The 71,690-nt window shown below is 48.4% G+C and overlaps 1 protein-coding gene and 2 non-coding genes across 4 annotated transcripts; 1 reads left to right on the plus strand and 2 right to left on the minus strand.

Annotated features, from left to right (window-relative positions):
• The first annotated feature begins 816 nt into the window (after positions 1–816).
• Positions 817–919, plus strand: LOC122475483. The gene has a single exon (XR_006295183.1). It is a non-coding gene; the product is annotated as a U6 spliceosomal RNA (small nuclear RNA).
• A 7,001-nt stretch (positions 920–7,920) lies between these two features.
• SPTLC1 (serine palmitoyltransferase long chain base subunit 1) lies at positions 7,921–60,484 on the minus strand. 2 transcript variants are annotated; one of them, XM_043566955.1, is made up of 15 exons: positions 60,360–60,484; positions 57,670–57,777; positions 55,875–55,969; positions 44,953–45,046; positions 44,320–44,392; positions 36,031–36,163; positions 27,884–28,013; positions 26,316–26,405; positions 21,813–21,920; positions 19,769–19,864; positions 18,612–18,708; positions 17,518–17,572; positions 14,104–14,221; positions 10,773–10,846; positions 7,921–9,301 (listed from the first exon to the last, which is right to left on the minus strand). In XM_043566955.1, the coding sequence occupies exons 1-15, from the start codon at positions 60,414–60,416 to the stop codon at positions 8,944–8,946; spliced, it is 1,686 nt and encodes a 561-aa protein (XP_043422890.1). In that variant the 5' UTR covers positions 60,417–60,484; the 3' UTR covers positions 7,921–8,943. The 2 variants fall into 2 exon arrangements, with proteins under 2 accessions (XP_043422890.1, XP_043422889.1); XM_043566954.1 differs by having other exon boundaries at positions 7,921–9,333.
• On the minus strand, positions 31,652–31,758 carry LOC122475477. The gene has a single exon (XR_006295177.1). It is a non-coding gene; the product is annotated as a U6 spliceosomal RNA (small nuclear RNA).
• Positions 60,485–71,690: the final 11,206 nt, after the last annotated feature.

Genomic DNA, 71,690 nt, shown 5'->3' on the forward strand with positions numbered 1-71,690 from the left:
AATGTCTATTTGTCTTGATGTCTGCTTTCCAGAGGACCTGAACTTTATTCATTTGCTAAGGGCTATGTACCAAAACCCCATAGCAACTTAAGTTGATAAATGTAATAGTGACACTTTAGATGGATTTTCTTTACGATTAGTTACAAGGTAAGGACGCCCAGTGGCACTGCCACTGTTTAATGCACTGTTGTGGAGATCCTAGACAATGCCGTAACAAAAGAAAATGAAATAAGAGGTATAATGAACATCTACCTAGAAAAATCAGAAGAACCATCAAACTACAGTTGACTTTTTTTTTTAACGATTATTTATTTTTGAGAGAGAGCACGAGCAGAGGAGGGGCAGAATGAGAGGGAGACACAGATTTCGAAGCAGGCTCCAGGCTCTGAGCCATCAGCACAGAGACCCATGCAGGGCTTGAACCCATGAACCATGAGATTATGACCTGAGCCAAAGTCAGATGCTTAACCGACTGAGCCACCCAGGTGCCCCAAACTACAGTTGACTCTTGAACAACATGAGGGTTAGAGACACTGACACCCATGTAGTACAAAATCCCCATACGACTTTGGACTCCCCAGAAATTTAACTACTAATAGCTTACCATTGACCAGAAACCTTATTGATAACGTAGTTGATGAACACATATTTTGTATATTATGGGTATCATACACTGCATTTTGATCATAAAGTAAGCTAGAGAAAATGTTATTAGGAAAATCATAAGAAAAAAATCTACATACAAGCGGACCCACATAGTTCAAACCCATGTTGTTCAAGGGGCAACTGTATTAGAACACATACAGGACTTCATCAAGTTTTCCAGACCATACACTAAAGTTGAAATGATACACAGAAGATTAGCATCACCCCTGTGCAAGGATATGACATGAAAATTTGTGAAGTATATCATATTGTTAAAAAAAATTTTTAATGTTTATTTATTTTTGACAGAGACAGAGAGACAGAGAGAGACAGAGACAGAGCATGAGGGGGGGAGGGGCAGAGAGAGAGGGAGACACAGAATCCCAAGCAGGCTCCAGGCTCCTAGCTGTCAGCCCAGAGCCCGACGGGGGCTCGAATTCATGGACAGTGAGATCATGACCTGAGCTGAAGTCGGATGCTCAACCGACTGAGCCACCTAGCCGCCCACATATTTTTATTAAGGATGGCCCTTGTAATGAGTGCTGGGTGTTGTATGAAAGTGCTGAATCACTAAATTCTACACTTGAAACTAGTATTACAGTGTATGTTAACTAACTGGAATTTAAAGAAAAACTTGGGGAAAAAAGGAAAAAAAAATCAATGGTCTTTTCCTCTGCCAGCAATAACCAACCATTAAATATAATAAAAGACGCAAATTACAATGACTACAACTATGAAATACTAGGAATTACCCAAGAATCCAAAATCCTTCTATGTGGAAACAAAAACGCTAATAAAGGAGACTGAAGATCTCACTAAATACAAAGACATCCCATGTTCTTAGATAGGAACATTTGATATTATAAGATGGTTGATTCTTTTTAGTTTAATCTGTGAATGAAATGCAGTATCAGTTGAAATTCCAGCTGGATTTCTTTTAAAGGAACTCAAGGAAGTAATTGAAAAATACATACGGAGACAGATCTATGAATAGTGAAGTCAATTTTAGAGAAAACAAAGGGAGGGTGTGTCCTGCCAGATAGTGGGATGTGGTAAAGGGTGTTTTATTTATTTTTTTTTTAATTTTTTTTTTCAACGTTTATTTATTTTTGGGACAGAGAGAGACAGAGCATGAACGGGGAGGGGCAGAGAGAGAGGGAGACACAGAATCGGAAACAGGCTCCAGGCTCCGAGCCATCAGCCCAGAGCCTGACGCGGGGCTCGAACTCACGGACCGCGAGATCGTGACCTGGCCGAAGTCGGACGCTTAACCGACTGCGCCACCCAGGCGCCCCTGTTTTATTTATTTTTTTAAAATGTTTTTTAATTTATTTTTGAGACAGAGACAGAGCACGAGCTGGGGAGGGGCAGAGAGAGAGGGAGACACAGAATCTGAAGCAGGCTCCAGGCTCTGAGCTGTCAGCACGGAACCCGACGCGGGGCTCGAACTCATGGAGTGTGAAATCATGACCTGAGCTGAAGTCGGATGCTCAACCGACTGAGCCACCCAGGCGCCCCAAGGGTGTTTTAATAAAGCCATACCGAAACCAACACAAGGGCAGAAGGACAGACGAGGGAAAATGACAAATTGGAGACTGACCGGCATGTTTGTATGAGACTTAATAGAAGATAAAGTATAAAAATAAATTAATGGGGGGGAGGCGCCTGGGTGGCTCAGTCGGTTAAGTGTGCGACTCTTGGCTTCAGCTCACTCAGGTCATGATCGCACAGTTCGTGCATTCGAACCCTGCACAGGGCTCTGCGCCTGACAGCACAGAGAATGCTTGGGATTCTCTCTCTCTCCCTCTCCCCTGCTCCCTTTCTCTCTCTCAAAGTGAGTATTTTTAAAAAATTAATGAATGAATTAATTAATGAGGAAACAACAGATTGCTTAGAGAATGACATGGGACTACAGAATACAGAAGAAGAAAGATAAATTGCATCTCTACCTAATCTCAGACACGGGGGCAGACTCTAAATAGATTAAAGACTTAAAAGTGAAAGAAAGAGACCGGAAATCAACAGAGAGCAGAGAGTGCTGAAAAGTCCTCAAACAAAAGCACAAACCATTAAAAAACAAACAAACAAACAAACAAACAAAAACAATGGCTCTCACTACATCAAAATTGAGGCTCTGTTCAACGAGAGCTAAGATACGGATAGCAGATATTAACAATGCAGGTGCATGAAACTATATGGGGTTATTGCTGAGCATAAACCAGGAACTCCTAGAAAAATAACCCAGGGAAAGTGGGTAATTCAAGTAGAAAAACAGGGAAATATATATACGGATTATACGAAATATATATACGAAATATACAAAATACATATACGAAATATACGAAATATATATACGAAATATACAAAATACATATACGAAATATACGAAATATATATACGAAATATATATACGAAATATTTTCAAAATAGGAGATCCTAATTGCAGTTTCAGGTTGATAAATGAGGACATAGGGGCATGATATTATTTAGACACGTTTTATTCCAGAAGAACAAAGGGGGAACATTTTAAAAAGTGGTTGCCTCTTGAGAGCGTGGCTGAGCGTGGGGACAGTGGGGGTGGACATTTTTCACTACAATTTGATCTTCTAACCACGATGCTTCATTTTGTTGATATTTTTAAATTTTAAAAGAAAAGGAACTAATGAAAAATAGCCTCAGCCACATCTTCCAAAAAGTTAAAGGAAATGTCTCACTCAGGAGTCACCCGGACAGAAAATGCTGTATAAAAATGAAAATCAACTCATAATAAGACCAGACGCCTAAATATGTGGCTAAGCCATAAAACTTCTGGGAGAAAGGAGAAAATCTTTTAAATCACTACTCACAGCAACCTCTGCCTGTCTTCACATGGCCTTCTCCTCAAGAGTAGTCATCTCCTTTCGCCTCTTCGGACACTTGTGATGGCTTCTAGGGCCCACCATTATTATTCACGGTAATCTCAGCTTAAAATCCTTAATCACAGCTGCACAGATCCCTTCTTCCAGATAAGGTAACATTTCCAAGTTCCAAGAATTAGGACTCGATTCTTTGGGTGGCTATTATGCAATCTACTACAATATCCAATTCTCTCAGCAACATTTGTTGAAAAGACTATCCTTTTCCTGTTGGATTAGAACTTTGGCACTTTGTTGAAAATCAATTCACCATAAATATAAGGGTTTATTTCTGAACTCTCAATGGTGTTCCATTGATATATCCTTGTACCAGTACCATACGTCTTGTTAACTGTAGTATCATAGTAAGTTTTAATAGCAGGTAGTGTAAACCCTTCAACTTTGTTCTTCTTTTTAATTGTTTTGCCTACTATAGGTCTGTTTTTATATAAATTTTAATTTATTGATTTCTTGATTTCTGCATAAAAGTCTGCTGGAATTTTGATAAGGACTGCACTGAATCTATAAATCAGTTTGGGGACTCTTCCAATTTATGAAGATGGACCGTCTCTCCAATTATTTAAATCTTCCTCAATTTCTTATAGCGATATTTCATAGTTTTTACGCTTCTCAGTGTAAAATCTTATGCTTTTGTTAAATTTCTTATTTTATTCATTTTAATGCTATTATTCATGGAATTGTTTCCTTAGTTTCCCATCAGATTGTTGCTAATATACAGAAATACAATTCATTTATATATATATTGACCTGGTATCTTCTGAGCTTGCTAAACACAATTAAATGCTACAGTTTTTTAATGGATGTCTTAGAATTTCCTACAGAGTGTCATTTGCAAATAAATTTGTTTTGGTTTTTTTTTCCAATTTGATGTTTTACCCCCTTATTGCACAGGCTAGATTCTCCAGGAAAATCGTTAAATATAATTTAGGACTTTTTCTGTCCGTGTTCATGAGAATTATATGTAGTTTTCTCTTCGTGTAATTTGTCTGGCTTTAGTAGCATAGGTACCAAACAGGATGAACTGAGAGGTGCTCTCACCTCCTTTCTTTCTGAAAGAAATTTGTGACTGATTGGTATTAGTTGTTCTTTAAATGTTTGATAGAATTTACTGGATCTGGACATTTTTGTGGGAAGATCTGAAGATACTAATGCAATGTTACATTTCTATTCAGATTTTCTACTTCTGAATAGAGTTTGTTTTGATAATTTGTGTCTTTCTTGGAATTCGTTCATGTCATTCAAGTTGTCTACTTTGTTGGCCTAAGCCTGTAATATTCTCTTACAATCTTCCTGATTTCTGTAGGAATGGTAGTGATGTTGCCCCTCTAAGTTCTGATTGTGGTAACTTGTGTCTTCTGTTACTCTCTTGGCCAGTCCAACAAGTACTTGCCAATCGTTTCATTAATTTTCTCTATTTTTCTGTTTTCTATTCACTGATTTCTTCTCTAATCTTTCTTTCTTTCCTTCGGGCTCAGTTTGCTCTTCTTTTCCCACTTTCCCAAGGTGGAAATTGAAGTTAGTAATTGGAAACCTTTCTTCTTTTCTAATCCAGGAGTTTAAAGCTACAAATTTCCTTCTAACCACTGCTTTAGCTGTGTCACATAAATTTTGCTGTTATATTTATTCAGTTCAGAACATTTAAGAAGCTTCCTTTGTGATTCTCCTTTGATCCATGAGTTTAGATATTTGGGGTTCTTCTGGTTTTCTTTCTTTTTTTAAAAAAATTTTTTTTAACATTTATTTTTGAGACAGAGAGAGACATAGCATGAGCAGGGGAGGGGCAGAGAGAGAGGGAGACACAGAATCTGAAACAGGCTCCAGGCTCTGAGCTGTCAGCACAGAGCCCGACGTGGGGCTCGAACTCACGGACCATGAGATCATGACCTGAGCCGAAGTCGGACACTTAACCGACCGAGCCACCCAGGCGCCTTTCTTCCGGTTTTCTATTGCAGATCTGATTTAATTGTGTTGTGGACAGAGAACATACGTTTTATGATTTCAATCTTTTTAAATTTATTGAGCCTGGTTTTATGACCCAGCATGTGATCTGCCCTGAAGACTGTCTCACGTGCAGTTGAAAAGACTATGTATTCTGGAATTTCTGAGTAGGATGTTCTACAAACGTAAATAGGTCTGCTCCAGTCAGTTGACCGTACTGTTCAGGACTTCTTTATGTACGATTTTCTTTCTTGTTCTCAGTTATTTAGGGTGGGCTTTTTCAAATCTCCGACTATGACTGATAAATTATTCTTTCAATTATGCCAGTTTTGCTTCATGTATTTTAGGACTCTGTGTTTAGGAGCATATATACACTTATAATTGTTGGGGTTTCACTATGTAGTGACACTGTTATCATTCCGAAACGTCTCTGTTTGTCTGTAGCGATAGTTCTTGAAAGTTCTTTCTGATACTGATACAGGTCACTCCAGCTCTTTCACGGTTGTTTGCATGGCATACTTTTCATCTTTACTTGCGTCTTTGAACGTGAAGTTTCTTACAGACAGCACAGGTTTTTAAAAAAAAATTTAGTCTGCCTGCTAAGCTCAGCCTTTTGAATGAAATGTTTTGCCCATTCACCTTTGAACGTAATTCTCTATATGGTTGGGTTTTTGCTATTTATTTTTGCACCTCTGTCCTTTACTGCTTTCTTCTGTGTTGAATAGTTCTTAGTGGGGCGCCTGGGTGGCTCAGTCAGTGAAGCGTCCGACTTCGGCTCAGGTCACGATCTCGCGGTCTGTGAGTTCGAGCCCCGCGTCGGGCTCCGGGCTGACCGCTCAGATCCTGGAGCCTGTTTCCGATTCTGTGTCTCCCTCTCTCTCTCTGACCCTCCCCCGTTCATGCTCTGTCTCTCTCTGTCTCAAAAATAAATAAACGTTAAAAAAAAAATTAAAAAAAAAAAAAGAATAGTTCTTAGTTTACTATCTTAATTCTTCTCATTTCCCCAGCGACTTCTTGATTTGATGGAGCTTCCCCGTAGCAGATTCCTCAGAAGGGCTTATGAACATAGTACCAACTTCTTACTTGAAAGACAGCTCTTCTGGATACTTGATTCACATTTCTTTTTCCCTTGAATCTCTTGAAAAGGCTGCTCCCCTTTTGTTTTGCTTTTGCATGTTGCTTCTGGAAGACGACTTTTTGCTTTACGTGTGTTCTGTCATCATTTAGCCGCCTACCCCGTTTTCCTCTCTACCAGGCACTAGATAGGAAAATAAAGTTTACGTATTCTCTACGCCATAATCCGTACTGTGGGTGTGGGTAATGGGTGGTTTTGTTTGATGTCCTCATAAGGACAATGTTTTGGAAGGGTGGAGATAATGGAAGACTAGGTGGCCATAATCGTCCTCACACACTGTGTTCTGGGACACAAAGGTTTTACATCCACAAGGAAAGAGGGCATCAAGCCCGCACATCAGCAGATCATTGACTTATCCCGCAGATTTTAAGATGCACCTTTTCACCCATGTGACGATACTTGTTACTGAAATGCATCTTACAACTGGCATATTACAGAGCCGTTCTAGTGGTTCCTAAAACAAAAGCATACAGTCCCGTTGGTGCAGTTCTAGATTGGAAATACCGCTCTCGTTTCTGTCCCAGCTTGCTCAGAGCCCCACATTTCCTGAGTTGGAACCCAGCTGTAGACAACACAAAGGGAGGAGTTGTTTGGGTACTTCCTCTCCTGTGGATGACGATGCCGAGTGAACACGGTCCCCGAATGGGTTCCGTGCTGCCCACCCCAGCCGCCGATGGAGCGTTCCAGAGCCCTCTTGTGGTTTCTTGGGAGAAATATGTGCCCTGCTTCAGGTTTGAGGGGAGTTTTCTCTCAGCATTCTGCCTCAGTTTTATGCAAGTTTACTGTTCCTAGCATATGTTTCTTTTGTGGTGCATGTACCTGGATGCTGGTTATTGTACAGTTTTAACAGAAAGACTTTGGTTTTGGGTTTTTGTTCAAAATGCTGCTATGTTTCAAGGGCTGATGTCAGACAACATGTGTTGTTTTCACCATCTTTCCCAGGCACTTCTATCATTTTTATTTTTTATTTTTTTAACATTTTATTTATTTTTGAGACAGGGAGAGACAGAGCATGAACGGGGGAGGGTCAGAGAGAGAGGGAGACACAGACTGAAACAGGCTCCAGGCTCTGAGCTGTCAGCACAGAGCCCGACGTGGGGCTCAAACTCTCGAACCGTGAGATCATGACCTGAGCCAAAGTCGGAAGCTTAACCACCTGAGCCACCCAGGCGCCCCTGTACTTAATAGTTTCTAAACACAGACACCAAGACTACTACCCTACCTATGTGGAAAAGTGAAAATCCAGAGGCTGTTCTGTTGAACACATTACACATGCATATAGACTGATTGTCAGGAATGTAGGTTTATTTCATTAAAAAATATAACGAAAAGATACATCCCCCAAAGACAGTACTGTATCCTTTAAAGCAGCAGCGATCACAAGGCACATATGTACGAAATACCTCAAGCAAAATAGAAACTAAACATTAAAAAATAGGTTATTTAAAAAGATGTTGAAGACCATTTGTTAATATGAACACATATTATAAAAATGGCATTATTACTTTTTTTTTTTTTTTTAAACAATTTTACTCCTTTACCTTTACTAAGAGAAGAAACAACGGTGTAATATTTACACACTACCTTGTGGCACACGGCACAAGAAAAAACAGATAGCTAAAGTCCAGCTTAAAAATTTTATTTTTAGTGCATTCACATTTTTAGATATTTGGAATTCATAAGCCGAAAATAAAAATAATTTTCCTTCGCTTAGAAAAAGACAGTAGTTATATGTCCTTAGGCAAACCCACTCTACAAAAAAGGAATACATTCAAGATATTCTAAAATATCAAGGACATGATTTCTATTCTGGGATCGTCACAGTAACCCTCCTCCTAAAACAGATTAGAAGTCAACACACAATAAATGTGAAGGTCAATTATATCAAACTAAAATAGTATTTGATTTAAATTATTGCTCACTTAGGAAATACAATGAGTAGTCATTCTCCAGTTAGGGATGCTAAGGTAAGCTGTTAGAAATGCATATAAAAACTCTAGGATTCAAATATAATGAAAAGTTGGTCGCGACAGCACAAAGAGTGCTTCCTTATACATTAGCCACCACTGGGCTTCACGGGATGGAGACTGCGTAAGACGTGGTTGAATTAGATCCTCACAGATACGTTTTGTGTCCGAGACGGTGAAGTGCTCCTCTAAGCTTTAATGCTGCAGGGATGCTTTGCTAGGAAACGTTAGGAGTGCTCGCACAATTACTATTAGAGGGAGAAAAGATAAGCTGAAGCTCCATTTTTAAACGGCAACAACAAAAGAATATAAAATACTAGTATAATAAAACATTTAAATAGTACTAAACCGCACAATTTAAATATCGGTTATATGCCGTCATTAGTTTTCTTCTTAAAAAACCAGTTCCTGGGCTTTTAGGTGTGTGTGTGTGTGTGTGTGTGTGTGCGTGTGTGTGTGTGCGCGTGTGTGTGTTTAAATAACCAGCATCCTCCTCGTGGTGGTCCGCCGAGTCCACACCCACGTGATCGGTCGGTGGCCACCCTGCCAGGTACCCGCAGGCCTCTTCCAGGTTGCTCGGCGGCAACTGGGAGGCCTGCGTGTGCCGCACGGCGATGCCCACCTGGCCCTGGGACCCGCCTACAGCAGCACGGCCTGGGCCACCTCCTTGATTGTGCGTGCGGCTCTCTCCAGTTCTTCGTCTGTCTGTTCCACTGTGACCACGACCCTGATGCTGAGAAACAAGGACACAGAAAATCGTCAAAGGAGGCTGTGCCATCTGTCACGGCACGGCAGAGTCGAGCGACTGTGGCAGGGACCCTCTGCCCGCAAGCCCGAACCCTGACGGGCCATTTTCAGAAGTCTGCCACTTGAGGCCCGACTGCAACCTTGTGGGGGGCTCTGGGTGTCAGGAGCTCTGCCTGAGGAGCACCGGGCCCAAGGCAGGAATTCACGTTTCTCAAATCAGGGAGTGTTTACGTGCCGACGCTCACATTTACAACTCCGTGAGTCGCGTGGAAGTTCTAGAATACTCGGAGGCAAGGCAGACATTTTTAAGTTTTCAGGAAACTGAACACAAAACAGTATCAGCTCTCCTGGGCACTCCTCCCTCTTCTCTCCCACCCCCCCTGCAAACATCCGGACGGTCCACTGGGCACTTGCACTGAGCTGCACTGTGCTGGGCAGGGAGCGCTGAGGGAACAAAGCAAGCAGGGACCCTGTTGTCCTGAGACAGAAGACCGCACCTTGCCTGGGTGCAATTAGAACGGGGTAGGCTCGTTAAGCCATTCAGGGCTGCTGCCCGTGGTCTGGCCCTCCAAGTCCGCACAGGCTCAGACTCCAGTCTCCCGGGTCCTCCCTGGGCCTTCCCTCTCTCCAGCGTCTCTCCCGTCTCCCTCAAGCCTGTGTTCTGTCTCTCCAGATGCACCTGAGGGTCTCCACACCACTGCACAGCCCGCCGGACGCCGGCGTTGACAAGTCTGCCTGACACACTCGATCTTCTGGGCTTGGCTTAAGTATCACCTGCCCTCGGAAGGGAGTCCCTTCCAGGCCAGAACGAATCGTGCCCTCCCCCTGTGACCTCACGGACCTCATGCTGTGACCCTGACACTTCATGCTCTGGGTGTCTACCTCCTTTGACTATATTTTAAGTGCTACTGAAGAGCACCGACTGTAAATCAAGAGTCAAGGTGCCCTCCCCCCACATAGGGTGTCTTGAACCTGTCTAGATTTTCCCCACCGTTGCTTTCTTTTTCCCTGGGCGGTCTGGGAGTGTCTGCACTCCCAAATGCACCCCATGGCGTTCCAGCCAGCGGCCGGATGTGCCCCTCCCTCAGGATGGTCCTCCCGGTGGACGTGGCTGGCACAGCCCGTCACCTTCGAGGTGTGACAGACGCACATCTGCTCATCAGAACCTCGGCCGCCCCCGTCCAGTCCTGGGATCGCGGATACCTCTTTAGGTTAACTGGGAGGGTCCGGTGAGTCCTGGGGGGGCTTTACAGGTAAAATCTGAAAATGGCTACTTTAGGAACAGGAAAGAGGATGAACTACATTCTAGGGACACACTTCCTTATCCTGTGGCAGCATTTCAGACGTTTTCACGACAGAACACGCTTTATGGAGTTTGTCAAGTAGCAAAAGCAAGAGTCACGCCACATTTGAACGTCCACCCACCTCGGCGGAGGGAGGCACTTCTCCTCTTTCTCCAGGTAGCGTGCCTGAGTTAACGCGATGCTCCTGTCCATGCACTGCGTGAAGAGAAGGGACACGTTTGCGAGCTGGGCGGCAGACACGGCGGGCATCCCGACGGGAGGTACTCTGCGAGGCCACCCTTAACCGCAGGTTAGTTCATTTTCCCAGTCACAACAGCGAGAAGGCGAAACGCCACAGACGTGCCCCCAGCGGCCCCGCCACCTTCCGCGCCTCCGCCCAGACCTCCTGCCGGGCGTTCGCTCTGCGAGGCCCCGTGAGCGGCCCACGCCGCGTGGCCGTCAAGCACCGCGAGTGAGACGCAGCCAGTGCCACGGACAGATGGGACTTTTCCTTTTCCTTCATTTACGTTTAAATAGCCACAGAGGACTGGGGGCTTCCATTTTCAACAAAGCACAGTCAGGACAAGGGCAACAGTACCAGCAAAGCCCCGGAAACTAACCAGAGCCGAACTCGGTCGCAAACGGGAGGGCGGTTTCACAGCCCAACAGCCTACACTTCAGGTGCCAGCAACTCCTCTGCCCAGGCGCTACCAGGCTTCAGAGTCTGGTGTCACCCACGTTTTGCACAGCTTCTCCACACATTAACCACTTGCTGATATTCTTACAAGGTTAAAATATACTCCATCAAAATTAAGGATAAAAATCCTATCGAAGTAATGGTTCATCAGGGTTTCTTTTTGGGGGATGAAAATATTTTGGGCTGAGGCAGGGGCACAACCTTGTGGTACATTAAAGGCCCCTCAACTCTATCTTCTAAAAGCGAGAAGTTTCTGGTATGCGAATCGTATTTACAAATAGTCAGAGGGGCGCCTGGGTGGCTCAGTCGGTTAAGCGTCCGACTCTTGGCTTCGGCTCAGGTCATGATCTCGCGGTCCGTGGGTTCGAGCCCCATGTCGGGCTCTGTGCTGATGGCTCAGAGCCTGGAGCTGCTTCCGATTCTGTGTCTCCCTCTCTCTCTGCCCCTCCCCCGCTCACACTCTGTTTCTCTCTCTCAAAAGTAAATGAGCATTAAGAAAAATAAGGAAAAAAACAAAAACAGAACAATCAGAGCAGGGGTGGCCTCAAGGAAGGAGCTGCTGCTCCCAGGCTGGGCAGTGAGGGAGTCTGCTTGAAGAGGGGCCCTCCCGACCGCTGCCGGGCGGGTCTCCCTCTGCTAGAAAGACGGGAAACGGCAGCAGGCAGCGTGGCCAGACGGATACGGATGCTCCGTCTCAGTGTACTTGGAGAAGTTAACTGCCTGAGAACACCCGGACCGGCTCTGATCCTAGGCCTGGCTAAGAAACGTCCTAAACCATCGCTCTTTGTAAAAACAGTGTCTCGTCAGGCAACTCAACAAGAACTTAGTGAAACCGGGTTCTGCAAAGCTTAAGTGAGAGTTCCAACGCCACAACCATCCCTCTCAGATACGGAACACGGAGCGTGGAGCGGAGCTTAGCATGGGGACCCAAAGACACCGCAAGACCCTGCGTTTCTGCACAAATGCGGCTTCTGGACCGTGTTCGCGCCCCTCCCCTGAGCCCTGCCCGCTCTCCTTCAGCTCTCCCCGGGATGTCGGATGTCCTCTGGCTGGGGCCTCAAACAGGGTCCAGCATCGGGGAGCTGTGTAGACTGTTGCCTTCTCCTCCGTTCTGAGGACGGGCCCCCCTTCCGTCGCCTGCCCTCTGCAGTGTCTCTGACTCCGGGAGAAGGAGGCCCCCACGGCCGCGACGTCTCGAGGACAGAGACGGGGGCTCCCGTGGCAGGAGTGCGGCCCCGGCCCTGCGGCGTGAAGCCCGTGTAGAGCCATCCCGCGGGGGCCGGAGGAGGCCGGGGCGGGGGGGGGGGGGGGATCCGCGAGGGGGCTCGAGGCCCCGACGGGCTGCTCCGGGCTGCGTCCATCACACCAGCGGGCACCCCCGCTGAGAGCACAGGCTGGGCCGTCACATGGAGCTGGTGTGACTGACCTGACTCTCCCTGCGGCGTCCACTTAGCCTGCGTTTAATGTACGAAGCGTGTCGCGGCACGTCTCTAAGAACCCTAACCTCGAGGATGCCGTCCTTTCTGTTCGGCCCGTACACACGTACGTGACATCGCAGTAAAAACGCGGACGGGGTGAAAGGCGCCAGCGGGAGGTCGGTTCCCGTGAAAGAGAGTCTGTCTTTGTCGAGTTTGCAGAGCCGCACCCGGGGCTGGGGGGGGGGGGGGGGTGGGGAGGGGGCCCTGCAGCACCTGGGCCCTGGGGAACGGACGCTGCGCCAGCCAGACTGCTCATCACCTCACACGGTTCCTGAGATCCCCTGAGCCGGGGATCTCACGTTCTGGGTCTGGTTCCGTTTTATAAGCTGACAGACTCCAGAAGGCCACCAACTGCACGAAGCCCTCCCCGACCTGTCCTTCCTGATGGCACTTCACACACTGGAGGAGGGAGGGCGGCTAAGAAGCCGAGATCGGCCTCAGCCCCCTTCTCCATACTGACTAGCCACACCACCGCGAAGAGACCCGACCTCCCGGCCACGGTCAGCCAAGGGCACACGACAGACAACAGCCATCATCCTGACGTCACGGTGACCTCGGAGCAGAGCCCCTGGAAGGGACCGCCAGGACAAGCAGGACGAGAAGGCAGAAAGAAGCCTGCCCCATTCCCAGGCGCATGCTAGCCGCACTGCAGTCGGGGGAAAGGCAGGGCCGTCCCAGCACGGGTGCTCACGGGGTCCCAGGCCCTTCCATCCAAGCGTGAGCACAAGCAGCATGCGGGGGGAGAGGGGGGGCGGAGGGGGCAGGGCTCCAGGGAAGGGGCCGGTGGTCTTCCCCAGGGAGGCGTTTCTTAGTTAAAAATGAAGTTACAATTAGTAGTAAAATCACTTTCAGGAGACACAGATATTTAAATCAACCTCCAAACTAGGCCTGGTGAAGAAGCGATCTTTCCTCCTTTCCAGTTCCAGTCTCAGCTGCGTTGGGGGTTCACCCCAGACACCTGTCCAGTGCTGCCTGTGACCAGCACTCATAATGCCAGCCCCACCCACAGGTACGAAAGCCTGGCTTTGAAAATGCCGTGCGAACGGATTTTCTGGAAGGCTAATTATGTAGAGCGCAAGGAAGGTGTATTTGATACAATGGAGCGCAGAACACGACAACTTCAACGCGAGCGGAACCTGACCGGGCAGATACGGTGCGGCCTGTCAGCACAGATGGGCCCCGAAGGCCCGGGGACCAGAACGGTTCCCTAAGAGGGCTGCGTCCCGGGGCAGAGAGATCCTTCCTAAGACGGGACACAGAAGACGCTGCTTGGGCTCGGGGTACAACTACACACTTACGTGATTCACAATCTCCTGAAGAAGTTTAACATCTTCTTCTCGAGACCCAGTGCTCTCTTGTAGCTGCAGGTGAAATGCGGGAGAAAATGACTCCCCCACCACTTTTAGCCCAGAAATGCTGCAAGGAAACACACAGCGTAAGTCCCTTCCGGGCGCAACGGTGTCGCGCAGAAAAATAACTACGAAGTCTGCATTCATGAGCGGAGCAGAACCCCGTGGTTTTCCCAGGCGGCGTCACACGGCGGGGCTCCGATCCCACAGAGACAGCGGGGATCCGTGCTCCGGGCGGTGCTCCCTGGTGTAGACGCCCCTGCCCCTGCAGGGCCCGCTGTGAGTTGGCGGGAAGAAGGCTCCCTGTCCTGGCGGACGTCACTGGCTCACACAGCACAGAAAACAGGAGTCATCCCCAGGCTTCCACCGGGAGGGGAGGCCTGCGGGCCCTGCTCCCGCCTCCCCGCCCCCCCAGCTCTGGCGGCCCCTCCTCACACACCCGCTGGGTCCCGAGGCCTGGCCCTCACGCCCTCTCCTCATCTGCCCCTCGCTCTGACTTCCACTGCTGGCTAGTAAGCCGGGTCCGGCCCCAGGATCACCTCCTGCGGCCTCCCTCCCAAATCGCTCCTTTCGGGAAGCGTCTACACATTCATTTTCTATTACTCTGCCTCCTTCACGACTACTCACTGCTCATTTATCTTGTTTCCTTGCTCATTTATCTTGTCCTTCATAAATGATAGACATGAGTTCTAACACTAAAGACGCTGCATCTTGACCACCGGAAGTATGATCAGGTTACGAAGTTCCTTTCTTATTTGCACGTTTACTGTTAAGTTCTACTTGGATTATGATTATTTTCATTTTAGGATTTATAGCACAGACACCTGCAGCTTCTCAGGGAGGGAGAGAGATTCCTTTAGGCGTGAAATCCCGTGTTTTCAAGTCATTATTACAGACGTCATGAGGCCCGCACATCAGGTTCATTTACAGTCCGTGTTTATCCCGTGATAATAATAGTTTGATTTTTGACCCACCTGCTAGACTGACTACAAACGGTGGCATATGACTGTCGGAAACCGAGCTGCACACTTTAAATCGCCTTCATTACCCAGCTTCCCTTAGAAAGATCTGCTTTTCCCTCAGAATATAATGAGCGCAAGCAGCACTTTCTAGTACACGGGATTCCTTCAACATGTTTAGGACTCGGTGAGCTCTCCTAAATGACCGTGTGCCAAGTATCAAGGGAGGTGCGAGAAGCTAACTTCACTGGCCTTTCAGACCACCAACCAAGACCGGTAATCTGGGTCTCCCTTCCTTAAATGTAATATGTCCTACAGGCTTCTCAATAAACCGGGTAGCAGCACAGTGCAGAAAAATACATCATCAAATAGGGGTTTACTCCAGAATGCAAGCACGGTCTAACAGGAGACAATTCTAACAGTGAAATTCAGCATGAGACAAGTCCATGATTTTTTTTGAAAAGTCTCCAAATCTAGGAATAATCTGATCAATGCCACCTACAAAAAAATCCCGTAGTACAACGTTTCGTACTTTAAAACAACCAACTGAGCTACCCATGCGGCCCTGATGGTTTCACACTTAATGAAGAAAGACTTTTAAGTTGGAAATGACAGAAAATGTCTATTACTACTATTACAGAAGATGTCTAGCGACCTAGAGCAATGCAGTGAAAGAAAAAAAAGAACTAAGATGTTTAAGAATTTGGAGGGAGAGAGAATAATTACTGCAGACAATAGGACCTCTACGTACATCATCACACACAGAATGATACAAACGTCTAGAATAAATAAGAGCTTGGAAAGACTGCTGGAGATCAGATCATGAGGACACAGCACAAATGCCAGAGAAGACTGGCTACCAGCTGGCGGGAAGGTGGGGTCACGGGAAAGAGGCAGTTAAGAGAAGAGAGGACAGAGTGTGCTTGAACGCTAATCAAATCGCTCGGAACGGGTGACGGCAGAAAGGGAATGGCCGAAGGCGCTGAGTCCTTACGGAGGAAGAGCTACGACTGCAGGAGGCAAGCCCCCCAGCCCACCCCCCGCCCCCGCCCCGGCCGTCACACCGGGAGGAGCGGTTTGGATGCCCGTGTGCGTGCACGTCTGTGACGGAAGATGTGGCGGTCTGAGTGACAGCATGAGGCCGGGCTGTCTGCCAACACCGGGCGCGGGGCAGACAGGGATCTGGGGGCTTCGGAGGAGAAGACGGGAGGGCGGAGGAGGGCTGGGCTTACAAAAGGGGCACACTGCTACCACCGGACAGAATGAAGGGCGCTTCGGTTGGTGTTCCTGAACCTGCAGTGGCTCCAGTGTGCCGTGCTGGCACATTAACATTTCATAAAGCAACACGAACAATGGCTCCCAACCATAAATCATGCAAGAAGAACTTCTGTTATTATTGCGCAGACACACCCAGAGCGGTAATTATTTCTCCCCTACTTTCTCTGAACAGCCGCGATCTGCTCATTTATTCGCTGTCCTTTCCTTTTAGAGAAGCTTCTAGTTCCCACATCTGGCAGTAAGTGGGACTTTCATGACTGAAAAGACATGTTTCCACCTTGGGAGAGACAAAAGGAAACACCTGGGCAACTGAGATCATTTTCTGTAAGACCAGAAATCTGCCTGAAGGCGTCACCTACCTGAATTTTTTCTTAACGCCAGAGCAACCTTAAAGAACTACTCTTGTGTCATTAAGACAAACACAAGCCAACACTCATAGGGTTCATTTCAATTTCACTTGTTTTTCTTCACTTAAAATAAAACTTAATAATTTTCTAAAAAGTATGGACGATATGAACCCACCCACTGTCACCTAACGACACAGCATATAATGGTATCATTTATGCGTACAGACGAGGAAAGATTCTCCATGTTGACCCGAGTTCTTACTGGTGATAGCGTGTTTGGTGCTTATCTTCACCTCTGTCCCTTATATACTGTTATCGCATTAATGAGCTTATATCCCTTTTAGAAAAACAAAGTCACGGTTCGTTAAGGCAACAACACAAAGCAGGGCACCTGGGTGGCTCAGTCAGTTTCGTGTCCGACTCTCGATTTCGGTCCAGGTCACGATCTCATGGCTGTGAGATCAAACCTCACGTTAGGCTCTGCAGCGAAGCGTGGAGCCTGCTCGGGATTCTCTCCCCTTTCTCTCTGCCCCTCCCCCTGCTTGTGCGTGCTCTCTCTCAACAAATTATAAGTAATAAAATAAAACAACAACAAAATGATGCTCTGGTTTCAGGCCCACAAATTTGAAAGAACCGAGTTCCTCATTTCTTAGCCGTGAGTCAAACTGATCCGAGCCTATCAAATACACTCAGAACCAAAGAGGTGGCATTCAAAAGTTTTCACTAGCTGTCGCAACGTGGTACAGACTTTAAGTTCACTGAAAATATAGTTAACTTACCCTTGTAGAGCTTTATGGATTCGTTTGCACTTTTCCCTCAACACTGAAAAAAGACCTGTGTGAAAAAAAAATATTTGGAAGACGCGCTATTACTAATCGAAATGTATCTCTGAAGATGTTTAGCGTTCAAGCTCATCAACTTAAAATGCGGCCACCCCCCCCGGGACAGGAGCGCCTCTGGAGGCCCCGGCCCGGTCTCGGCGTGCTGCCCTCACGCCTCCTCGCCCGCCCCGAGTGCAAGCTGGGGGAGGTTTCCCACAACAGAACGAGGGCTCTCGCTCTCATCAGGAGTCTGTAAATAATCTAAGAATAAAAGGGTGCAGATATATTACTTATTTCTGGACCCTTAACGATTTGATAAAAGATAAGACGCTATACTACCGTTTACTATCTTTTCTTGGACGTTTTCACCTCACTCACAGAAAATTAAAAAACTAAAACATGTGACCAAGAGGCACTCGTGCTGGGCCTTCTGACAAGCAAGCCAATCGATGTGCACGCAGAAACACGTTTCCTGATTCTCTGAATTAAAACCAATATTAAACATTTAGAGAGTTAAAGAATCTGAAGTTTAGAAATAACCGGGTTAAGGCCTGCTTTTCCATTTGTTTCAGGCCCTGTGAGGAGGTGCCACCCCAACCTAAGGCCACATTTGAAATGTAATCAACCTGGTCTACTTAGGAAGCTTGAACGGCCGGTGAACCGGATTTGGCTTCAGTACCAAATAACGAGTCAAAGGCTGAAGGAAAACCTGGGTAAGCTATAAATTATGTGCAGGGGCACCCGCAGCAGCACACTTCAGCTAACTTCTCGAATGACAACAGGCCCGGAGCTGACCCCTCCTCCTGGTGTCTCCGCCCATCCGCCCAGCCTGGGAGCCGGCCCAGCCCTCCGGCCGGGAGAGGAGCCCACACCGAATCCCCAGAGCTGGACGACATCCCAGCCGCGATTCTCCCCACAAACGCCAGGCAACATCATCCGGAGGCACCGACGTCTGGTGCACACGCCCCTCCGGCGAATGCCTCCGAAAGCGCGCCAGCAGCCTGGCTGACGGGAGCCGTGAGGCCCGGGGTCCTGGGGGCAGAAGACTGTACCTGGGTTCTCCTCCATGATGTTGAGAGCCTCGATCGCAGCGGCAGCCAACAACGGGGGCAGCGAGGCTGAAAAGCAGTACCCCTGGCCGGAGAGTCGCTGAGAAGAAACAAACAAGGAAAAGACATGAATACACTTCTTTTGGGGGAGGGGGGGGCTAAAAACCCTAAAGGCACCAAATCTGCACGACCTGCTAACGGTGTGTACAAATGGTAAAGTGGGAGGAGCCATGCACGTGTAAAAGATCCGCGTAACAAAAACGAGACCTTTTTAAGGAAGATATTTTCCAAATACAAACATGTCGAGTCATTCTCAGACAAATCGACTTTTTATTTACTTACTTAGTTATTAAACAAGTTTCTTTAATCTTTATTTTTGAGACAGAGAGAGTGTGAGCAGGGGAGGGGCAGAGACAGGAGGAGACACAGAATCCAAACCAAGCTCCAGGCTCCGAGCTGTCAGCACAGGGCCCGACTCGGGGCTCGAACCCACAGACCGTGAGATCATGACCTGAGCTGAAGTCAGATGCTTAACCGACTGAGCCACCCCAGCGCCCTGACATATTGACTTTTTTTTTTTTTTCCCAACGTTTTTTATTTATTTATTTTGGGACAGAGAGAGACAGAGCATGAACAGGGGAGGGGCAGAGAGAGAGGGAGACACAGAAGCGGAAGCAGGCTCCAGGCTCCGAGCCATCAGCCCAGAGCCTGACGCGGGGCTCGAACTCCCGGACCACGAGATCGTGACCTGGCTGAAGTCGGACGCTCAACCGACTGCGCCACCCAGGCGCCCCATGACTTTTAAATAAAGATTGTGACAAACCAAGTCAGAGTGAAGCTGTGTGACTGGAAGTTACAGCTGAGTAACTTTTTTTTTTTTTTTAACGTTTATTTATTTTTGAGACAGAGAGAGACAAAGCATGAATGGGGGAGGGTCAGACAGAAGGAGACACAGAATCTGAAACAGGCTCCAGGCTCCGAGCTGTCAGCACAGGGCCCGACACGGGGCTCAAACTCACGGACCGCGAGATCATGACCTGAGCCAAAGTCGGCCGCTTAACTGACTGAGCCACCCAGGGGCCCCTGAGTAACTTCTAACACAACCAGGGGGCATTAGTTTCACGAGCTACTGTCTTTTTTTTTTTTTTAAAAGAACCCACCTGATGGTCAATTACAAAAGATCTGCCACAGCAGAAACCTCCAATAGAAGCGAGAGAATTCTCCATGTTGGCACTGATAAGGTCAATATCATCAATCTGCCAAAAAAAGCAAGACGGTGGGAGTTATTCCTCAATTTAAAGAAAAAGTAAAGACCGATGTCAAGCCTGCAGACAAAACTACAGCACTGATCACGTTAACATCTTGGTTCAAATGAACCACCTCTGTGCCGATGAAGGATAAACCATACAAAACCTGTGGTCACAAGCACGGAACGTTTCGAAGCGTGCCTCTAACGAGGCCCTTGGGCAATTTACCCCCAGTGGAAGGACAGAAAGAAATTAAAAGAAGAAACCCAAAGCTGCTTAGTACTACAAATATTCTGAGGTTCAAAATCAGTCATTCCCGTGCTTCAATGAGGGTCTAGTTGGCCATGCCCCCAGAAGGTACCTGAGGTAAATACGAACAAATCTCAGAGTTTTGAACACTTTATCCCTACGCTCACCTTTTCAAAAATGCAAGGGCAGTTTTTCCAAACATCATGGCAACTGATTCTTTGGCCACGCGGAACCGGGCAACGGACAAACCCCACCGTGCCACGTGGCCTTCTGAGTCGCCACCGTCTCCTCAACTCGGTGCTGCCCTGACTCCGTCCTCCCGCTCCAGCCCCGGCACCAAGGTGCACCTGGGCACACAGCGGCCGCTCAAAGCCACTCGCTGATGCCATGATGGTGACTGGCCCGATCCCACCTGGGGCTTCTCAGTGGTCCACAGACCCAACAAGGAAACCTGTTGGCTCTTACTTTCTAAAAAAACCTTTTATTATGAAAAACGTCAAACACACACAAAGGTAGAGAGGACAGAGTAAACAACTCTCATCACCAGATTCAGTCACTACCAGCTCATGGGACAGTCTTCCACGTACAGCCTCCTCCTGCTCTCAGCATTTCTTTAGAGCAAATCCCCCAACTTCTTAAGAGTTTCATCTGTAAATACCTCAGTGTGCGTTTCTAAAGGACGTGGACCCTTTCAAAAGCATAATCACGAAACCATCATCACACCTAACAGATGAAAAATTTCTTAATATTGCCGAATACTCAGTGTTCTAATACCTGCCTCACAAAGCTTGTTTTCTGCAGTATCTGCCGGAATCAGGATCCGATTGAGGTCCATCTACTCTGCACTTCTGCTCAGTGCATTTAATCACCAAATAGCAGTCTGCCTCTGGGGAAGGAGCATGCGTCACTCTAACTAGGGATACTCGCTCTGCTCCGTTATCGGTCGTGAGATGCAGATAACCTAAGGTGACTTCGTGTTCTTTAGTTCAACGTTTTGCCAGAGATCGGAAAGCTCTGACGCACAGGATCTGCAGAAAAGCTCCCCTCAGCTCCAGCACACAGGGGTCGGTGAAGACAGGCTCTGGGGGCGGGCAGACGCTGCTCCTCCCCGAGGTTCCAGGGGCTCAAGCCGCCGAGACTGGGGCAGGTGGGGCTCGTTTGAAGAGAACACGTGACCAACTCCCTCCAGCTCTCTGGGACCCGAGGCTTGGTGGCGCGTCTGCCGGCAGTGTTTCTGACTCCGTGTCTCCCTCCGTAGAGAAGTCACGGCCATCTGACACCCGTACGCAGAACCCAGCGAGAACACACAGTTGTAAATATCGGAGAGAACACCCTTTCACTGCCCCCGTCGTATTTTCTAAGGGACTACGTTAGGGAAGTCTTACTGACTTTAAGAAACACACGCAGGCAAGTTTATCCGTTTCTAGAGAAAAGACACGGAAAGCCAAGATCACACGCTACAGGCTACACAGACCGCATCCTAGGAGGCACCGCCGTGAGTTTCCAGCTCTGAGGGACGACAGGCCCTGGTCTGGTGGACCTGGTCCCCTGTGGGCTCAGTGAAGGGACAGAGCCCAGGGCGGCACGACCCTGCACGCTGACGAGGAGCACTGCCTCACGCCCGTGGTATGTGAACGTGGCCGGCAGGATGGAACCACATGGTTTCTGCATGAGGACACACCCCAGAAAAGGAGCAAGGGGCACTTACGCTGATTCCAAAATGTTCAGTGACTCCTCGACCATGTTCTCCAAGGACTCCAAACGAGAGGCTTTCCTCCAGAAAGATTCTTGCTTTGTATTTGTACTTTAACTTCACCTGAGTGGCAAACAGAACGCAACGTTAAAGTGCTGGTGACCAGCACCATCAAGAAGATACTGGGGAGAACAGTGACACCTAGGAGGGAAAAAGCACATCTGGTCCCCAACACTGGTGGGTCTGTAGCTGTGCACCTGCCCGCTTGCTGGGCGCGTCCCGAAACCCCGAATCAACACGCAAGGCAGAGTGCGGAGCGGCACGCACGGAGTCACCCGACCTGCCTGTCCCCAGCTGAGGCTGACTCCTGCCTCCGCTCACACTGCAGACACGTGTCCTTTTCAGCGTCTATTTATCACTGTGGTTTTTTGTATCTTGTGCTTTTGGCCGGTGGTTCCGGTTACGACGGCCCAGCACAGCGCTGAAGTGCGGGGTGGCGATCTGAAGCGCCAGAAGGCTGGGATGCGTCTCACGGAGGAAACGCGTGTGTTAGAGAAGCTTCGTCCAGGCATGAGTTACAGCGCCGGTGGCCCTGAGCTCAACGTGAACGACTCAACAGTATGTATTAAACAAAGGCGTTTTTAAACAGAGAACACAAATACTGAGCAACTGGGGGCAGTGCCACGACCAGATGCTCGCAGCAAGTGGACGGCACAGTCCTGCGGTCGGCAGCTCGGCACCTGTGGCCCGCTTACGCACGTTTCTCAGAACTACAGCTCAGAACACGGCCACGTACGCACGTTTCTCAGAACTACAGCTGGCCCTTGCACGGGTCTGTTTAGATGTGAAGTGTTTTCAATAGATACAGTCCAGCACTGTAAATGTATTTCGTCTTCCTTACGATTTTCTTAATGTTTTCTTTTTTCTAGCTTACCTTAAGGATACGGTGTATAATACGTATGACATACAAAACACGTGTTAATCAACTGTTTACGTTATGGGTAAGGCTTCCGGTCAATAGTAGGGTATTGAGTTTTCGGGGAGTCAAAAGGTATGTGGATTTTCAACTGCATGGGGGTCTGCATTGTTCAAGGGTCAAATGTGTCATGATGGTGAAGAGATTGTATTTTATTTATTAAAAAGTTTTTTTTTTTATAATGTTTATTTTTGAGACACACACACACACACACACACACACACACAACATGAACAGGGGAAGGGCAGAGAGAGAGGGAGACACAGAATCTGAACCAGGCTCCAGACTCTGAGCTGTCAGCACAGAGCCCGATGTGGGGCTCGAACTCACGAACTGTGAGATCATGACCTGAGCCGAGACCTGCAATGAAGTTGAGCCACTTAGGCGTCCCAAGAGACTGTACTTTAGATGCTCTAAACTTAACAATATAGACAGTATAAGGCCAATTTTTAAAGACAAAATTGTAAGATCTTATGAATGTAGACAGTACGTGTTAAATACTGGTCTGAGTATACATAAAACTCCTGAGGAAACTTCCCTCAGTGGCCTTATGCTTTAATTTGAATTCATGGCACTGTTTTCTTAATTCAGAAAAAGTTTTCATTAATATGCCTTTCAATCTGTTTTCCCTCTTTGCTTTCAGGCTTGTAAGTCCTTTCCCTTCGAAAGTTTAGATGCATCCTTTTCTGAATGTTCTTTTAATTACTTCATGTTACTTTTCCATGTACATGTTGGGAAGCTGAACATATGTATGTTTGTATAGCTTTTTCCCCCTATTTTTTGTTTTTAATTTATTTTTTGAGAGAGAGATAGTGTGAGCGGGGAAGGGGCAGAGAGAGAGGGGGACAGAGGATCTGAAGCGGGCTCTGTGCTGACAGCAGAGAGCCTCATGTGGGGCTGGAACTCACGAACTGTGAGGTCATCACAATCTGGGCTGAAGTCGGACACTCGACCGACTGAGCCACCCAGGTGTCTCCCCCAAATGTTTAACTGATTTACTCTTAAATGATATGAATGTGATCAGTTCCACAACTGAATTAAAATACAGCGATTATCAACCACTAAATATAGATGGATTTTTATTAACAATGAATAAGCTAATTTGGAGAGAATTATACCTTTGCAACACTGTTTTCCATCCATTAGTATGTATGAGATATTGTATGAATGAGACAATTTCTAAAAATCATGTTTCGGGGGCGCCTGGGTGGCTCAGTCAGTTGAGCGTCTGACTTCAGCTCAGGTCATGATTTCATGGTTCATGAGTTCGAGCCCCGCATCGGGCTCTGTGCTGATGGCTCAGAGCCTGGAGCCTGCTTCGGATTCTGTGTCTCCCTCTCCCTCTCTCTCTGTCCTTCCCCTGCTTGTGCTCTCTTTCTCTCAAAAATAAACAAACATTTTAAAAAAATCATGTTTTAGAACACATTTAAGAATATTATGCCAGTAGCGGTACACAAATAGACAAGTCGGTGAAACCAAACAGGAATCCCAAAGTCATAATCCTGTAATCTTTACATATTCAATGCTAATATATACTTGACCTGTTCCTTATGCTTTATATTTTGTTTCAAGGCTTGGCTGTATATCTATCCATCAGTACTGCTTTACTGTTGTAGCCCTAAAAATGCAATTCTGGTATCTTCTGGCCCACTATACTATCTCCCCCATATTATTCTATCAGTCTTTGACACTCACAAAAACAAGGAAAGGAAAACCAATACAACACATCTCTTTCACTGATATTTAGAATGTGTCTAGATTTCCTCAAGAAACAGTAAAACACTTTAAAAACAAGATATGAAATCCTTATTCTGAATCCTCATTCAGTTGATGGGCTCAGACTCAAATTTCAATGGCTGAATTCAAGGGTGGTTCAACACGGGAAAATCAACTATACTAATAGGATGATGGAAGATCACATGATCAACTCATCACCTGATTCAGAGAAAGCGTCTCACAAAATCCAAATCTCTCATGGTACAAACACTCAACAAATCAGGACTAGGAAGGAACTTCCTCAACTGATAAAGGGCATTTATGGAAAACCATAGCTAATATCCTACTCCGTGGTGACAGCCTGACAATCTTCCCCCTCTCACCTCAGTCTACACTGTACAGAAGGTTCTAGCCAGAGCAACAGGCAAGAAGAGGAAATACAAGACATCCAAATTGGAAAGGAAGTAAAACCACAACCACCTCTATTCACAGATTATAGGAGTTTATATATAGAATAAGACCCATAAAAATACTATTTGAGCTAGTAAGTTCAGTAAAAGTTCCAGGATATAAGATCAAAACACAAAATCAGTTGTATTTCTATAAACTATCAGTGAACGCTCACCCCCCAAATCCCATTTATAATAATATCAAAAAGAATAAAATACTTAGGAATAAATTTAACCAAAAAGATATAAGATCTGCACAGTGAAAACCACAAAACACTGCCAGAGAAAATTAAAGAGGATCTAAATAAATGGAAATACTCCCGTGTTCATGGATTTGAAGACTTAATATCAGTAAGATGGACAAACTTTCCACAGCAATCTACAGATTCAATACAATCTACAGATTCAATATAATCCTGATTCAATATCAAAATCCATTCTCTATCGAATATCTATTATCTGTCAAAATCTCAATGGCTGTTGTTGTTTTGTTTTGTTTTTTTTTTTACAGAAATGGAAAAGTTGATCCTAAACTTCAAACGGAATCTCCAGGCACCTCAAATAACCATAACAATCTTACAAAAGAACAAAATTGGAGAACTCACATGTCTCGACTTCAAGATTTACTATAAGGCTACAGTAACTGAGACAGTGTGGTACCAGCATAAGGACAGACATACAGACAAGTGGAACAACCCTGAGAGTCCAGAAATGGTCATAATCTCACGGGTTGTGAGTTCGAGCCCCACATCGGGCTCTGTGCCAACAGCTCAGAGCCTGGAGCCTGCTTCAGATTCTTTGTCTCCCTGTCTCTCTCTGCCCCTGCCCGGCTTGTGCTGTCTCTGTCTCTCTCTCAAAAATAAACATTAAAAAAAAAAAAAAAAAAAAAGCAAGAGTTTTACAAAACACATCCTATATGATTTCATTTACAGGAAATTGCACAAAAGTCAAAACTACAGGCACAGAGAGCAGATCGACGGTGGTCTGGGGCCAGGGCTGGAGGTACTGACTACAAAGGCATATGAGTGAGTGAACTTTCTGGAGAGATCGAAACGTTCTGTAACTTGACTGCAGCGGCAGAGGTGAGGGTGTACAAATCTGCCAAAACTTACCAAACTGTGCTGACAGTGAATGGATTTCATTAGCGCGTCAATTACACCTCAATAAAGCTGGTTTTAAAAAGCTGAGTCTTGACTACCCTTTAAAGACCGGGCTGGCATGTAATGTTAATGTACTTCCCTGGTATGGCCTGAATGTGCTCCTGAGACCCGTCAGGCAGAGCGGTGCAGATGCGAGGCATCACAAGTGCTCAGGGACAAGAGGCATCACCGCCCGACAGCCCGAGTTCTAGAATCTGCAGTGACCGCGGCTGCTCACCAGCTCCGGGAGAGGACAAATGGTTCCCGTGTTCATGTACAGCCCCTCCACCACGATGAAACGTCGTGTGACCCGAGCCTTGCGAGGATTCTTTAAAAGACAAAGACAAACGAACAAAAAAGGACATTTTAAATTTCAGTAATTCCAAATGCAGAACCTGTTAGACGCTCCCTAGCACTCCCATCTGACAAGACTGATTCGAGAAGTAAACAGTCCGGATGCGTTTCAAGCCCAAGGTTTCGGACCCGATTATTCGGAGATGAAGAAAGCGCTTTCTTCTCTCATGTTTTTCAGTTCACGCCATGCACTAGGTGACCGCGCACACGCAGGCATGCACGCACACGATTTAGGCACTCTGAGAATGACTGAGAAGGGGCCCAAGGGAACTTCCTGGGGAGATGGCAGCGTTTTAGGTCACAATGGAGCCCTCACCACAGCTGGGTTACCCACTGGTCAAAATGTATGCCTACGATCTGCTCACTTCAATGTCTGTGAAGTTCACCTAAACTAGAAAGAACTGGAGCGCCTGGGTGGATCAGTCAGTTAAGCGTCCGAATTCAACTCGAGCCACAATCTCGTGGTTTGTGAGTTCGAGCCCCGTGTGGGGCTCCGCGCTGACAGCTTGGAGCCCGGAGCCTGCTCCAGATTCTGTGTCTCCCTCTCTCTCTGGCCCTCCCCTGCTCTCTCAAAAATGAATAAGTGTCGGGAAAAAAACAAAACTAGGAAGAACTGAGGTGGGTGAAGGCAATCATCACCAGAGACGGGGTCGGGAGACGCAGAGGCTCCGGTGATTCGAGAACGGCAGGGTGTGGCTACCAGAGCTGGGAGGAGGGTAGGGGCCGCACTATGCTCCCGTGCTTCCTCTGAACCCGCCAGAGATTTCTCATGATCAACACCTAAACAGACGAACCCTGCTCTCCATCTACCAAAACGCAGACAAGACCCTTTCCTTCCTTACTACTGGGTCAAGTAAAACTCAACTGTGCCCTCATCCAGGCACGTCTGAGGGGGCAGTGTAAACGGGCTGCGGTGCGGAGGGCAGTCGCGCGGGGCAGGTGGCTCGCACAGGCGGAGCTGCTCGGAGCTCCAGGGCGAAGGTGCGGCAGGGAGAGAGAGTCAAACTGTTCACATGTTCCTAAACGAAGATGCGCCGCTGTTTCTTCCAGTTACCGGACACGTGACTTATCCTGATATAAATGAACCTATTTCGAATTCACGAGGTGCGCCCTGCTCCCACCCTAATGAGCTCCGGTGTCATTTCTGCGGAGTGGAGAGCGAGCCCCTCCCACCCCCACCGCCAAGGGCGCGCGGTTTCTGTCTCTTTTAGAAAGCTGCCTGGATTGCCTGCCCGCAAATTTGCCAGCTCTAATTACGGCAACGACGAGGCAATTACAATCAGACCCGGCTCTCCGACACGAAGTACATTTATTTAATCAGCAGGAATGCCCTCACTTCACATCCAGATGCGATCCGCAGGCAAGTTTTCATGACAAATGACCGTTTCATATATGATTCAGCCGGTTACCGAACACAAAAGAGCTGCATAATTTTCTTGCAAAGAATCGTACCTTTTGATCTTCGATCTCTTGCTCTTTCAGTAGTCGCTCCAGGTCGGCCATGTCGTTATGCTGAAATAACTGAATGTCGCTACGTGACGCCTGTAATCCTTTCTGAATAGCAAAGCACGCGGCTCTGTCCCTGCAAGGAAGAGAGACCCGCAAACCGGGGTTTAACAGCCTCGTCACCTTTCTCGGGAAAGGAGAGCCTGCTCTGGGCCGACCAGCACCTACCCGTCGGCCCGAGCACGGCCAATCAACAGAACACGCTGGGCCCTGGACGCACGCGGTCTGCGCCCACCTCCCTGGGTCCTTCTCTCGGAACGGCCTCGCTACCTCTACTCCACCGAGCGCGCCCCGGCCACACTGTAACCGCCCCAGAACCAGCCTCCTGTGCGGCCTACTGTGGGGGGCACGTCAGTTCACTCAGCAATTTTCTCTTTCTGAGAAACACAGGACACACTGGTGGTCCCTCAGTGGCGTCTCTGGTTTGAGCGGCACAGACTGCCATTAACTCTGCTGCGAGAAGTAATACTGGATCGTGGACTCTACCCCACTCGGCGCAGAACTCTGGGTCCCGCAGATTAAACTTCGGTAAGATCTCCTAAACGGAGTTAATCAGGGAGGGAATCATTTTTGAAATTAAGGTATAGTATTTAAAAACATAGGGGCGCCTGGGTGGCTCAGTCGGTTAAGCGGCTGACTTCGGCTCAGGTCATGATCTCAAGGTCCGTGAGATCGAGCCACTTGTCTGGCTCTGTGCTGATGGCTTGGAGCCTGGAACCTGCCTCAGATTCTGTGTCTCCCTCTCTCTCTGCCCCTCCCCTGTTCATGCTCTGTCTCTCTCTGTCTCAAAAATAAATAAACGTTAAAAAAAAAATTAAAAAAATTAAATAAAATAATTTAAAAAAATAAAAATATATACAACACTTGTTCTGCCAAGATGGGACACTCCTATCTTCCCTATCTTTCCAAGTACAACCCCCACACCGGATATTACGTATGAAACAAACACAAGGAGACTCTGGAAGATGGAGAGAGAGGGCAGCCAGGCCGAGGACCCGAGGAAGACGCGACAGGACTCTGGGGACCTCCCTCGTCTGGAACCGACAAGGCCAGCCACACGGGCGAAAAGCGCTCACAGAAGCCTGCTCTGTAGCCCAAGGGCAGGACAGGGGGCAGCCGGGTAGGTAGAAATGACGGCAGCCGGACCCCAGGAAAGCTGGGCCCCGAAACTCTGATCCTCACGGAGCTAAAAGGCACCCCAACAATGGCCACGGTGGTATCGGAGAAGGGAGCCGGGACTTTTATCCCTGCGAGGTGGTACCAAGCGAGAGCGGGTGGGGACTCCTGCCGTGGCGGCCGTGTCAGAGGAGGCCTGAGGGAAAGCAGGACTCTCACCAACACCAGCGGAAACGAAAACGCCCCCACTGTGGCATCCATGGAGGCAGAAATGGGACCGTGGACTTGGACCCGGCAGCGATGAGGCAGCAGTGCCCCCTGCCCCGACTGGAAGACTGACGGAGAGAAAGCCCGTTAAAACATAAGGTTTAAATAAAGCACAGGCTGTAACAGCATAATATGAAATCGTCCAGGTTTCAAGTATCACTTGCCGTACCAAGAACCAGGAGATCTCAAACAGAACGGAACAAAACAATCAACAAACGTCAATCCGGAGAGGACAGATGTCAGGGATGATGATTTTAGAGCAGTCAGGACAAAAATGCTTCAATGAACACTTATGAATATGCTCGGAACAAGTGAAAAACAGAAACCTCAGCAAAGAAACAGGGGACGGAGTCCTGTGGAGATACCAGAACTGAAAAACACAGTAACCTCAAGAAGAAGTACAGTGGGTGGGCTCAGCAGCAGACTGGCGGCGGGGGTGGAGGAAAGAATCAGAGAACTGACAGATGTAACAACCGAAGCTAGTCGTGTAAACCGCAGAGAAAACGGACGAGAAAGGGCAAGCCTCAGGGACCTGTGGAGCCACGATAAAAGATGCCACACTGCGTCAGGGGAGGCCCAAAGGACTCAAATTTGGCAAGAAGCTGAATCCTATAAAAAAGATGAGCGCGGGGCGCCTGGGGGGCTCAGTCGGTTAAGCGTCCAACTTCGGCTCAGGTCATGATCTCGCGGTCCGTGAGTTCGAGCCCTGCGTCGGGCTCTGTGCTGACAGCCGGAGCCTGGAGCCTGCTTCCGATTCTGTGTCTCCCTCTCTCTCTGCCCCTCCCCTGCTCATGCTCTGTCTCTGCTCTGTCTCTCTCTCAAAAATGAATAAACATTAAAAAAAAAATTTAAAATAAAAAAAGCTGAGCGAAATTCATATGGGTAAACCCAAAGAAATAAACGCCAAGATTATAGTAAAGCTTCTGAAAACTGATGACCAAGAAAAAGTCTTGAACGCAGCCCCCTACAATGACACCCTATATAGAAGAGAAAAATAACAAAGTGACAGATTTCTCATCAGAAACCATGGAGACCAGAAAAAAGTGCCAAAATATATTCCAAATACTTGGAAGAAGAGAGCTGTCAACCAAGAATTCTGTAACAAGCACAGATATCCTTCAGGTGAAGGGGAAATCAAGGCTTTCTCAGTTGAAGGACAACTAAGAGAATCTGCCCCCAGCGGACCTCCCCTAAAGGAATGGCTAAAGCAAGTTCTCTACCTAGAAAAAATAAGCAAAGAAAACAAAAGGAAGAATCTTAGATTATCATGAAGCAAGAAAGAACACTAAGTAAAAAGTATGAACAAGCACACTAGGGTTTTGTCACCCTCCTGAAGTTTTCTAAATTAGTTTGGATGATTTAAGTAAAAATTACAACACTGTCCAGAGGCACCTAGGTGGCTCAGTTGGGTTGCATGTCCGTCTGGCTCTTGATTTCAGCTCAGGTTATGATTTCTCAGATAGAGAGATGGAGCCCCAAGTCGGGCTCTGTGCTGACAACGCGGAGCCTGCTTGGGATTCTCTCTCTCCCCCTCATTCTCTGCCCCTCTCCCACTAGTTCTCTCCTCCTCTCTCTCTCTCAAAATAAATAAACAAACATAAAAAAATTACAACACTGTCTGATACGGCTTTCAATGTATATACCAGAAATACTTTAGCAATTACATTAAAGGGACGCCTGGGTGGCGCAGTCAGTTAAGGATCCGACTCCTGATTTCAGCTCAGGTCATGATCTCACAATTCGTGAGTTCGAGCCCCACGCTGGGCTCTGCACTGACAGTGCAGAGCCTGACTGGGATTCTGCCTCTCTTTTTCTATCCCTAAATAAATAAAAAAATAACATTAAAAAAATAAAACAATTATATTATAAACAAGGAGCAGAGAAATGTAAAGGAAGGTACCGGTTTCTCTACTTGAACTGGTAAAATGATGAGACCGGCAATGTGATAACTTACGTGAGCACATAATGTCATATTCAGAGCAATGACTAAAAACAAACAAACAAAAACCATGCAGAGCGAAACACTCAAAAACACCATGGATAAGCAAAAATGGAATTCTAAATAAAACACGTTCGCTTAACTCCCAGAAAAGAAGGAAAAAGAAAACAGACAAAAGATAACAAATAAGAAACAAAAAATGAAACGCCGTAAGAAATGCAATAATGATTTTAAATGTAAATGGCCAAAATACACAATTTTTTTTCTTTACAACATTTAAAAAATATTCAAGTTAATTAACATATAGTGTGCTATTGGCTTCAGGAACAGAATTTTGTGATCCATCACTTACATATAACGCCTGGCGCGCATCACAAGTGCCCTCGTTAATAAAAAACACGGAACGCTTCACGACTGTGTGTGTCCTCCGAGCACAGGGGCCGGGCTAATCCTCTCTGTATGGTTCCAACTTTAGTACATGTGCTGCTGAAGCGAGCACCAAAATACACAATTTAATTTTTTTTTTTTCAACGTTTATTTATTTTTGGGACAGAGAGAGACAGAGCATGAACGGGGAGGGGCAGAGAGAGAGGGAGACACAGAATCCGAAACAGGCTCCAGGCTCTGAGCCATCAGCCCTGAGCCTGACGCGGGGCTCGAACTCACGGACCGCGAGATCGTGACCTGGCTGAAGTCGGACGCTTAACCGACTGCGCCACCCAGGCGCCCCCAAAATACACAATTTAAAGAGAGACTGGCAGGGTGTTATTAAACATGACCCAACAATATCCCGCCTATAAAAGAATATACAATAATAATGTAGTAGTGAAAGTATACATATTACATACGATAAATATACCACGCAAACATTCACCAGAGAAAGCAGAAGTGTCTATGTTAATATCTTACAAATCAGACTTTGGAACAAGGAAAATGATCAGAGACCAAGAAGAACATTATACAGTGATAACCAGGATCAATTACCCAAGAAAACTTATCTTGAATACGTGCCGAACAACAGAGCTACAAAAGATGAGAAGCAAACAGTGATAAAAGTGAAAGGAAAAATAGACAAATCACAACCACAAAAACTGTAGAACTACCATACAGAAAACCACGGGTAAGGTTAGATCCGATCTCAACAACGTCGTCAACTGACGGGATCTAACTGGCATTTATTTATAAAATAGTCCACCGAGCAACGGCAGAATATTCTTAAGTGACCGGGGAACATATTCCTATATAGACCACATCACGAGTCATAACACAAACTGCAACAAATTTCAAATCTCCAAACACTTGGAAGCTAAACACAGCTTCTAAATGATTTGTGGGTCAGAGAGTCTAAGGTAAAATAAAATACGTTGAACTCAATGAAAATGAAAATAAACACATCAAAATGGGTGGGTCAAGACCACAGTAGTACTGGAGAGGGAAATGCAGAGCACTAATGTATCAGAAAAGAGGAAAGATTCAGGCCAACAATCAAAATTCCCAACTGAAGAACTAGATGATGAGCAAAGGAAACCAAGAGAGCAGAAGGCAGGAAGTAATGCAAGAAATCAATAGGGCTGAAACGAACAAGACAACAGAGAAAAGTCAATAAAACGAAGAGCTGATTCTTTGAAAAGATAAATAAAATGGACCATCTCTAGCAAAACTGCCTAGGAAGAGAGTAGACAGATTACCAGACAGGAATGAAATGGGTCGTCACTTCAGGCTCTGCAGACGTTAGAAGAATAAGGATATATTAAGAAGAATGCGACATACATATGTTTGATGACTGAGAAGAAATGTACCAATTCCTTGAAAAACACAAACCACCCCAACTCACCAAAGGGACACTGATAATTTGACCAGCTTTGTAAGTACTAAACAACTGATTTCATATTTAAAATACTTCCAAAAATTAAATCTCCGGGCCCAGTTGGTTTTACTGGAGAATTCTACCAAATAAGGAATTAACAACAACCTTATATAATGCCTCCAGAAAATACAAGAGGGAACACTTCCCAATAGATTTTATGAAGTGGTCTCCTGATGCCAAGACTAAAGTCTGAAAAAAGTAAACATCACTAGCCATCAAGGAAGGAAATGTAAACTAAAACCACAGTAAGGTATCTCTACACACTTGTCAGAATGGCTAAAATTAAAAAAAAAAAAAAAAGTGACAATACCAAATGCTTCTGAGGATGTGGAGAAACCTGACCATTTATATACTATCTATGGGAATGTAAAATGGTACGGCCACCCTGGAAAACAAGTTTGGCAATTTCCTAAAAAACTAAATCTGCGATACCACGTGACCCAGCAGCTGAACTGGGCGGCATACAGCCCAGGGAAATGAAACCTATTTTCCCAGAAAAACCTGTACAGAAATGTTCATAGTAGCGTTATCTGTTAGAGCCCCAAACTGGAAACTGAGATGTCCTAATAGGCGAGTGGTTCAGCCGACTACGGCGCCTCTGTACCACAGGATACGACCCTGTAACCAAAAGGAATGAATTCCTGATCCACACGATGTGGGTGGATCTCTGGAGAATTAACGCTGAGTGAAAAAAGCCGATCCCCAAACGTTACCTACCGTATGACTGCACTTGTACAACAGTCTTGAAAAGACAACGTTACAGAAAGGGAGAAGGGATTAGTGGTTGCCAGGGGGTAAGAAGTGGGGGGTGAGGGGTGGGGGGGCAGGGGTGTGGCGACACGAGGGACCCTTGTGGTGGTGGAAACGCTCTGTATCTTGACTTTTTCAATGCCAACATCCCAGCTGTGAAGTAACCACTGGGGGAGACCGAGTAAAGGCCACACAGAATCTCTGTATTATTTGTCGTTAAGTGTCTGTGAATCTACAATTACGTCAGGGTACATGAGAGGAGCCTGGGTGGCTCAGTCAGTGAGCGACCAACTCTAAGAGTTCAACTCAGGTCATGACTCTAGGGTCAAGGGATAGAGCCCCACATCGGCCTGCTTGGGGTTCTCTCTCTCTCTCTCTCTCTCTCTCTCTCCCTCTCCCTCTCCCTCCCTCCCCCCCCCCGCCCCTCTCTCCTGCTCATGTGCACACACTCTCTCTCTGTCTAAAATAAAACATTTAGATATATAAAAAACGAATACACAAAGTAATGTGCACACAGACTCAGCAGAGTGACGGGCACAGACTTAAGTACGTGAACAGCCACCGTGCTGAGCCTACTACTGGCGAAGCTTTATTAGCGTTTACTAAAAAGAAGAAATACAGCCCTGGACACATGATCTATGCGTAAGAATTTATCAAAAACAATCTGTCGTATAATTTACTGAACACTGCCTCTAGTGTTCCTGCTTCTGAATGAATTCCGGGCAGAATACTTGAAATTATGAAATACTTGAAGACAGAGACACTTGACCTTATGTATGGGAGAATCATTAAGTTGCCTCACTGACTACAAACTGAAGCTCTAAGCCACTGGGCAGGGCAGCTGGACGTGAACGCAGCCTGGGTTTGGCGGCCGTGAGAAGCACAGGATTTGGGATCTGACGGAGGAATCCCACAAGTTCGGCTGCAGCTTTTTTGGGGCTTAGGATTCACGAAAGGATTTAAAGTGAGGCTGGATGACACCGTACTTGCCACAACTAGGCTTCTACTAGAAACCTAGGGCTACGGTTTAAATCGGCAGCTCTCAAGTTGTGAAGAGTCTGACTTTTTCACTACGGATACGACGTTCATAAATCCCCTGCTTCCACAGTCAGGTCGGGAAACCCTCACCCTGACGCGGCCACAGGCCGGTGCCCTGGCTGCCGCAGGCTGTGGGGAGGAAAGGCACACTTGTCCTGGAGCCCGGGCCGGGCCAGCGCCGCCGCGTGAGTCCCCCCAGGGAGAGGCCGCGGGGCGGTGCGGGCGCCACAGGAGGCTGGGCCCCGAAGCCTCGTCACTCGGACCCTCTTCTAAGCTCCGACCTCTGTTCGTTCGCTTACCGAGCTGGTGCTCACCGAGCACGACGAACGGCAAACGCCAGGGGAGGCGACGCACTCGTACACCCCGCTGGAAGGGCCACGGGGGAAGCGGGGCGGTGGTGCGGTGCGGGTGCCCACGTGTGCGTGCGGGGGGAGGGGGGGCGGAGAAGCACAGGGACTCTGAGGGGCAGTGTGAGTACCCACGTGATCATGGATCACACCAACACCAGACTCCTCTGGCTCCAGGATCTCCTCCCATGCAGCGGGAGGCCTCGGCCTGGTCTGAGAGGCTAGGGAAGGCTTCCCCGCAGAGGCGAGGCATATGCAGGGTGAGCAGGAACAGAGAGGAGCGGCAATGTTCTAGGCACAGGAATGGCGTGTGCAAAGGCCCTGTGGTGAAAGGACACTAGCACAGGAGGCTGCAAGGCCACAGCATGAATGCCTGAGGAAAAGTGTACAAAATGAGCCTGACAAGGTAATCTAGAATGCAGTAGTAGTTTGAGCAACCAGGTGGGTGGTGATCACGGACCCTTCAAGAACACTACCATCCCATCACCGAACCGCAGAGAGAAGAGAGATCGCTGGCCTCACCCATGGTAAGCTTGGCCTTGTGGACGTCAATAAATAAAATCAATAATTAAAAACACTTTAGGCATCCTTACAGTGAGAGTCTCGTCAATTCCGTACAATCACTTCGCTGAAGTTACTATGTATTTCTTTACCAAATAAAAAGTCAGGATTATCTAAGGCAGATGACCTCTAACAAAGGCATCCTCCGGGAGGATCACCGTCATTCCCAAAGGAAGTCTGCCCAGAAACGTGGGTAAAAGTTACTCACACAAACACAATGTCCCCTCTCTTGGAGTACGCGGGAATAGCGCTGGCGATGGTGGCAAATCCGTACGAGTAGATAATGGCTTCTTCCGTCTGCATAAACTTTGCCAGGCGGTCTTCCAGGTCCAAGTGCACATCTACAGCAAGACATTAAATGGTTAAGACACCTTCTAATTCCTCTTCTTTAAGCAGAGGGTAGAGAAAGTAAGTTCAGTTTATTAAGTCTCGTTAACGATACCGTCACCTTACGGGCAAAATGAAACTGCTTCTGAGTTATAAATGATGGGAGATCCGTTTAGATAACTCTGGGCCGAAACGATTTCTGAAATCTGAATGGGATCAGCTACGCCTCTGTCCCCGAAGCGTGCTGGGGGCAGCTCCAATGCTGGGTTTCGCTTCTGCGTCAGCCAGCGCGGGGATTCGAGGCCCAGCGACCACCTGCTCTGACTTCTCTCAGCCAACCGCACCGAGGCTTCACCAATGCGCGACACGTGAATCTATGAAAGCCTTTTTTGCGTGTTAGCAGAAGGTACACGCCGGACATCAGGACAAGCGTCAGCCAGCTTCAAAGAGGAAACGTCAAAGAACCCACGTACTCCAATCAAGGCGGTGCTCCCTCGTCTACTAGCTTAGTGGGACTTCCCTGAGCACCTGCTATCACTCCGCAGCACTGACTTTTCTGTTTGGATTTCTATTTAAGCGGACCGGGGACTTCAAACGTACGGCACAAAGAGAAATGCGGTGTTTTATAGGAGCCGCTAAAGAAGAATGTTAAGGCGGGAACACACTGCGCTCGCTACACTGGTACCTCTCTCCTCCCTGCCCTGCTTCTTACAGCCGCTCACCTTCCCTGGCCCTGCCACGACGCTGAAGGCCCCGGCATGGAGGGCCCAGCAGGGTCTAGAAGCAACAGTGCACTGATCAGCTTTGCCCTGGGGCCCCAAAATGAGGCATTAGCTGGGAGAGAAGAGGACTTTTCAAACTTCCTTTAGCTCTTTTAACTACAGCAGGACCCAGGTCTGGAGAAGGAATCAGTCCCGCCGCGTGCCCCGTGCAAGCACTCAGGAGTGCTACAGGAAGCATGCGGCCAGGCCCGCCAGCCCCGGAGCTTCAGGGGAGAGAGGGAAATCGGAGGTAGTAAAGGCAGACCGAGAGGCCACGAAGGGGAACACTGGCACATGACTCAGGGGACCTGGCAGTCCGGGCAGTGGCGGGGGATCCAGACGGGTCCCGGCGAGGGTGCTGCAGAGGACGGATGGCCGACAGAGATATCCCGGACCATGTCGAGGCCGCATGCAGGGAGCATCACTCCAGGGGCCTGCCCTCCACCGACCACGGGTCTCCCAGAGAGCAGGGAGGAGGGGTGCCCCACAGAGACAGGTGAGAAGCGGGGAGACACGAAGCCTGAGCGACTGAGATCCGCCAGACAGGATTTACCCTAGCTGGTTCAAGCCTGACCGGACTGAATACTCCCACCGTAAGGGATGAGACACACAGTCAATGGTCAGGGTAAGGCTTCCACCACCTTCCAGACAGGAATAAGTGAGCTAAGTTAGTGTAGCTATAAGAAATACGGAATCAACTTCTTGGCACATCTGAATAAAGTGTCTCAAATCTGTAAACCCACTCACTGGTTGATTAGGGACACACTAACCTTATTGTGATGCTTTTTAATTAGTCAAAGAAAATTAAGAATGAAAGAAGTTTCAACTTCACAAGGGGTTATATTTTTAAAAGACGGGGGGTGTCCAATAATCTTCTCATTCGTTTATCAAACATGCAGTGACTGGGGCACCTGGGTGGCTCAGTCGGTTAAGCATCCGACTTTGGCTCAGGTCATGATCTCGCGGTCCGTGAGTTCGAGCCCCGCGTCGGGCTCTGGGCTGATGGCTCAGAGCCTGGAGCCTGCTTCCGATTCTGTGTCTCCCTCTCTCTCTGACCCTCCCCTGTTCATGCTCTGTCTCTCTCTGTCTCAAAAATAAATAAATGTTAAAAAAAAAAAAATGCAGTGACTATCATATAAAGACAGGTGGTCTGACGAGCACAGGATCGGGGAGAAATACAGGGTTTCTGGCACCTGACAAAGCGACACCTCCAGGAGAGGCAGGGTGCGGCTGGCACAGGGGAGCTCCATGCCCGGGGCAGAAGGTTCGCGCCCTCAGCCCCCTCTATACTCACCAGTACCACACACACGCCGTGATTTCAGACTGAAGACTGAGAACGCTGGGCTGGGGACGAGGGATGGGGTGGGAGCCAGCTACTGAGTGGCAGGATGGCAGGACACAGGTGCCCCCCCACCAAACCCCAATTTGACGGCTGGAGATGCAGAGTGAGGAACTCGAGAATGGAGCAGTACCCAGAGAAGAAAATAAATTGAAGCCCCCGGATGCACGTGCTTCTTAGACGATGCTACCGAACTGTGAACACGAACGGTCTCTCCCGCTCCGCTCAAGTGATGACAAAAAAACGAAACCCGCTTCTTCCTATTTGCAGGTAAAACGTACCCCCACAGGGCCTGTCACAAAAAGCACACGAAGGGCCGCCTGATTTCCATTACCAAAAGGTTACCGCCATTCGATAGAGCAGACATTCCACGACATGAACATTCAGCCAGTCAGTGTGGAATCTTATAGTAACATTAAGAAGACCACCTCCCATTTGATCGAAATGGTATCGACAGGGTGCTGAGCTCTTCAAGCACAAGGTCCGTGACACCCACTCCAGGGTCCGAGGACACGACCCTGACCCTGGCGCCGCCCGCGACGAGACGCTGCCAGTGGGATCTCTCAATCGGGACAAGAGAGAGGCAGGTGGCCAAACGCTCAAGAACAGGCCCCCCCGAACAGGCCCCCCCCACGCAGAGCGCGGGCGCCTCCCTCATCCCTAGAGCTGTGGCTCCTGCCCTGCAGGCAAGTCCCCGCCACCCCCACTTCTGATCAGAACAGGGCGGGTCCCCGCAGGAGGCCTCCTCCGAATCCCAAGTCTGCCCCACATCGTCCCCATTCAGCAGACGGATAAGCCGAGCCACAGTGAACTGCTCTCACCCACCAGGTCCATTTCAAAGGGAAAAAACATGCTATGGACACAAACGTTTTTGCCAACTACAAAAAGGACCGTAAATCATTCTGTAGACTCCACTTTAAATGGCTCATTTTTTTTCACCGATTAGCGACGAGAAAGTGAAACAATCTTGGCTTACTTTCAGGGCTCTAAGAGCTAGTTACCCAGCTGATGAAAACTGTATGGTAGAAATATTCTCATCGCTGTGTATACATACTCATGACCGTTTTTATGTCACTGCCGTAACGTGGTTAAGAAAATTCTCCACAAGAAGTCAACGACTTACTGATTCTCGTCTTTCCCAAGAGTTTGAAAAAGACGGGCCTTTTTCTCCGGGTACCTAAAGACACTGGGTTTTTGCCGCCGGCAGCTTCGCAGAGAGGTTTTGTGACAGGTGGGTACGGACAGCTGCCTTGATGTGTGACAGCTACGCCGTGAGACACAGGGAGGGGAGGCAGCAAACAGGAAGAGGGCCGTGCTCTCCCGCTCCCGACGTCTGTCCTCCGTGCGGACGATCCAGTCCACCCGCTGGTGCCACCGGTTTGCACGGAGCGCGAGGAAGCGCACATCCTCTGCTTCGCCGCTAGGAACCAGCGCGGTGGGGACGACCACGGAGGCGGGTGCCCAGAGAGCCCGTGGGCCCTCCCCGCGCCCGCCGCCCTTTCTAGCACCTGCCCCAGAACCAGAAACCTAGAGACGGGACGCAGGGCCGGGACCTGGGTGGGGCCTGGCCGCAGCAGGGTGGGGCCTGGCCACAGCAGTCCTCCCAGGGGGCTCCGGCTCTGGCCTCCCGCCTCCCCAGGTGTGGACCCAGGGCAGGCCTGACACTGCCCCGTGCCTCTCCAGCCCTCCTCTGTCAAACAGGTCACAGTCGGACCTGCCTCAAAGGATCGTTACCGGAACCACGAGTCACGGCCCATGAACACTCAGGAGAAGGCCTGGCATGGAAAAACCGATAAGCCGTTTAAGCGCTTGTACAGTTTTTTTTTTTTAATTTTTTTTTAACGTTTATTTATTTTTGGGGGGACAGAGAGAGACAGAGCATGAACGGGCGAGGGGCAGAGAGAGAGGGAGACACAGAATCGGAAACAGGCTCCAGGCTCCGAGCCATCAGCCCAGAGCCTGACGCGGGGCTCGAACTCCCAGACCGCGAGATCGTGACCTGGCTGAAGTCGGACGCTTAACCGACTGCGCCACCCAGGCGCCCCAACGCTTGTACAGTTAAACCAGTATTTGTAGAATAAAAAGAGGTTTCCTTTTAAAAAGAAAAGAGCAGTTACACTATCTTCTACTTGAGTTGTCCAAACCCCGGATGTTTAAGAACTATCACGTTACAGGCACTTTTCTGTTTTCCAGTTATACAGGATCCCCTGTTTTAGTCTAGTAAGAGCTATAACGGCTTTCTGGGTTGTTTTCCAAAGGAAAGACTATAAAACAGTCAACTTTAGAACAGTTTAAAAACAACTACATTTTTTCTTAAGGCTTCTATACTTTTGTGCTTCACACTGTTTTTTTTTTTTTTTAAATCCCTCGAGACCTGACTTTTCTTAAAAGTACAAATAATACCAGTTATGCACTCATTACAACATAAATACAGTGCTGAACGTTTTCCACAATGTTTTCACACGCAGTATCTTCTGTATTCTTACCAAAATGTTCTAAGCTGTGCAAACAAGGATTGTTCCCCTCCTACACTGCAGAAACAATCAATCCCAGACCGGCTGGTAAAAAGAAGTGGCAGATGTAGGAATTTTATGACCAAGTCTTCTTCCTGATAAAACATGCAGTCAGGGTTCAGCTGACGGCTTTGAAACAAAGAAAACATTTTGAAAAATAAACGAACGATTTACTTGTTTACGATTGGCTCTAGAACACAATTATCCCTCGCCACGAAACCCTGCCACTAATTATGTTTTGATTTAGTTGAAGAGCAAAGAGCCAAGCAGGCATTGTATATGCAAAGCAGATTCTGGGAAACCAGCGATAAACCTCAGGCCAATGAGATCTGAGCCTATTCAAAGAAAACAAACAGAGAAGTTGGATAAGAGAAAGCATCCGAGTGCAGGGGACCTCATCGGCCCTAGAGGAAGGGATGTACACTCCACAACCTGACAAACCCACTGGCTCTGTTCTCAAACACATTCAAACAATAAAGGGGAAGGTGGGGAGACTTCTCATCACTGGTCCTTAGGATGATAAGAACTTGCTGAGTAGCACTTGCCAGAGGCAGGACAACATCCAGCCTAAAAAACTACATGATGTTTGATTTTTTTCTGCTGTTGATTTTTTTTTCTGTATTAAGCGTCCAATATGTTACTATGAAATAATAATTAAAAAAATATTATAACATTAAAAAGAAAATTATAATTTATAATATAAAGGAGATTTACAAGTGATTTACGTTTATTTTTGAAAAGTTAAGAGCTCAACAAAGAAGTATTTTCATCTTTAAAAACAGACGTCTGAATGTGTTATTTCCAGGGGGAAAAAAAAGGATGAAATTAAAAATAACTTTCTGGGGGCCCAGGGAAAGAGGCCTTTGGCCGCAGGGGTGCACAAGCAACTTCAAAGGAGAGGAAAGGGGTCCTCAGTTTGCTTTGTTGGTCAGAGCAAAGGGCAAATATACCATAAATATTCAGAATAACTTAATTGTGGAGGTTTATTCTAGAGATTTAAAATTGAGCCTTCACTTACCTTAAGTACCTTCTCTGATCTTACCCAACACTGAAATTTCAAGGTAATTTAATATAACTGTAATATAAGCAACTCCTTCCAGAATAAGGAAAAATATAAAAAACATACTGTCAGGGACATCTGGGTGGCTCATTCAGGTAAGTGTCCAACTCTTGATCTCGGCTTAGGTCACGATCCCAGGGCCATGGGATCAAGCCCCGTGTCGGGCTCCATGCTGAGCATGTGGCTGGGGATTCTCAATCTCTCTCTCTCCCCCACTCTCCCACTCATGCTCTCTCTCTAAAATAAAATTTAAAAAAATAATAATTACATACAAACTATCCTGTCGGAAAACCAGAAAGTGAAAACGTGGACAATAGCCACACGAGAAAGAACAGAGGTGACAGGCGCGGACGCCTGTGAAGGAGGAACGGTATCAGCTTACCAGAAGGACAGCGCGCTAGGACCCGGGTCCTGTTACAAGGCCATCACACCGCCAGCCCCGCCAGCCCGCCTCCAGCCTCCACACTGACGCCGCCGTCCGTCCCAACCCTCCGCTAGTTACCACCCGGGAGACCCGGCCGAGGACACACAGTACAGAGGGGTGACACACAGATGTGCTCATTACTCTGCCCCCGGGGACCCACTCAGACCCCTGAAAATCCAAATCCAGTTTAAAGTTCCAACAAAATCACTCCAACAGCAAGGCACAGAGCACCTGCGGGGTATGCCACCATTTGTTTGGGGAAATGTGTGTACGGAAGGGGTTTGCGTTTGCCAAAACAGGTCTCTGGAAGAATGAACAAGCAGCTAACTACTGACAGCAGCTGTCTTCTCTGGGGTAGAGACAATGGCGGGGAGAAGCCTTTGACTCTCTCTATAAACCTTCCGAAGTTTATAGCATGGGCTGAATTATTCCATCAAGAATATTAACTTACAAACCATCCACTACAGACCTCACGTTTGGGAGCACGTGACAACCTATTAGGTGATCCAAACAGAAAGCTGACTGGGCTATTCTACCAGCTCTGGAAAAACTGGTTTTGAAAAGCTGAAACATTTTTTTTTTCATGACTTGATTTGGCATTAAATCTGCTACCTATCCTCTGAAATGAACTCCGAGGCAGGGGCCAAGGCCACACGTGCAAATAAAATCCACAAGAAAGAGAAGCTTGTAAGAAAACTATTTTTTTTTTTTTTACGACAGCAAGCAAATCATAGAAAATACTGTTGATCAGATAACAGCAAACAACCCCATAAAAAATGCCTTTTCTAGTTTTCTAATACTGTATCTCTAGGAAATAATTCCCTACCAATAAAAACCAAGCAAACCAACCGTGTTTGCACTAGACTGGGGCAGAGAGGGAGGCTGATCTGCGCTCTTGAAGTCTCTGATCTTCCCATAAGGACGCGCAGTCAGGATACTTGGTTTCTGGCCATAAGGCTGAAATTAATGAGCTGTGTGACTGTCAGGAAGTCAGGCGGCCTCTCTGAACTTTCTACGTTGCTTCTAAATGGCCGCAATACAAGATTTTTCTGATCTTTTCCACCTTAAGATGCTTGGACACCAGCTCTGTTGTCTGCTTCCAATAAAAATCATTTAACTTCTAAGCTAGTTAAGGAATAAAGAAAAAGTGTTCCCTTAAATAAAAACACCTAACTGTTTAAGTGAAAAAAACCGCACGAAGGCCTAGAAATGGAAGTACAAATAGAAGACGGAAGAGATTTCCTGGCTGTCTTCCCCACGCGCTGACGCTGCTAAGCCAGGAAATTATTTCCAGTAACATCTTCATTTGCACAATTATGTAACGAGGAGGCCGCCCGGCTGGAGGTGTGTCCCAGCCCCTCCACGGCGAGGCCTCACCTAGGTTCTGTGCCACACTGGAGTGTGGCAGTGACACGCGACACTCCCACCTGCCTCGAAGGGACCGCTGCACGCACCCCTCCCCCACACCTGTGGCGCGACTTCAGCTAGGCGGACGAGCTTGGTGCTCCCTGGCACTGGAGGAAGGCGATAAGGAAGAACCAGGTTCCTGCACGACTATGAAGACCGGAGCCACCTGCCGTCACACACACAGAGACACAAACTGGGTCTCTCGGGGCACAAGCAGCAGCAGCAGCAGCAGCAGCAGCAGCGTGGGCCTCGCCCTCCGGGAGACGGTGCACCTAAGGCACTTTTCTCGGTGAGCGACACTCAGTCTCAGACCAAGGCCCCTCCCGCCACGATGCCAAACACAGACAGCACTCACCCACCCAATGTCACGACGAATCCAGGATATCTTTCCCAAGGAGCTTTGAAATCAGATCGAGTCAATTCTTAAAGCAGTAGTTTGGAGGTGGCTGGGTGGCTCAGTTGGTTAAGCATCCAACTTCTGCGGGGTCATGATCTCACGGTTCATGAGTTCGAGCCCCGCGTCAGGCTGTCAGCACAAAGCCTGCTTCAGATCTTCTGTCTCCTTCTCCCTTTGCCCCTCCCCTGCTCACATGCACTCTCTCTCAAAAATAAACATTAAAAAAAAAAAAAAAAAGCAGTAGTTTGGAAGAGAAGGCAGAAACATACCAAATGTGCCGTAAAACCCTCTAGGCCCGCAGGTCCCCACGCCGTACTTCCTCAAGGACACCAAAGCCGCTGCCTTCGTGGATGTAAGAAAAATCAGGTTTTAATAACGTATCTTTCAGAGTTCAAAACTGACATATCCTATTCTTCAACCCACATGGCAACCCCCGCCCCCTTTGCTTCCTTTCTTAGAACCGTGGCCATTCTAACAACAGGATATAAAGAGCAGACACATGTAAAGATTTAGGGACAGAACTTAAAAAACGTGGAACAGTTGTGTTTTAACCTATCCAAACTTGGTTAACTCAATGCCTTTATACTTTGTGGCGTTTCCAGGCAAAAGTCTGTCCTCCAAACAGCTTCCTGGCCCGTACTCCCAACGGGAGATGGACTGGGTTCCCAGACGTGCCTCCCACGACTACCTGGGCCGCCTCCCGGGGCTCTCTGCGTGTCACCGCCACGGAGCCACGTCAGACGCCCGTATCGCCCACCCTCTGTCGAGACCAGGTTCCAGCTCTGCCGGGCGACAGTGACGGCACCAGCAGCAGAGAGCGCCCTTCCTGACGCCCTCCGTTTGTCTATTTCAGGCCCAGTTTCGCAGGGAATCCTGCTGCCTCCAGCGCGGGGGCCACTTACCTTGACCCGAGGGTCATCCAGTAATCCAAGAAAATTAAACGAGGCGAAGTTTACACATTTTTTTCCATTCACCACAATGTTGTGGCTCGGAGGGCTGGGGAAAGAGAGGAGAGAGGTACCTGTGAACAGACGTTCACGTTACAGGGACGTGGCACCACCCACCCTGGTGGCTCACGAGACACACAAGTGTTGTCACTCTGCCCGACCTGCATCCTCGTCTTCCAGCTCTTTTTGTTAGTTCTAACATGTACAGTTAGCAAATGGTACGTTAAAAATCGGCCATTAGCTCTATTCATATTAGGCTACTTTGTTCTACTTAGGTAAAAAAAAAAAAAGTGAGTGATAATTCCAACACAGATTAGTGGTAAATCTTTTTGATTTTAAAACTCATGAAGAAACAAGTAAATGAAGTACCTCAGAAAAAACTCTGGAATAAGACAAATAGGAAGGAAATCTAAAAACATCACCATCCAAAGCAAGAACAGGCAGAACGAGCTCTGGCCTTGTAGTTAAAGTGGCTCAAAAATACACGTTAACTCTGGAAAGCCACCGAAAAAAGTACGCAGGGGTTCTGAAGTTAGTGCTGGATTACTGCTCGAGAGGTAGGGTGTGGGGCAGACAGGGTGGCCAGCAGCCCGGGAGCGCGGACCGGAGTTGGGCCGGGACAGGAGACAGCTACTGAGGCCACCTGCCACGTCCCCTGCTGACAACACTCCTCAAGGCCACGCTTCAAAAACACGGGGCCAAACCGGGGGGTCACGAGCTAGTGAGGCCAACGTGGTCTCGACCAGGCTCTTGGGGCCGAAGGAAGCCGCGAGCCGAGCGGGACGGAGGCCGTCAGAGCACAGGCCCAGGGCAAGGACTGCGGCGCGAGCCTGCCTCAGTTGCACACGTGCACCCCTGTGCACACGCGCTGCTCTGGAAGATGCGCTGCTGTCAGAAAACACTGGAAACACGGCTCTCGGGACGTGCGATCAGAACTGGTTTCTTATGCGAGAAACAGAAGATGTGGGAACGCAGGGAAGGAAGAGAACGGGCACTCGAAGTAAATTCACAGAAGTAGGTGAACCTGTACAAGAGGCAGGAGGACGCGGGGAAGGGCTGCGGTCAGCCAGACAGACGCCCTCTGCCTCTTGGCTCCTGGCGGCTCCAGGAGCTCGGGGACGCTCCTCGGCCCTTGGGGGTCTCGGCTTCTTCATCTCTAAAGTATGGAAGGAACCCACCTCTCAGGGCCATTGCTAGATAAGGGCCTGGCCCGTCACAGGTGCTCTCTAAATATTTCCCTCCCTCTTCCCTTTGGCCTCAGGGGCTTCTCCTTCAAGCCACCTACTCCGCTTCTGAATCCAGCGTTCATTCAGTCTCCTGCTCCTCACCCTTGAGTTTCCCGATGGTCCCGGTGTGGAGGTGCTGGCACTCACACAGACATGGAAAACCAAAACACCTGCGTGGACAAGTCTATACTGAGGCTGCTGCTGGAAAAGTCACGGCCACTGTACGAAAACTAACACGCAGAGAAATCAAACCGTCAAAAGGAAGTACGCCCAAAGCCCCTAACCACAGCCGGCAAGCTGTCAAGAGGCACCGCGGCGCAGGGACACAAGGATCTTGTTTCTGTCCGGCACTGGGAGCGGGGAGGGAAACCAGTTTCCAGCAAGAAATGGAAGCTCATGCCTGTGCTCCACGCAGGCTGGCAGGAACGTCACACTGGGCACGTAACAAGGAACGCGGGAGTATGAGAGCCTTCAGGGTCTCTCCCAGGAGCAAATAAAGCCAATCTAGAAAGACATCTCCATAATCAAGGCCTCAGAGGACTAGCTGGAGGAAAAATAAAACCCTTTCCCATCCAAACTCACAACCTCACTATTAGTGACAGTCAGTAATTTCAAGTGAATTTAGAAACACGATGATGCTTTACCAGAAGGAAACTAGTATTCCAGAACCCCATTAACAATGGGTTGAGGGGGCACCTGGGTGGCTCAGTCGGTTAAGCACCCTGACTCTTGATTTCGGCTCAGGTCGTGATCTCACGGTTTGTGGGCTCCGTGCTGATCGCGAGGAGCCTGCCTGGGGTTCTCCCCCTCCCTCTGCTCCTCCCCTGCTCACTCACTGTCTCTCAAAAGAAATAAACATTAAAGAAACCAAACAAACAAAAACCATGGGTCGGGTACCAGTGCCAGAACAGGCACCCAGAGCGAGGAAAGACTAGAACTCGAGAGAACTGTGCACACAAATACCTGTGAAGGACAGCAGCTGCCCCACAAACTACCAAATTACACACCTCTCTTCCCTATGGAGAAAAATAAACTTGGATAAACATGTACCCAGATTAATTCTAGACATATTAAAACTGTAAAAGATGTTTTGGAAGACATAACAGATGAAAATGTAGGATGTCCTTGTGACCTTGGAGTAGAAACCATTGCTGGTAAGTCCCCAAACACAGTGAGACCAAAATGGATGAATCTGAGTCAAAAGGAAGAATTTTGGTTCGATGAAGACACCACACAGTCAACAGCCGGTGGTAAAGAGATTTACTGTACTTCAGTGAATCTAAGATGCCAATGGTAGGTTTTTGCCTACCGCCAAGAAAGAAAACCAGTGCCAACTAACAGGTAATGTTCTGTCGTGTTAGAATTTTGTAGTTTACGTTTAATGAACACTTCTATGAGGTACGCTTCGACACAGATTTGTCCCAGTACGTCCGTACTTGTGAAAAGGAAAACATAAGCAGGGTAAGTCCATCAACACAGTCCTAACCTCTTCGCCCAAGTCTCCACTGTTCATTCTCCCCTGAGTCGTGGATTTCACGGGTGTTCAAGACAACACGCTCCCCCCGCCACCGGGAGGACCCCGTGTTGTCTAGGATGCTCCCCCACCATCTCTGAGGTTACCTGGCAGGTTAGTGTCCCCCACGCTCCAAATTCTGACGCCGGGACTTCCCTACTGGACTCAACTCATCTTTCCCCTGACCGAATGACAATTCTAAAAGCGAGCCGGGATCACCCACAGGCAGAGGTCTGACAAAGGGACGTTCAAAGCCTTCGTCAGTGCAGCCTCTCGTCTCCGGCTTGGAGGGGTCAGGCCCCTTCCCCCACCATCCGCTGATTTACCTGCCAGCAGCGTCTGTAACAACCGAAGAGCTGGCAGTGGGCACAGCCGTGAGCAAGTGCTCGAAACACAGGTGGGGACAACCCCCCCCCCCGCCCCGTCACTGCTGACAACGGTTCTCAGCTGCAGGATTCATCCCCACTTCAGAGGTTGTGAAACAGGAAAAGCAAAAAGAACGTGTGTCTTGAAGTCAACATAATAGAATACTACCTGAACAAGTGACCACAGATTAAAGTCTACATGGTACATGGGATTTGTGCTAATCAAAAAACAGGCGAAGAATGCGGTAAAAGAAGAGGTGAGACATATGAAGGGGCACTCACACAAGGGGAAGACCCCGGCAGCTAGTCAGTGGATGAAATGATACTCAAAGGCTCCGATAGTCAGAAAAATACAAAATAAAACAATGTTAGCCAACAGGGCTATGGGGAAACTGGACCCCATAGACTAACTTGGGGGAGTGGATGGGTGCATCACCATGTAGAGAAGTCCCCCAGGGAAATGAGACAGGCATGTGTCAGCCCCCCACTCCTGGTTCCAGAGAGAGTCCCCACACGGGGATAATCGCCAGATTTTTTGCGGCAGTGGGGAGTGGGGAGAGCTGAGATGCCCATCGTGACGGAAACAGCGAATACACAACCGAATGGCACGCAGCAGTCAGAGGAACTGAACAAGAAGTACATCGGGAGTCCCCGCGGCGTCTGTCTGCCCTGCTCTGAGGTTTCCCTGTTGTCACTTAACACCAGCTAACATCCTTTTTACTTGACTGTTGGGCTGTCTGTCCCAAAAGAACCAAGATTTTGATTTAGCGTATGTGCTCAGCACATTCCTAGAACATAGCAGGCACTCAAATGCATGTTCAAAAAGCAAGTGTGAATAAAAAATCAGAGTGAAGTCTGCAGCACAAAATTAAAAACATACATTCACAAACCGTTAAGATGGGGTTCCAAAGGCACTGTGAAATTAACAAAGGCAAACCCCGAGTGGACCCCGGATGCCAGGAGGTGAGGCTGGGAGGGGAGCGGCACCACTCAATGTCAATCACGGGAAGGACTGCTGACTATGGACCCTGACAGAATAAACCACCAATTACAGGCCCCAACAGGAGAGATGGACATAGCATCTCCCATAAAAAACTGACCCTCCCTGGACTTTCGCTTTCCTCCAGTGGACTTTCATTAAAACAACCCCTCTCGACTTCCTCCTCCTCCGAGAAATAACATTCTTCTCCCTTCTTTGCTGCACTTGCCTGTGGTTTAGCCATAGCTTGCTGGTCCGAAATTGCAATCTTCTTTTACTCCCAAACAAACCCGTTTTCACTGGTAAAATAACTATTTTTAAGATCAACGACACATGCATAATAATAAAATGCACCATTTTAATAACACACAATGCGTAACATCAAGTGACGAGTGACGGCTCAATGGAAGTATTACAGTGGGGAGGAGAAGGGACGGAAGGAAACCAGAGAGGAGGTGCGCGGAGCTGCCCTGTGTGGGCGCTGACCGGAGAGGAGAGGGTTAGCACCTGTGTCTACAAGAGGCCCCTCGTGGAGAAAAATAACACGGGGCCTCAAATGAACCAGAAGACAAGCTCCTGGCACATCTGGCCGAGAAAGGCACACAAACAAGGGAAACGTGACCCCACAGATGCGCCCCTGTACTCATCCGCATGCAAAGGACTGTGTGTGCTTTACATCTGCACGCTCAACATAATCCTATCAACTGCTTCCTGCCCATACATTGGAAAACATTAAGAAACGGACAATTACTAAATGACTGTAGCCAAAACTTCCTTTAAAAACTTTAAACAGGGGCGCCTGGGTGGCGCAGTCGGTTAAGCGTCCGACTTCAGCCAGGTCACGATCTCGCGGTCCGGGAGTTCGAGCCCCGCGTCGGGCTCTGGGCTGATGGCTCAGAGCCTGGAGCCTGTTTCCGATTCTGTGTCTCCCTCTCTCTCTGCCCCTCCCCCGTTCATGCTCTCTCTCTGTCCCAAAAATAAATAAACGTTGAAAAAAAAATTTTTTTTTTAAAAATAAAAACTTTAAACAGCTTTAAAAACTCACTGAAGGGGCACCTGGGTGGCTCAGTCGGTTGAGCATCCGGCTTCGGCTCAGGTCATGATCTCACAGTCTGTGAGTTTGAGCCCTGCGTCGGGTTCTGTGCTGCCAGCTCGGAGCCTGGATCCTGCTTTGGATTCTGCGTCTCCCTCTACTCTCTGCCCCTCCCCTGCTCATGCTCTGTCTCTCTCTGTCTCAAAAATAAATAAAAACATTAAAAAAAACCAACAACAACAAAAAACTCACTGAAGACGTTAAATCCAGGATTAAAAACCTAGGATCAACAGAACACACACCACAACAAATACACACTTGTTAGAAGGCGGAGGAGGGTCAGTAAAGTACCTTCCAGACTGAGAAGGCCTTTAAGATCGAAAAATGATGACACTGCTGACAGAGTTTCCTCAGGGCAACTTACTGACGGGGGTTGAGGCCAGTGGACAGTCCAGGTGGCATGCAGCCACTCTCTGCCCCCGCCCCCCCCACCCCCCCAAGCCAGACGACCCTAATCCCCAGCTTTATGGAACTAGGCCACAGTGGTGAGGTCACAGGGTAGTTCTCTAAACCAGAGCCTTCCGTACGCTAGTGATCCCCACCCGCTACCTAAAGCGCGCCTTCTTCAAGGAAGATCAGAGCAGCCTTCCCCACTGCGGTCAGGGCACACATGAAGTCCCCGGGCCCGGAACACGCAGCCCCGAGGGAGGGCACGCTGCACGGGCTGAAGATGGTGCCAGTGTTGTGAGCACTACCACGGCACTGTGGCTAAGGAAGCGGTAAGACTAGTTACATCTGATACCAGAACCGGACCAGGCACGGGAAGGGAAAACAAGAGAAGAAACTCATTTTTCCACACACGTGTTAAAAATCCCAAACATCAGCGAAACAAATCCAGCAACGGACACAAACTAACCAAACGGCCCTGCTTAAATAGAGTTTATTCCAGGAACGGGAGGATTTCGTATTAATATGAAGACCTAGCAGTGACTTCCGGTAAACAAAACAGAAGGAAGGGAAAAACCCCTTTCAACCTGTGCCGTCTTCGATGGCACATAAAATGCCTCCAAGGTCTGTGTATCTGATGCTCCGAAGACCAGGACCCAAGGAGAGAGGACGCGTTGTGTGTGAGAGGTCAAAGCAGAGAGAAAGCTGCGTGTGGGTGGGCAGTGAGGAGCCGGGCCCCAACTCCTGGAAAATGCTCCCACGCTGGGGACAAGGCTGCCTGTGCACGTGGGGCCAGGTGGGCGGGCTACAGGGCAGCCTGAAAACCTTCTTAGGAGAAGCACAGATCATTCACACAGATCCCCTTCCTGCTCTGTAGAAAGATAGGAGACTGACTCTCTGATAAGGCATGACTATAAACTCAAAGTCCGAAGGACAACTGGAGGGAGGGGGCCCTGTGCTGAAACCAGAAATCAGATATAAGTCTACAGAATGAAAAATGGGACACTGAGCCCTCCTCTTTGAAAACAAAGGAGCAAATCTTGGTAATCCCGGATTAGAAGGAAGATTTTAAGATCTAACACAAAAGCACAAGAAACAAACGGACAACAGAGACAGACTGGACTTCATTAAAATTAAAAACATTTGTGCTTCGAAGCACAGGATCAGGGAAGTGACAAACAGAATGGGGGAAATATCTGCCTGTCATATATTTGATAAGGGAATGGCATCCGAAAAATATAAAGAACTCTTACAATTCAATGATAAAAGACAGCCACCCCCCACCCCCGCAAAATGGGAAAAATGGCTTAAGCGGGTAATTCTCCAGAGAAGATATATAAGTGGCCAAGTAGCACATGAAAAGACGCTCATCTTCATCAGTCATCAGGGAAATGCAGTGGGGTCCCACCTCCCACCTCCCGCCCCCCGGGGGGGCGCTGTGATGAAAGACGGTAAGCGTAGGCCAAGAGGTGGAGAATCACAACTCTCACGTCCTGCTGGTGGGAATGGAAAACGATTCGGCCGCTTTGTAAAACGGACTGGTGGTTCCTCAGAGTAAGCTCCCGTATAACTCAACAAACCCCATTCTCAGGTACACACTCAGGAGAATAAACACCCGTGCCCGCACACACAGCCATTCATAGGAGTTCACATACGGATATGCTTTTTCTTCTTTCGAGTGGAAACAATCCAAGTGTAGAGTGAAATTATTTTATTATTCCGCCATAAAACTGAATGAAGCACTGACACAAGCTATGACACAGGACGAAGCTGGAAGAGATGCCACTAAGTGAAGGAAAGCAACACCAAGGGCCGCAAACTGCGGGACTCGTTTGGTACGAAACGTCCAGAAGAGTCAGATGCGGAGGAAGCAGATTAGGGGGCGTCAGGGGCTGGGGGAAGGGGAGAGAACAAGAGTGGCTGTAGGATTTCTTTCTGGGGCGATAAAAACATTCTGAAATAAGATGATGGCCATGGTTGCACAGCTCTGCGAACATACTAAAACCCACTTAACTGTGGTGAATTAAAAGGGTGGCTTTTCTGGTCCGCAGATGATACGTCAATAAGGCTGGTTTTTAAAGAAAAAAATCTCTCCAGGTTAAGTAACTTCACTTTCTCTTGCGTCAACTTGGCACTGAATGAAAAGCCCTCCTGCGTGAACTGAAAAGTAACCAAGATCATCAACCACAACAAAACGGCCTTCAAGATTCTCTGTGGTTTTTACGACTGTTTACACACCGCTCGCGACGACAGTGAAAATGTTGCACACGATGACACGAATATGGATGCTGTGGGTCACCAGACGCTGAGGTGTCTGACAGACCAGTAAGAACCGGTAACACGAGCACACCAGGGCCAAAGAGAATACGAAGCCATTTTAGGATGCGTAAGGTCTCCAAAAACGAGTTCCACAGAGCTTCCTCGGGAGGCTCTGTGCACGTCCTGACTGCAGGTGGGGGGGCCAGGGAAGGCGGCTCTGGGCAGCGGTCGGGCCGCTACGGGCAGCGGGTACGTGTGAGCGTTCGGAATGCAGACGGCAGGACGAGTCACACCGACGTGGGGAAGCGAGCAAGCGGGCCAACGAATGAGGAAAACAGGAGCGTGCGAGCAAACGTAACCCCGATGCCGAAAACAAAGGATGCCGAGCTCCACCAATGAATGATACTGACGCGGCCACAAAACTGGGCGCAGCAAGTAATCCAGGGACACGCGGTACAGCCACAAACCTGCCAGGAGGAGGGCGGAAGGGCCCGCGGGTGCTCGTGGCAGGTGCCCAGGAGGCCGCACCACAGCCGGGGCTGCAGCCGCCTTTCTCGGCCACACAAAGGTGGCAGAGGGGCGACTGCGGCCTGGGGAGGGCGGGCGGGTGTGCGTGTTCTCGGAGGGCCGGCCTTTACCTCCTGCAATTCACGGACAAAATGAAAACTGGAAAAGAACGAATATAATCAAGAAATAACAGCATAAGCAAGTTCCTTAGAAAAATACAGGAAAATCGCAGGAAAAAAAAAGAGAGGCTAAAGAAACACCGTGATCGCTTCTAGACAGTCGGGATCTGGATGATCCGTGAGGACGGACGGCACGGCGGATGGCAGTTTTTCTCACACAAACTTACGCATGTGCATAACTTAAAGACCCTATCGGTGTAATCTGGCACGGTAACTGCTTGGGGCAGAAAAGTCGTCTGTCATCTCAACAGACACAGGAAAACTTGGGATAACACTTAATATTCTGATTTAAAAAAAGTTCCCTTAGCAGATGGAAAAGAGAAAGGAAGACCGCACCTTGATCCAGATGATCTCTGAGAAGCCACGGAGACACTGAGGCCCCTGTCACCACTCCCATCCGACACTGCACTGGGAGGTGTGCAGTAACACAGGAACAGAAAGAAAAAGATGCTCCTCCCGACAGAAATGAATACGCTCTGGTACCTAGAGACGAATCTATTAAAAGATACACAACATCCATGTCCTGGTTGTTAAGCAGGCGTTACCATGGGTGGAGACCGATGAAGGGTACACGCGGGATGTCCCTGGATTATTTCTCACAACCGCATGTGAATCTCTTATTTCAAAATAAAAAGTAGAAAAAAAAAAAGATAAGCAGTCTTTATGAAGAAAGCTATGTAACTTTACTGCAGGACATAAGAGACCTAAGTATACGAGTGACACCCCGGGCACGTGGTGACAAGATTCAGTACCAGCAAGATTCCAGTTAATCCAAATCGGTGCACTGCCTGGCCGCAAACCCAAGCTCCGTTTTTGGTCAAATGTGATCAGTCACACTGACACTCACACCGAAGGAGACAGTTGTGAGCAGTCCAAGCAATTCTGAAGAACAAGGAGGTGCAGGACTCACTCTAGTCAAGGCCTGTTCTTTTTTAAAATGTGTATTTTGAGAGAAAGAGAGAGAGAGTGCATGCACAAACACGAGCAGGGGAGGAGCAGAGAGAGGAAGAGACAGAATCCCAAGCAGGCCCCACGCTGTCAGTGCAGAGCCTGATGCGGGGTTCGATCCCGCTAACTGGGAGATCAGGACCTGAGCTGAGATCAAGAGTCAGATGCTCAACCAACCGAGCCTCCCAGGTGTCCCAGAGCCTATTCTTAAGCTGTGCTATTTATATGAAGTTCTGGCATAAGGAGAGACAAATATACCAAAAGAATAGAAATAAAGCCAGAATCAGACCTGTTAGAAGGACGTGTACACAAAAGAAGGGAAATCTCTACTCAGCGGCAGAAAGTGGACAGTTCAACTTAGGAATGCTGGGATAGCTGACCACCATACAGAAACAGGCAAATTCAGCCTCTGGGTGGGGGAAGGACTTCACCACGGCATTAATGACGAGTAAGTGCGAGATGAGAACACGTAAAAATTCTGTAGGACCGAAGAAACCATGACCTGAAGAATACAAGACTCCCTAAGATCAGACCAGAAGTGGGAGGACACACACTCAGGAGACACCCTGCATCACAGTTTTATAGACAAACTACTGAATCATCTCCTGGCGTCAGGCAGATGTATTAAAAGTATAAAGATAAGCAAAGGAGAGACATCCACCAACTTCAAGGTAATGGTTATCCTGTGTGGGAGCTACGAGAAAGTGGTAGATGGGAAGGGGTTTCTTCAGCAGTAACTGAAATGTTTTCTTTCTTTTTTAAGGTAGATTTGAAGACAGCAAAACGTTCACGCCTATTGATTCTGGGCGGTGGGTATGCTTGTGTCAGGTATTTTCCGTAAACTTAAAACACTTCTTAGCTGAAGAAAGCAGACACGGCAAGAAAGATATGCAACAGGGGAAGCCGAGTCAAAGCTGGAAAAGACCCTGGAAGCAGGGAGGGAGGCGGCGCAAGCAGGCTCAAGGGTCAGAGCTGGGACTGGGAGTCAGCGTCGCCCGCAGCTGACGAGTCAACGGCAGTGAGCGCACGCCGCTAACACCCGCTCACGAAGGTACCCACGCAGACCTAGACTCAAAAACAACCACGGTGAGGAAAGCAGGAGCGCTGCTTTTCATTTTAAGCGTGTCTCGCTATTGGACGTATTATTGTGAGCATGTATGGTTCCCAAAAAAGCATTTTTTTTTTTTTTTACCAGAAGAAAGGACGAACTGCAATGCCCAAATCGGAGACTATACACAACGGCCACACTGTCCTTAGAACAGTTATATACTGGGATCTAAAGCAGAGCGTTTCCGATCTCCGGAAATTTCTGAATGTTTTATTTCTGTTAAAAAAGAAATACTACACAAACCAGTGTGTGCTTTGGCGAGTATACCCACGGGAGACCAAGTGCAAGTCCGTGGAGGAGTGAACCAATTTACCCTGAAACGACGTTGTAGTTGAGAGCAGGATGGTCTTCGGAGACGGGAGGGACAAGAGGTTCCGGCTGCCACTCTTCAATCAGCTCCTCCTTTTCCTACGGGAGGAAAGGAGTTAAAATACAGCAGGGTCTAGTCACGGGATGGCGACCGTTCTGTCCCCAGATTTCTGCTACAAATCAACCAATATATTCCTCATCTGCTTCTGCCGACGACCGCGCGGCAGAGAGCGGCAGCCCCGAGGCCACCTGCGGCCGTGGAGACGGGTGTTAGAAGCGGCCAGCGATCCCCTCGTGTGCGAGAGATTGCAGGTCTACAGAGCCCAGACCCGGGCACTGCGCCTGTGATGCCAGAAGGGAAGCTTTACAAGCACCACTGCCATGGTCACGGTTTGTGTTCTTCCCTGGCTTTCAGGGGAAGATGGCCACGGTTACCGGATCTTGCTGAGTTTGGCTTTCAGAGGACTGCCCTAAAATCACGGTTGGTCATTCTTTAAAAAAATGTCTATGTGCATGGACTGCCATGTGTAGAAATGAAAACTCAAAAGACTACGAATGATCCACCCCTTAAAAAGCCGAGCTAGAAACCAGCTGCATGGCCACCCGATCACTCCCGAGGAGTTCTGAAACGCCAAGGACCTCTGCCCTGGATGGCCCAGTCTTCCTGCAATGCTGTCCAGAGCGATCCCTGGCATGCTAATCCCACAGGTAGTCAGGACAAGAGGGGGGGAGGGCGGGCATCTCCGGTCAAGGTTAGCATACGTCTCCAAACACAGGTTCAAAGATCCATTGGCCTAGAAAAGGTTATGCAAAATCACGCAATGAGATCTCTCCTACTCTGCTTTAGTCAGGCCTCCAAAACGTTTTTGCCCTCAGAACAAAACGTTCCGATGGCCCGGGGACCATCTGCTGCACGTCCCCGGGGGGACACGGCCTGACACCCCCCCCCCCCCCACGATTAATATTAACGACCAGGACGACCGCAGCCAGGGAGTGCAACCGCGGAAGCGATGGCCACGCTGCTGCGTTCATTCTGTTCCCCAGCACTTGTTCCTGGGATGGCTCGGTCTCCGTGCTGTACTCAGTGCTGCCGGGTGAGCCCAAGCTGTTGAGCTTTTTATAAGCATTCGGGCACGGTGCTACAGGGGCTGGGCGGGAAAACAATCGGAGCGACAGAGACCACACCACAGTCACAACCGCTCTTCCCTCTTGCATTGGGGCACAGTTCCTGAGTGCTCCTACCGAGTGACCAGGATGCAATTCCTGTTCACAAGCGCCCTCATCCCTCCGGCTCACGGAACTCCTCGTGGCCTCTAGACGCTTCTGTTTCCTAAGGTTCACCCAGGTAGGCCTTGAGCGGGGCCCCGTACCAGAGAAGGCATCAAAAGTGAGTTTGGGGTAGGGAGGTGGGAAGATTCTTTTCAACCCCAAATTTCCTTTAGGAAGAACACAGGGAAAACCTTCATTCAGGTTTCAGAAACTATGGTGGTTTTCCTGAGCAACTCATGCAATCCTGCACATCGACAATCGAAATCCAGAAGCTTCCCATCTACCATCTATTCCTAAGACTGCTGCTGGCCTCTAGCCACGTGCAGAGGTCTCTGACGTGGTATTCCTCTTGGTGTCGACTTTATTCCTGGCTTCCCTGTATTTTGGTACCCTGAGGGCTCATGGTCTTTGATTTGTTTACATAACAGAAAACATTTTAACATACCTAGTTCAGTCGCCACAAGTACTTTTTGGAAAGATGTAGCCAGTATAATCATACAGTGAATAATAAAAGACATTTAATTTCTTACCTTGACTGTAAGATCAGATCGTTCTTGTAACTTGTAAGTTTTAGAGAAGAGAAGTCTGATTATCCAGAGAATTAGAATTCCTTCCAAAATAAGATGGTAAGCAGGAGCCTAAGAGTGAGTCAAAAACCAAAAAAGAAATGAAGTGAACCCTTCCAAAATCTGCACATAAAATGTAATGCACCTGTATGTACTGCCTCCCATGACCTTTAATCTATTATTTCTTAAGATTTATTTTCAAACTCCTTTCATTTCCACTCATTCCTTTCCCCATTTCTTTTTTTTTTAATCTTTTATTTTATTTTTTAACACCGAGAGAGAGTGTGAGTGGGGGAGGGGCAGAGAAAGAAGGAAACACAGAATCTGAAGCAGGCTCCAGGCTCTGAGCTGTCAGCACAGAGCCTGATGTGGGGCTAAAACCCACAAACCGTGAGATCATGACCTGAGCCGAAGTCAGACGCTCAACCGACTGAGCCACCCAGGCACCCCAACCCCATCCCCACTTCTAACAGTTGGTAATTTCTCCTTCACGTGATAAATCTTTAATAGTGCAGCTTTAAAACCTCTGTAGGAAAGGAATTTAATTTTTAAAAGCTTATGCAGAATCCCAACAGGTCAAACAATATCAACTATCAGATCCGTCAGACGAGGTGCCTTCCTATTGGTGGGAAAAGACAGTAATGAACGCTTCATAGCTTCACCCGTCTGCTACCACACTCGTCTACCCCAGATCAGTTAACAGAGTTACGTGGAAATCAGTTTCCACAATTCTTAAGAGTTTTGCACATCTCACTCTATTGTCTCTATCTGATAAGCCTCTAATAAGCCTCCTTAAATCCTTCTGGGAACATGGCTGGGGAAAAAAACAAACAAACAAAAAGACTGTATAAATGACTAAAGGAACGTCAGGTCTTTTTTCTGCAGGAGTTCCCCACAAGTATGCAGTGTGTTTCATGTCAACAGGCATATAGACACCTTACTGAAATTATCCATGCCACGTCTTCAAGTGCACATTTCCAAGACGTACAGCTGACTTTTATGTTTTGCACAACTGGACACGGTAAGTACATGTGGAAGACTCCAGATAGCAACTAAACCTCAGTCAGTTACAGACTGATCTACTCCAACAGGCTGTCATTGGAAAAATCACTTAAAAGAGACAGTCAGAAATGTAAATACAAACTATTTTGAAACATCAGACAGAAAGTGAAGATGATTTACCATAGTTTAAAAAAATTCAGAATATGGCAACAGGAAAACTGCAGATTCAGAGACGAACTCCTAAGTCAATGTGCAAATATCTTTCTGACTACGTACAAAGGTTACATACACTATTACTTCTGTCTTTTGCTTTTCTCAATAATTATATTCCAGTAGGCAAACATCTGCCTAAATCACGAAGCATCCCACTCCAGAAAGAAACCATCCTAAGAAAAACTGAGATACCAATTGTCTAGTGAATTAATCAAAATCACAAATGCAGCTTCTTTTCCTGGAAATGTTACATCCAAGAGGACACCTGAGTCTTGGTCAGTTATGCACCCTTCAAAAAAGCAACAACATACAACAGAAAATTATTCATTTTTTAAAAAATTCAATTTCAGTGGCTCTTCTCTTAGTTACTGTAATTAGCTTAGTATCAGTCATCACTTACACCACACCTGTTCTGTCAACTGTTTTTCAGGAAGCCCTGGTAAGTTCTTTAGTGGAAGACACCATGCTCTCCCCTGGCAGTAGGCAGCTATGTTAAGTTTTTAACAAATCATCAAAAGAAAATTGTTATTTGCTTTAAACAAATACGAGCTCTATAAGCACAGGAATTTTTGCATGTTTGTTCACTGCACTATCCCTAGTGTCTAGATGTGTGCTGTCCCAATACCTTGGCCTCTAGTCACCACGTCACTGTGTAAATATACATCTAAATGAAATGAAATGAAATACTTAGTTCCTCACTTGCACCAGACACATTCCAAATGCCTAACTGCCACCTGTGGTTAGTGGCTGCGACACTGAATAGCTCAGATACACAACATGCAGAAAGTTCTACCCGACGGGGTATCGAAGCTCAGTAAACACATGTCAAGCGAATGAACATTCTCTAAGACTTACGTTCTGCTATCATAGCTATCACCTGACACACGTGAAACAGACAGCCTTTCAAAGCACTCGTAATTATTCCGCCTTTAAAAATCTCTAAAAAGTGTTCTATCTTTACAAGACAGAAAATGAGACGCACGTGGAAGAATGACAAACTATTTCATATTCCTAATTCCTAAATCATTCGGCTTTCCTAAACCCTCGCCCCCACAAAAACGAACTCCTTTCTACTGCAATTCGTTCCCCTATTACCTGATCCACAGTCCCGAGGACTTGAAACCCCTAGGACCTTCCCAGGCTGAGATCTTCCACTCCATTTTCACCACCCTGCTTCACCATCAGTCCCAACTCTGGTTTCTGAGGACCAGCCTCGCTCCAGCGCCCCCTCCCACCTGTTCCTTTCCCGTGCCCGGACGGAGACCCTCGGTTCCCGCTCCCGCCCGTGCCTCCCCCGCGAGCCTCTCCAGCGAGGGACGACGAAGGTCCGGGCGTGACCCAGCCAACCCTGCCCGGGACTCAGACCACAAACCCACAGGAGCCGTCCCACCCCTCCAGGGCCGGGTGTGGTCCTGGGCCGCTCGGGCCGCCAAGCTCACCTCGTAGAGCGCCTGGACCATCTCCACCAGTACCCACTGCTCCGCGGCGGTCGCCATAGTCAGCCGCTGGGGCCTCCTTCCGGAAGGCGGGTCTCAGGTACGTCAAACAGAGCGCGGCGCAGCTCAGTGACGTTTCGCTCCTGGAGGCGGGGCTGGCGAGCGCTGGGCACGCCTCCTGGCGCTTGCGCACTGGAGGAAAGCGAGAGGTAGGGGCTTAAGGCGGTGGGTGGAGACCTTGGGGGTCTCGCCTGGCGGCCTAGAGGGGTGGGAACAGCGGGATGGCTTTTGTGACTGGTGTTCCCCTGTGGCTGTGAGGTGGCACACCCCGTGCCGGGGCTCTCGGGAGGGAGGGACTAATAATAAATGGCCTTGCCCTGGGCAGGCAGTGTTATGCAATCACAGAAGTCCTCTTATAAATTACACAAGTAACCCAGGAATGCATTATTATATATTTACAGAAATATAAATGCAAATGGCCACCTCTAACACAGCCCTTACCATGTGTCCTGCATAGACGAAACGCTTGGCGTGTATTAAGCCCTACAGCAGTTTGGTGTGAAATCTAGAACCTTGGTAGGCACCTGCAAACATGGTGTGTGTATACTTACTTGGTTTGGATTTCTTAAATGTAACTGGGACCCTGGGGACAATATTGATCTACAGCTTGCTTTTGCTTTTTTTCTCTTCTTTTTTTCTTGTAATGTTTTTTCCATGTGTCTATACATCTTATATTGTTAATGAAGAAGACTATTTCTTGGAATAACGTGTTGTATATACATATTTCTTGTTCCATTTTAAATATTTTCCTGTTGGTAAACACTTAGGTTGTTTTCCACTTTTCCCTCTCTCACCAACAATGCTGCAGTCTACATCTTCCTGTTTCTGTGGGAATATTCCTGAAGCGCTTTCTCAAAGTGGAATTTTGGAGTGCGCAACAGTATTAACTCTGGTGACTACCACCAAGCTGTTGTCCAGGATGGCTCAACCCATTTAAACTGTTTGCAAGTGTAGTCACACTCTAGCTCATGATGGCTATAATCAATCTTTTAAAAACTTTTGCCAATTTAATGGAGATAAAATGGTACCTGAGTTTTATTGTTTATGCTTCTGCTTATTCATGAGGTTGAACAGCTTTTTATTGACATTTGTAGCCTTTCAGTCACCAATTCATATTCTTTGCCCACTTTTTTTTTATAGGCTATCTTTCATGTTCTTACGGATTTACAAGAGCTCTTTCTACATTCTGAGTATCTTCTATCTTCCTCTTTCATATGTGACATTCTTTCCAGCTGCTTATGTTGTCCTCTGCCATAGCTACATTTTAGGTTTTATGTCATGTGGCAGTCCGTTCCTTTATTGCCTCTGGATTTGGATCTCGCTTAGAAGGGCCATCTCCACCACACCTACGCTTTCCTCCCATGCTTGCGTCCGTTTGTTGTTGTTGACAGTTAGCTCTTTGACTCCTCTGAAAATTGTATTTTTGTATGACGAGAGGTACGGGTCTTGTAATTATTCTTTCCTAAAGGAATAACAGATTTCCCCAAAGCCACTTATTTGAGTAATCCCAACTCTCCCCAATACCGTGAGCTGGTGCCAGCCCCGTGCACTACATTTCCACGTGGAACAGGCACTACGTGCCTGATGAGGGGGGTGCTCTGCCAACATCCCCTGGGACCCAGTACTGTACATGTGCCTGCTGCCTCCGCAGGGCCTTTTATTCCCAACAGCCAGCACCTGCACCCTCAGGCTACCGAAACCCTGCTGACGTGTGGAGGTCCTCCTGTTTCCTGCTCTCATGGAAAACTGGAAGGATCCGGGCACATAGATTTTCCCAGGCAGCCAGCCCTTAACTGGGTAGATGATTCGCGGTGGCTGGGATGTACACGTTGCAGCTTCCTTGTCCCCCGTAGCAAGGTTAATGCTGAGCGCTGAGCGGTCGACTTCACCGTCTCTGCTGGATTGAGCTGGTAGTGCCATCTGCAAATTCTTGGATACACCCATTAAGAGGGAGAGTCTACGATTCCTCCCGTGAGGCTGGGCAGATCTTTGTGGTGGCTTCCACAGTAGGATTCAGCTGGCATGCAGAGAGATCGCGTGGGGACCACATAGAGATAGAAGGAGACGGCCGAGGGGCCCCGAACTTCTCCCACCCCCTCGGTTGCAAGCCGCTGCTTTGGGAGTGTTTCTTATGTGGGAGTTAGCTGCGACAACAGGAGGAATCCTTCCCCGTCTCGTCCGGCTTCTGTGGCTCTCCCTTAGCTCATGGCTGCATAACCACAATCTGCCTCTGTCTTCGCATGGCCTTCTCTTCTCCGTCTGTCCTCCATGTGCCTGGTAACAGATATCTGTCATTGGACTAAGGACCAACCGTGATGACCCACGATGATCTCATCTCAAGGGCCTTAACGTAGTCACATCTGCAAGGAAACTTTTTCTAAATAAGGCCATACTCACAGGTCCCGGGATTTAGGATGTGGACATGTCTTTTTCGGAGTGGGGGGGCACCACTCAACCCACTATAGTCTAACCTCTGGCCACCCAATTCACGTCTGTCCCACATGCAAAATACATTCACCCCATCCAACGGTTTCAAAACCTTAACCCACATTTACATATCACGAACTCAGAAAGTCCCAAATATCATCATCTTAATCATCAGAATCAGAGATGGGTGAGCGCCGGCCCGATGCATCCAGGGACAAAGTTCTTCTCGATGTATTGGCCAATGAAACTAGAAGATCACGTACAAAATGGTGAGACAGGTATGGGATAGGTATTCCCATTCCAAAAGGGAGAAAATGGAAGGAGCAAAGAGGTCACCAGTCCCAAGCAGGTTAAGGACGCTGCAGCAGAACCAGTTACCTTTGGTTTCAAGGTCTGAGAACGGTCTCCGTGGCTTGAAGCTGCACTGTCTGGGCCCACGGCTCCGGCCTCCGTGCCCCGGCAGCTCACTGAGCCTCTGCTCCCACCCCTCCTGCCTCCAGCTTCACGGCTCTGCCCCCAGAGTCATTCTTGCTTTCTCTGAAAGGGCAGCATAGAACTGAGTGGCTCGATCAGCCCACTTTCTGGCTATAGAATTCTGGAAATCTGACAGCCCTCTTTTACTTTGTCCCGTCTCTGTCCCTCAGGCCAGGCTGGCGGTGTCCCGCTGACACAACGTTCTCAAAAACTTTGTGGGTCTCCCAGGTCTGTCATGAGGATTCATGCCAGTAGGCAAGAGGGTCCCCCACAGATCCTTCTGGCAAACCCCACGTCTGTTCCTGGCTCTGCTGAGGTGATTGAGTGGGTCCGTGAGTCCCCTGCTTCCCTCTTCAGCAAAAGGTTGTCCGGCCTCATCCCTGGCCCTCTCTCTTGAGCACACTTCCCAACAGGAAAGCTACTCTTGGGGCGCCTGGGTGGCTCAGTTGGTTAAGTGCCCAACTTTGGCTCAGGTCACGATCTCGCGGTCCATGAGTTCGAGCCCCGCGTCGGGCTCTGTGCTGACAGCTCAGAGCCTGGAGCCTGCTCCGGATTCTGTGTCTCCCTCTCTCTCTGCCCCTCCCCTGCTCGCACTCTGTCTCTCTCTCTCTCTCTCTCTCTCCCCTCTCTCTCTCTCTCAAAAATAAATAAACATTAAAAAAAATTGAAAGATAGACAAAAAACAGCGAAGCAACTCATTTTTCATCCTTTGCAATGTGGATAAGCCAAGAATCTCCTGAATCATCAAGCACTGGTTTTGTTTTTGCCTAACGGTGCCTTCCTCGACTTACCTCTTTCCTCTCCCATTTTCTTATAATCAGCAAGGAGGGACCAGTCCGCACCTTCAACGCTTTGCTGAGAAATCTCCGCTAATTGTTCAGGTGCGTCACTTACAAGGTCTGCTTTCCACACGACTACAGGACACGAGTCAGCCAAGTTCTTTGCCGGCCTACCGCGAGGAGAGGCTCACCTTGCCTCCAGCTTCCAATACCATGCTCGTCATTTCCTTCTGAGACTTCAGCAGACATGCCCGTAACGTCCGTGTTTACCACCATTCTGCTAATGACGAGCTACGCCTTCTCGGAGGTGACAGAACTCTTCTCTCCCCAGCTCTTCATTTCCTTGGGAGCCCTCACCCGATCGCCTTTTGAAGTCTCTATTTTTACTAATAGTCTCTTCAGGGGAGTCTAGGCTGTATCTCTCATGCAGCTCAAAATTCTTCCAACGTCTACCCTCGCCTAATTCCAAAGCCACGTCCACACTTGGAGGTATTTGGCACAGCAGCACTCGGCTTCCCAGGACCCAAACCTGTATCAGTTTTCTAGGGCGGCCGTAACAGATTACCGTAAACTGGGTTGCTTAAAACGAGAGAAACGTATTCTCTTACAGTCCTGGAGGTCAGAAGTGCAAAGTCAAGGGTCTGTAGGACTGCACTCCCTCAGAAAGCTCTAGGGGAGAATCCTTCCTTGCTCTTGCTAGTTCTGGTGGCTCCCTGTGTCCCTTGGCTGGCGGCTGCTTTGCTCCGGTCTCTGCCTCCACTTTCACGTGACCTTCTCCTCTTTCCACGTGTCTCCTCCGTGCTTCTTATAAGGACACTTGCCATTGGATTTAGGGCCCGTCTGGATAATCCAGGATGATCTCGTCTTGGGATCCTTCATTACACAACCACCACCTTTCCTTCCTGATTCGACTACCAAATCAGTATTGCATAATATTATATAATCATTGTATAATATTGGATACGATATTGTATAATAGAGTTGTATACCCAATATTATATAGCTGTATAATCTAGTATGTACCTATGCACATAGTATCATGTAAGTGCCTAACATTAAGCTTTTGATTGCTGAGGCGTCCATTTCAAAAGACACCCATTCCAGGGGCGCCTGAGTGGCTCAGTCAGTGGAGTGTCTGACTTTGGATTTCGGCTCAGGTCCTGATCTGTTTGTGGGATCAAGCCCTGCGTTGGGGTCTGTGCTGACAGCATGGAGCCTGCTTGGGGTTCTCTCTCTTTCTCTCTCTCTGCTCCCCACCCCTGTCCTCTCTCTCTCTACTTGTGATCTCTACCCTTCCTGACCTGTGAGTAATAAATCTTGTTCCCTGAAGTTTCCTGATGGATGTCACTGAGGGGCATCCTGCAATCATAATAAGAACCACAAGGGCAGCACGAGCCACAACATTGGCTCTGCTCAGGGAAATGTCTGAGGGGGGGAGGTGGGGCTCAGGTGAGTATCCCAGGCAGTCTCTGCTGAGGACATCACTACCCACAGTCTGGAGCAGACACAGCACACAGACTTAGGTATTATATGTAGTAACGTGAAACATTTTTCAGTTCTTCTGCGGGCACTAGGTGGGTCCTCTCGAGCTGAAGAATTGTGTCTTTCTTCGGTCCTAGAACAATTTCTTGATTATTTCTTTGACTATTTCTTCCACATTATTGATGCACTCTTTTTCAAAAGCTCCCGTTTCTGGTCAAAAATATTTGCAAACTATACATCCGATAAGAACTTAATATCCAGGATACGTAAAGAAATCCGGCAACTCAATAACAGAAACCCACACAGTCCACATAAAAAATGGGCAAAGGATTTGAATAGACATTTTTCCAAAGAAAATACACAAATAGTCAAAAGCACATGGAAGGATCTGAATCATAAACTCAAATGTGGTTAAAATAGTAAATTTTGTTATGTAGGTGTGTTTTACCACAGTAAAAAAAAAAAAGCCCTGCTTTTTCTTTATATGTATACATTTTTCTTTTATATAAATTAATTGTTTTCAAAATTTCTGATTTTTGTTCTTTCATGATTCATTTTGGTAAAATTTCTTTCTTTTGTTTTGAAGTTTGCATTTCTTTATTTTAAAAGAAACAGGGCGGAGGGGCAGAGAGAGGGGGAGGGAGATAAAGAGAATCCCAAGCAGGCTCCAACTCAGCACGGAGCCCGACATGGGGCTCGATCTCACCACCATAGAATCATGACCGAAATCAAGTCTGACGCCCAACCGACTGAGCCGCCCAGGTGCCATGTTTTTTGGTAAAATTTCTGATGTTGGTATTCTAGTCCACTAATTTTATCTGTGCTAATGCAGCCCATCAGACCAGTGGTGTCCACTTGAATTTCAGTGATCATGTCTAGGAATGTTAATTATTTTAAATTCTAGACGTAGAATTCCCCCCATCCATCCATCCATCCATCCATCCATCCCTTCATCAACAGATACTCACTGAGCCCTCCCTCAGGCACTGGAGATACAGAACTACCAACAACAGTGACATCCTGGCCTCCTAGAGCGTTGGCTGTAGCAGGTGGACAGACAATGAACGGACACACCTAGAGATGTGGCTTAATGTCAGAAACGCTGTGTAGAAAAGAGAACTACGGAGGGAAATGGAGATAAAGCATTAGAGGGAGTGGACAGGGCAGGCCTCTCTGAAGATGTAGCATTTGGACAGAACTCAATGAAGGGAGGGAATGAAACCCGTGAGTGTTTTGTGAGTGAGGGAGCCCAAGGGAGGACGAAGTGAGGGCAAATGCCTGGAGGGTTCAGGAAACCCCGGAGTGTGGCTGATGTGGGGCGAGGGCGGCGGCTGCTCATCCCCAGGCAGCAGGGGGGCAACGAGGAGGGGAGCCGCCCTGCCGGACACGCCACTGGAAGGTAGAGCTGTCGGGGTTCGCCGCTGTGGGAGGACAGAAAGGGGATCAGGGACGCCCCGAGGTCTTTCGCCCGAACCACGGAGTGAATGGCATCCCATTTTCTATGATGGGGAAGATGGAAAAAGAGCGAGTTGGGGTGTGGACGTCAGACAGCCACGCGGAGATGTGCCAGGGGCGGGTGGATGTTCGGAGGAGAGGCCGGGAACAGAGATGTAGAGCTGACGGTCTAGTGGCCAGAAGAGATTCCGAAGCCGGAGGGAATGGGTGTAGACGCGGGGAGAGGTACAAAGCCTGTGCCCCGCAGCACCCCGATCTGCTGAGGCTGGCGTCCTGGAGACATTCCCGGTGACACGCAGCCCCCCAAGGAAGGAGCAAACAGGAACGAGGCCGGCGTGGGACGGCTCCCTCAGACAAGAAGGGGAGGAGGTGTGGGGCGGCAGCCTGGGGACAGGCCTGCTGTGTGACCGGGTGACGCTGGATTAGGGGGAAGGGCCTGGGTGGGCCCACCACCAAGCAAAGGAAGAAAAAGAGGCAATTAACCCCAGAAGCAAAACGTTACAGAAAGAAATCATTGTTTGGCTTAGCGGTGAACGACATGGAAAGTCATTTGGCCATGAAAACACTCAGAAGGAGCTTACCAAATCGGGCAACACGGAGAAGCTGGGGGAGCTGGTGGAGAGGGTGCGGGGGTTCACAACACGAGCCGGGACAAAGCCTTCCCGTGTAAGTCAGTCTGGGTTGCCTCGGCTGTAAGAGACTACACGTGACTTCTGCGGAGGTGCTCAGTGACCCCACACACCAGGAAGCTGGCGGAGGCAGTTCCAGAATTCGATCAGCGGCTCGGCCATGTCTAGGACCCAGACTCTTTCTAGTTTCCACTAGGCCATCCTCAGCACGGTGGCCTTGCGTCATGAGGACTGTCCCCAATTCCAGATGGCCACAATGCCACGCAATCACGTGCAGTCAGGATGAGCGAGGCAGGGCAAAAAGTCCTCTTCTCTTGAGGTCTGAGGTTTTGTCTGGACACCTGCTTTTTCCTGGGACTTCTCCAGCATCCTTCCTTTATACTTTACTGGCCAGCACCGGCCATATGCCCACCCCTGACCCGTGACTAGGAAATTACTAGTTACTAGAATTAGTCAACCGATTACGATTCATCTTGCGGGCCTGTGGGCTGGGTCTGTCCTTACTGTGATCAAGGGGTCTCTGCCCACTGCCTGAATTCGCTGGAGTTCTGTTTTCAGGACAGGGGGCGGGGCTGGAATTGGATGCACCGTAGCGTCTGTGGCCCCATGAGATCAGCCCAAGTCCTTAACTACGCCTGTGCCCTGAGCCCCAACCCCACCAGCCTCTCGTCTCCTTTCCTCCTGTCTGTGCATCTTGGCACACGTACCGGGGAGGTACACTCTGTATCCAGAATCCTCTCTTCTCCCAGCCGACATCTGAAATACGCACGCTTCAGATATCAGCTCAGACACCGCTTGCTCAGGGAGCTGCCCGCTCCGAGTTACCTGCTGCCTTAGAACTCGGCCCCTCTCGGTTTCGTGTAATAAAATTGCAGTGCTGTGTGTGCACGTGTGGGATACTGTCTGTCCCCTCCACACTCCAAAGTGGTGAGCTGGGACAGGATCTTTGTCACCATATCCACAGGCATCTAATAACAGACCCTCAATAGTTAGTAAATAGCCAAACGGTGGGTTTGCTCCCTCAACTTCGCCCATACCTCCTTATGCTGGTGCTCTGCCTACACTGAAGGCATTTTTAAAAAGTTGTTCTGTATCTCAATCCCTCAAACTTCAACAGGGTGATCTTAAATTGCCCATACCGTAAGTTCCGTTTTGCTTAAACAGGAGTTTATTTTATGCTCGGCGAACTTTGTAAGTTTCAGCTCAGGATACTACAAAGAAGCCATTTATAAGGATCCAGAATCCTTTTCATCTTTCGAAGTTTGGGATAATAGCAGTTACCCATTTTTAAAAAGTCCAGGGGTTGGGGGGCCTCGGGGGCTCAGTCGGTTGAGCGTCCGACTTCAGCTCAGGTCACGATCTCCCAGTTCGTGAGTTCGAGCCCCGCGTCGGGCTCTGTGCTGACGGCTCGGAGCCTGGAGCCTGCTTCGGCTTCTGGGTCTCCCTCTCTCTCTGCCCCTCCCCCATTTGCCCTATGTCTCTCTCATTCTCAAAACTAAGGAAACATTTAAAAAAAAGTCCAGATGAACATGACTAAGAGACTCCCCTTAAAGAAGGCCTAAACTGATAGTTCTAGAAACCAGTATGTTTTTACTAATAAACCCGGCCTGCAGTGCTCTGTGCTCATAGTTTATCATAAAGAAGGGGAAACACGTTTCTATGGATATCTTATGGATATCCCTCCTACACGTACCGGCTCTGTGACCTTGGGCGGGTTGCTTAACCACTCTGGGCCCCAGTTCCCTCAATTGCAAAAGGGGCCGAGCCGTTGTGAGAGTCAGGCAGGCCGGCACACGCCAAGTGCTGACAGCGGTGGCCAGGCCCTGACAGGGGCTGTCCAGCCATGCCTGTTACTCATCTGGCATAGCCACCGGCTCTCAGCACAGACTCATCAAAAGCATGGGTTTCAAGGTTTGGACCCACGCCCCACCGCTTCACCAGCTCTAGGACCCTTGTTAACTTATGTAACCCCTCTAAACCTCTGTGTTCTCATCTGTGTAATGGGGGTCCTAATATCCACGTCACGAAATAGGGTTGTACTAGGTCAAGTGTGTCCATAAGCACCTAGCAGACGGTGCTGCTCTCGCCCGGGGCCCTGACTGCACCTGAGACTTCAGGGCGTGAAGGGCATTCGAGTTCCAGTTCAGTCATTTGTCAGAAGAAACAACTCAGCCCCAGAAGGACAGGGATAAAGTGACTTGCTGAAAGTCACCCAGCTAGGGAGAGAGGGAGAGAGAGAGCGAGAGAGCACAACCCTGTTGTGAGAGAGGAGCCGCTCTGGGTTTTACGAAGAGAGGTTCTGTTTCACTGTGTTTACATGGTGCTGTTATGCAATCGCCTTTCCTTCTAGGGCTTGCTGGTCCTGAGGTTCTGCTGTGACCCAGCGAGGCACAGAGAAGCAGTGAGAAATTAGCCCTGTGAGCCAGCCCCCCTAACCTGTCACTATGCTCTGGGGGCCCTGTCACAGACGATGGGTTTTCTCCGGTCCTCCGCAGAGGAGGGACTGATGGACAGGGCAGCTCTGGGGAACCCTGGGGCGGAGGCCGGCCTGGTTCCGAGACCCGTGTGCTGTCCCCGGGCCAGAAGTCCCGGGTCCTTGGCAAACCTCTATCTCTCTTCCCTGTAATGGGCAGAATATAATTGTTCCCTCAAATGAGAGCATTGCTTTTCAGAGAAAGTCTTCTTTTAATCAGTGACCTTTAAATACTGCCATTGTGCGCCTGATGAGTTACCTACAAAGGGCTCCGGGCCGTATCAAATAAGTATCTGGAATGTGGAAAAGAATCCCAGTGCCTAATCCCTGTCGAAGGTTCCCTGAGCCAAATGGGGTTCCAAGTGACCCCGGTGTGGCCTGTGAATGCGCCGGCCATGGCATCGGAGGGAGCTCCGGACCTGAGCGCTGGGCCCTGACACGCTGGGATGATGGGGGGCTCACCGAGGCGGCAGGACTAGGATTTTCCTCCTGCATGTGAAGTGGGGTCCAGGGGGGCTGCTGCTGCTGAATCAGGCCGACCCGGGTCCGGCATCACCTCCTGCAAGAACAGAATCGTACCTGCTTTTCCAGTGTGGACGCTGCTCGGTTCTTCCAAAGGGGACAGAATGTAGTCACAATGGCATTTCCAAAACAAGACAAGACAGAATCCGATGTCCTAGGAAAGTTGAAAATGAAGAGTTGACACGAGGTCAGAGGAGTCGAAGGGAACAAAGAAATTGCTCACGGGAAACTTCATAAATGCACTGGAACAGCTGCAGTGAGCGAGCCCAAGAGAAAGGCCTGGGGATTGCGTGCGTCCGTCCGTCCGGAGCTACGTCCCTGTGCAGGCAGACTGTTCTGGAGGGGAGCCCCGGGGACACTTCCGTCACACGGACATGTCTGGAGATCACCGGAGGCCCGAGTGCCAACCAGTCCTGCCCCACCGGTTGAGATGGGCAACTGGCATTCGTCATTCAGGAAACAGCTTTTGAAATTTAGCATTTCCACCCATTTCAAAATGACTCGCACTCAGGGAGTGCACCTGTCGTGAGGAGCACCGGGTGATGTGTGGATGGGCTGAGTCGCTCTATCGTACACCTGAAACTCCTCTCACCTGGCACGTTAAGTAACGGGAATTACAATTAAAAACTTAAAAAAAAAACCAAACAACCCAATCAGGTTCCCCAGGAATCTCACCAGTTTTTAGACATTAGAGTGAAATGTACACATTACATATACATTCACACGCCTACACACCCCTGCGTGTGCTCACACATTCGTGCGTGTGCGCGTGTACTGACGCACTATTACACACTACTACAGATACAACGGTAACCCTGATATAAAGAGGCTTTGCCCCACTATCTTTCTCCCTCCCAGAGCAGAAGAAGTCCACCTGGATGGGTCTAACCTCCAGTCCTGGCTTTTAGGGTCTCGGTAGACTTTTATTTTTTTAAATAATTAAAAAAAATTTTTTTAAGTTTATTTATTTATTTTGAGAGAGAGAGAGACAGAGAGAGAGAGAGAGAGAGAGAGAGAGAGAGAGAGAGAGCAC

Source organism: Prionailurus bengalensis, chromosome D4, assembly GCF_016509475.1.
Source record: "Prionailurus bengalensis isolate Pbe53 chromosome D4, Fcat_Pben_1.1_paternal_pri, whole genome shotgun sequence".
NCBI lineage: Eukaryota > Metazoa > Chordata > Mammalia > Carnivora > Felidae > Prionailurus > Prionailurus bengalensis.

Coding starts and splice junctions, on each gene's coding strand:
- SPTLC1 (XM_043566955.1), bottom strand. CDS start 60,416: ATGGCGACCGCCGCGGAGCAGTGGGTACTGGTGGAGATGGTCCAGGCG. Junction 55,970..57,669: donor GATCTGATCTTACAGTCAAG/GTAAGAAATTAA, acceptor TTCCTCCCGTAG/GAAAAGGAGGAGCTGATTGA. Junction 36,164..44,319: donor AGGGTTTTACGGCACATTTG/GTATGTTTCTGC, acceptor GTCTTGCTGTAG/ATGTGCACTTGGACCTGGAA.